The 72,089-nt window shown below is 42.2% G+C and overlaps 1 protein-coding gene and 1 pseudogene across 1 annotated transcript; both read left to right on the top strand.

Annotated features, from left to right (window-relative positions):
* Positions 1-26,689: 26,689 nt before the first annotated feature.
* MEX3C (mex-3 RNA binding family member C) lies at positions 26,690-49,811 on the top strand. Its single transcript, XM_054461075.2, has 2 exons — positions 26,690-27,844; positions 46,786-49,811. The coding sequence occupies exons 1-2, from the start codon at positions 27,097-27,099 to the stop codon at positions 48,009-48,011; spliced, it is 1,974 nt and encodes a 657-aa protein (XP_054317050.1). The 5' UTR covers positions 26,690-27,096; the 3' UTR covers positions 48,012-49,811.
* A 15,626-nt stretch (positions 49,812-65,437) lies between these two features.
* LOC129019024 (serine/arginine-rich splicing factor 10-like) lies at positions 65,438-66,531 on the top strand (annotated as a pseudogene).
* The last annotated feature ends 5,558 nt before the right edge of the window (positions 66,532-72,089 follow it).

Raw genomic sequence — 72,089 nt, 5'->3', positions numbered from 1 at the left:
CCGGGACCTTCATCAGCTGCCTCTTGGGGGTTCTCGGGCCTTGGGCCACAGACTGAAGGCTGCACTGTCAGCTTTCCTGGTTTTGAGGTTTTCAGACTTGGACTGAGACATGCTACTTGCCTCTCTCTTTCCCTAGCTTGCAGTCAGCTTATCATGGGACTTCGCCTTGTAATCGTGTGAGTCAATTCTTCTGAATAAACTCCCTTTCATATATACATATATCCTATTGGTTCCATCCCTCTGGAAAGCCCTGACTAATACACAGCCCATCTCTATTTAAACACTAAATTTCATCAGAAATATTTGACCTGTATCTAGATTTCATAAGTTTTACAGTTGACAAAGTAGATTCACATCCCCAAGTAGTTCCAAGCATGCTTACAAGTTTTCCAAAAACGTTATTATTAGTTCTTAAATTTAAATTAATAAAAATTAAGTAAAATTTAACATTCAGTTCCTCAGATATGTTAGCCCCATTCCAAGTGCTCAGCACCCATGTGTGCCTGGCAGGTACTCTACAGAATAATGCAGCTTTAGAGGAGACGACAGACAAGAATCAAATGCTCTCATTAACAACTCTACAGCTAAAATTATAATAAGTAATGGGAAGTATAGATACATAGTGTTAAGAGGTTGTAGAATACCTGACTTTGCCTGAGGGGAAGTGCTACTTAGGAATTCTGAAGGTTAATTCTTCAGAAGGAGAGCACACTTGGGAAGACGGGCTTTCCTGGCAAAGGAAGCAGCATTTTCGAAGGTCCAAGGCAGAAGGGAATTAGTCATCATCTTGTGGGGAATCAGATGGCCCTTTCAAACTGGGTAATTGTACTGGTGTTCAATAAAGGACTGTTTAACAAGAGGCCAAGCCATAGGGAAAATAGTACAAGAAAGTGCAGTACCCTAGGCTAGCAACAGCAAGGAGCCATTAACCACTACACCACTCAGCTTAAAGGAGGAAGGGGATAAAACAGTTATCGGAATGTGGAATGGATGTGGTTAGGGTCTTCTAATAGGAGCTGTGGCCTTTACAATGGATATGCTTCCAGCTCACAGAGTTCCAGCAGGATGGTAGCAGGGGAAACAAATAGCCCAACTTCACTTTCCTTCCATCCCCCAATATCCTACATGTGCCTCCCTTTGGCCAAGCTCAATCAGGACCAGAAGGGAAGAGAGGCCACTGATGCAAAACACACAGGTCATCCTTGAGCAGGAGGAGTAGAGAGTCAACCTCTACTCTTAGGGAAGAAGGGCAACCTGAAGATACTCAGCTCAGTCGTTTGTGTATTAGCTTCCTATTGCTGCTGTAACAAGTTACTGCAAACTTAGTAGCTTGAAACACAAATTAATTATCTTGCAGTTCTGAAGTCCTAAAATCAAGGTGTTGGCAGAGCTTCATTCATTCTGGAAGCTGTAGAAGAGGATTTATTTCCTTGCCTTTTCTAGCTATTAGAGGCCTCCCACATTCCTTGGCTCACAGCCTCCTCCTGCCATCACTCTGCCCCCTGCTTCTGTCATCACATCACTTTCTCTGACTTAGACCCTCCTGACTTCCTCTTATGAGGACCCTTGTGATTACACTGGGCCCAGCTGGCTATTCCATTTCAAGGTTCCTAACTTCATCACATCTGCAAAATACCTTTTGCCATATAAAGTAACATATTCAGAGGTTTCAGTGATTAAGTTGTGGACATTTGTCGTGGAGGGGGTGAACTGGCCATTATTCCGTCTACAAGGTGTGTCAAGAAAGTGAACTAAGGCCACTATGGTGGAACACAAAGGGTAAAGAGGGGATATGGAGAGTTACAGTGATGATGGGGTAAGAAGGATCCCTATCAGCAAAGTTTTGCAGACCATGATAGAAATCTTGTTCTATATCTTAAGACCAATGGAAAGTCATTGAATTTGCATTTTGAAAAAAATGCACTCTAACTATAAAATGGAAAATAAATTGGAAGAAGGAGGAAACACATTGAAGATGAGGCAGTTGTATGATTGAAAATAATGGCTCAGGCTAAGGAGGTAGAGATAGGACAGAGGATTTGAGAAATATTGAGAAAGTAAAGTTTGTAGGACTTTCAGATCAGCTAAGCAATGAGGAGTGAGGGCTGGAACATGTTAAAGATGAGGCTTAGGTTTCTGACTTGCAGAACTGGATCGATAGTGGTACAATTCACTGCAAGGAGAAACACTGTACTCAGCACAAGTTTATTTGGGGATATGGTTTTGAACATGTTGAGTTTGAAGTGACTTTTAAAAAAACTAAGTAGAAAAATCTAATGGGCATTTGGGGACAGAAGTATAGAGTGCAGAATTTCCTCTGGTTGCACAGGAAATTTTAAATCCTTGGTTTTTAGGTGATCATTAAAGCCTCACGGATGAATGAAATCACCTAGGAGGGAATTCAGTTAGGAGAGTGCCTAGGACTCAGCCTTGAGAGACTGGAACATTTAATGACCAGAGAAAGGAGATAATGACCTGAAAAAGAGGAGACAAGTCTGAGGCATCGTAAAAGCAAAAAAAACCTATTATTTAAATAATAATAATAATAATAAGATTATAGTCGACAAGGTTGATTGCTCCTGAGAGTTCAACATAAGTGATGTCTGGAAGATCAATATCAACTCCACCCATACAATCATATCATGAGATTCCGATAGAGCATTAAACACTCTTGATGCTAGGGGCTGTCTACCCTGCCTCCCCACCAATTTTAAGTAAATAATGGCCATGTTGATTGGTTTAGGGATGGGCACATAACCACTGAGAGCCAATGAGAGGCACTGACAGCCTTCCAGGAAAGAGTATCTTTCCTGCTCTCTTGAAATGTAAGACATAGGGCCTGGAGCTATTGCAACTCTGTTGCTACCACGTGAAGCCTAGGACTAAAGGCAACACTTGAAAGGCAGAAGAGAAAGATAATGAAAAACCAAATATTTATGCTATCTTTTGAGCTCTAACTCAGCTGTGCCTGAAGTTTGATCTAGCCCCACACTTTCAGTTTAGGTGAGTTGTTAAATTCTTTTTTTGCATAGGCCAACTACTTTGTCACTTACAATGAAAAGAATACTAAATTCTAGGGGAGGATAAAAATGCAAACAGTGTCCAAGATTTGTAGAAGAAAAACACCTCATATATCAAGATGATCAAGATGTTAACTAAAATTCTCATTAAAATTATAGTAAAGCCATGAAAAAAAGATAAGAGAGGTTTGTTTTGTTCTGTTTTTGAGACAGAATCTTGCTCTGTCTCTCAGGCTGGAGTGCAGTAGCACAATCTCAGCCCACTGCAACCTCCACCTCCCAAGCTCAAGTGATCCTCCCACCTCAGCCTCCCCAGCAGCTGGGACTACAGGCATGCACCACCATGCCCAGCTAATTTTTCTATTTTTTGTAGAGACAGGGTTTCACCATATTGCCCAGGCTGGTCTCAAACTCCCGGCTCAAGAGATCCTCCCGCCTTGGCTTCCCAGTGCTGGGATTACAGATGTGAGCAAGCATGCCCAGCCAAGATGGTCTTGAGAGCAGAAAAATAAAATAGAAATACTAGAAGAGTATCTATGTTCATAAGCTCCAATTTAAGATGAAATACACAGAAATAAATAAGAATATATGTAAAGATAATTAAAAATTATAATCCCAGACCATCTTCAAGTAACTTCTTTATTGTAACCAGAAATCTGGTTCCAAGGTTTTCATTGTATCTTTCATGAGCCCTGAAATGGCAATTTTACAGATGCATAAATTATGGTGTTCGTGATTTCCACAGCATTGTAACTGTACTCAGTAATTATCATTTTTTATTGACACAACAGTTAGACTCCTGGGCCTGGCTCAGTAGAACTTAAGACTATTTCTCAGCATCTCACAAAAGTGATTATCCCCTTTGTGGGAATTAAGGAATTTGACCTGGAAATAACTTTTACATTTGGAAGTTAAAAAAATTTACTGGCCTTGTCTTCTCTGGACCCGTTTGTTAAAAACTCACCAAAATGTGGTGCTACCAGTACCATGACCTAAGAGAAGAAAATGGATCCAATGGAACAGCAGTCCCCAACCTTTTTGGCACCAGGGACCAGTTTCATGGAAGACCATTTTTTCTTGGAAGCAGGGGATGATTTCAGGATGAAATAGTCCTACCTGAGATCATCAGGCATTAGATTCTCATAAGGAGCACTCAACCTAGATCCCTTCCATGTGCAGTTCACAATAGGGTTCGTGCTCCTATGAGAATCTAATGCCACCACTGAACAGACAGGAGGCGGGGCTCAGGCGATAACGCTTCCCTGCCGTCCACTCACTTCCTGCTGTGCGGCCCCGTTCCTAGCAGGCCACAGACCTGCACCCGTCTACGGCCCAGGGGTTGGGGACCCCTGCATTAGAAGAAAATCCACAAACATCTAATGAGGACCCACCATATACAAGACAGCATGCTAGGCACACTCAGTGGTGTGAGGCATGGTCCTTGCCCTCACAGAGCTTGGAGACCTGTGGCAGAGGTAAGACATACTCACGAAGAGTCAAATATCAATATAAAGCTCTATGTAATAAGTGACAAAAAGAGTAAGACAAACACTAAGAACTTGGAGGCTGGAAGAGCAAGAAATCAGTAGAGATTGGAATGCTTCAGAGTAGGTATAAGTAAACGGACAGGAAAGAAGTGCAGGGCTCTGCAGGCAGAAAGAGCTGTATAAACAACTATCCAGAGGAGGAAAGAGTGTGGTAAGTAACTAATTATTATAGAATATTCTGACTGAAGCAATGATTCTTAGAGAGTTTTAGTTGGGAAAAAAAGGTTGAAAAGTTAGGGAGAAAATTAAATAGCAAGCTAAAAACTTAGGCTTCTTGTTATATGAAATGAAGTACTGAAGACTGTTGAAAATTAAGTCAATGGAAACAGAACATCCCTTTTCTTCAGTATCAAAGCCATCAAAGCTACTGACCTAAGAGCTTGCACTTGGTTTGTGTGTGAAATAATAAGCTTTTGTCAATCAATGCATTATATTATATGAAAAGTGAGAAATTTGGAGAGGGTGGGAATGGGTCATGGGAAACAGGCATCATACTGATAAAGTGAGGTTTGCATTTCAGGTATCTCGCTGTAGCTGCTACTTGGAGGATGGATTTAACAAGGATGAGATTGGAAGGAGCCCAGGTAGAAGGCTATTGCAAAACTCCAGGCAAGAGTTAATGAAGGCCTGTACTGAGCTAGTGACAACAGGGATGGAGAGAAGGAGAAGAATGCAAGGCATATTTAGGATGCATCATTGGGACTTGATGATTATCACTGACTATCGAGTGGGGTGATGAGAAGGAGGGATTCTAGACTGACCCACAAATTTCTGACCTGGGGGATGCTATAAACTGAATTCTGTGCTCCACTCCCTACCCAGTTTCATATGTTGAAGCTTTAACCCTTAATGTGATGGTATTTGGAGATGGGGTGTTTGGAAGTTAAATGTATTTATTTAAATTTTTTATTTCCATAGGTTACTAGGGAACAGGTGGTGTTTGGTTACGTGAGTAAGCTCTTTAGTGGTGATTTGCGAGATTTTGGTGCGCCCATCACCCGAGCAGTATACACTGCACCAATCTGTAGTCTTTTATCTCTCACCCACTTCCCACCCTTTTCCCCTGACTCCTCAAAGTCCATTGTGTCATTCTTATGCCTTTGCATCCTCATAGCTTAGCTCCCACTTATTAGTGAGAACACACGATGTTTGGTTTTCCATTCCTGAGTTAGGAGGTTAACTAGATTTAGAAGAGGTCATGAGGTTGAGGCCCTCATGATGTGATTAGTGCCCTTATAAGAAGAGACACCAGAGTTTGTTTCCTCTCTCTCTCTCTTCACCTTGTGAGGGCACAGGAATAAAGTGGCCATCTGCAAGAAGAAGGCCCTTACTAGGGAAAAGAATTGGCTGGCACCTTGATCTTGGACTTCTCAGCCCGCAGAACTGTAGTAAATAAATTCCTCTTGTTTAACCCACCCAGTCTCCAGTATTTTGTTTGGCAGCTGGAGCTGACTAACACAGGAGACTAGGTAGAGAGTACTATTAACCAGGATACAGAAGGAGGTTCTTTTGGGAGGGGAGGATGGTGAGTTCAGTGTTAACACTGTATAAATCAGGACTCTTTGGCTGCCAAGTCATGGAAACCCATATCAAACTACTTTAGGGAACTTCATAAATTCACCAAATGGTGGAAAGTAGGGGTTGAGAAAACTTCTTCAAAACTGAACTCTAAAAGCACCAGGATTAGCTCTCTGTCCTGACCTCTGTCTCTCTCTTTCCCTCTCCCTGTGGCTTCACCTGTATTTGGGCTCATTCTCTCAAGGCCCTTCAAGTGGCAAGGGATATTCCACCAGCAGTTCTGGAATCCAAGAAGAAAGAGAGCTACTCCTTCCTTGCAACTTTGAAAAATTCCTGGAAAGAGATCCCACAGGAATCAAAAAAATGAATGAGATAGTCTAAGTCCCTTCTTTTGAGGAATTATAGTCAAAAAAACACAAAAACTTGAAGACACCTCTGATATTTCCAAAGAGCGGACCACAATCCTGGCATGTAATAAGAGCTCAATAATATTAAATCAAAGGACAATGAAAGGACACTTTCCATAAGATCATTTGGCATTTATTAAGTACCTTCATGGCATACATTTTCATCTACTATGGAGTCTCTCCTTCGGCCCTGGCCTCAACTCATATGTCAAAAAGTAACAAGTAGGTTGAAGTTTTTTGACAGAAGAGCCAAATTCTGCAGTCACACTTCACTCAAAACTCCTGGGAGACCAAGCAGCAGGAGGCAAAAGCTGGAAAACACGTTACACTTCGCATAAAAAATTCTCCCTACCCCCATGCACCACCATCACACCATTTAAATTGTCCCACCAACTCACCAACACAGCATTACCCACTGCACCAACTGTTAGGAGAGGAGGCTCAGAGCCCTAGCAGACCACTTCTAAAGACTATAAAACCAGCTTTACACTATCACAGCGAACACCGGTTTCTCTTCATAATTCTACTGAGCTTCTCTGAAGACAAAGATTGGACGGGCATGTTTAGCAGCGATATTCATAAATGACAAAGACTAAAATCAGATTTCAAAACTGCACAGTGCATCTTCAGTATTGCAGCACACAATGTTTTATGCCTTTTGTCTGAACCTCAATATATTTAGTTTTATTATATACTAATTATATTTTATTTTATTTTATTTAGGCTGCCAGTAACATTTATTGAGGGCTACCTCATGCATGACCCTGAACTACGTACCAAGAGAAAGATAAAAGCAGCTAAGTTTCCCCAGGGCACAATCAAAAGAGTATCAAGAACATTATTTATTTGATAAGTATAGATTAGACCCCTCTTTCTCAATCTCTGGATCCCAGTCCCCCAGAAACCTCTTTCTTCTGATCCGATGGGACTCCACACAGACTCATAAGTGGTCATGACCATTCTTTCCCCTACCTTATTGGTGGCCTCCAGTTCTTTCATCATTTCCCTGCTGCCACTGTCACAGCCCTGTCATCACCAGCTGGGTATCACCTTGACTGTAGCCAAGGAACATTTATTTGTTCCAGCTGAATGATCTACTTATCTATTGAGTAGCGTGATGAGAAGGAAAGATTCTAGACTGACCCACAGGTTTCTGACCTGGGAGATGCCATAAACTGAATTGCGTGCCCCACTCCACACCCAATTTCATATGTTGAAGCCTTAACGCCCGATGTGATGGTACTTGGAGATGGGGTGTGCATGTGTCCACACACGTGCACACGCACACACATACAACCCTGTGATGTATTCCATTACTCATCACAAGATAACTCTACCCTGCCTCCATTACTTAGAGAACTCTAAAGATATAGTTCGCTCCACTTGCTTTTCATTACAACCCTCCTGCCAACAACCCTGGCACAAGTCTATAGGAACTAGCTTAACAATATAACACTGTTAACATCTCTAGTGGTTAGGCCAAAAGGCCTTCTGGAAACCTCCACCCTCACCAGCCCTGAGCCTCCTGTTTTTCCTGCCTCCAGCGAAGGTCTTGCATCAAGTTCATGTACATCCTCTCCTCCCTCTGGTCTGTATTTCCCTTCTGGGTGCTCACTCAGCGGGGACTCCTGGTTACCCTAATGACTCAGGAGTCTTGGGCTTGGAGTGGGGGTACTGTGAGCGAAGCCACTCAAAGGGGCCCACACACCTGTTAGAGTCCATAGCAGAGAAACATTCTAGACCTATGCCTCTGGGGCTCCCTCTACACAAAGATGATTTATGGTCAATTGTTTGGAACTCAGAGCCATTTTCCTCCCTAAACAACCTAAAGAGTGGTGCGTAGGTGCTCAGGAGAACTCACAAAACTCTATTTGACCAACAGACCTCATCTGGAGTTCTACACATGTGATAGAACCTACCTAACTAACAATATCCTGCAGTTCTATGGTTGCCGTGGGGAAGTGAGTTCTAAGTTCCAGCCAGGATCACAACTCTGCCACTGCCATCAGCAGGAACAGCCCAGCTTTCACATTCCACTGCTTGCCATCCCAAAGGTAGGGAATTGCCTGAAGCCTAGAGAGTGTTTGTTTGTTCGTTTGTTTGTTTGTTTGTTTGTTTGTTTTTTAATGGACAGGGGCAGCCACTTTGAAGGCTGAGGTAAGAGGATCACTTGAGCCCAAGAAGTAGAGGCCGCAGTGAGCTGTGATCACACCACTGCACTCTAGTCTGGACTACAGAGCGAAACCCTGTTTCAAAAACGAAATAAGGCCAGGTGCAATGGTTCATTCACACCTGTAATCCCAGCACTTTGGGAGGCCCAGGCAGGTGGATCACCTGAGGTCAGGAGTTCGAGACCACCCTGGCCAACATGGTGAAATCCCGTCTCTACTAAAAATACAAAAATAAGCGGGGTGTGGTGGCACGCACATGTAATCCCAGCTACTGGAGAGGCTGAGACAGGAGAATCACTTGAACCCGGGAGGCAGAGGCTGCAGTGAGCCAAGATCATGCCACCACACTCCAGCCTGGGCAAGACAGAGCAAGACTCTGTCTCAAAAAAACCACAAAAGAACAAAAATGAAATTAAAAGGGATGAGGGGAACAGAAAGATGTGACTCTGGGAGACGAAGCAGGCTGTACAGGCAGGGGAGTTCAGAGGGGCTGCCTCAGGGTTTTGGGCTCCTCCAGAGACTCAGGCTGCTCCCCTGTGTGTCAACTCAGAAGACAGGCCTTGGTGGCATCTTCAGCCCGGATAGGACTCCCATCACAGAGTCTACACTACTGCACTGATGCTGCAGAGAGCAATGGATTTGGGGGTTCTAATGGAAGAGAAGGTGGGAACTAAGAAAAGTCTGTCAGGTTTCTGGGTGAGGTCAAATAAGGAATTTTTTTAAAATGATTAACAACTAAAGCTAGATCAGTATTTGATCAGTATTGTACTTAATGAGGTCAAATACAATTTAATACACTATTATTATGGAATTCTGAATACAAATATTGAATGTTTGTCAATCCTATTAGATAGGGCCCTTTTGTAGATTTGAGAGACCCCTCGGTCTTTGTCTATGTCTAATCTGTCTCTCTTATTTGCACTGTAATTAATACTTGGCTTGTGTAGAGTCAGGATAAACTTACTTATAAGTTAAAAAAGCTAAATGTAAAGAAAACAAGTATTAACCTCTATTATATTTCCCTGGATCTGTTCAGAAAGGTAAAATATATATATATATATATATTTTTTTTTTCTAGATGGTGGAGTAGGAGGAGGTGTGAAAAAGTTTTCTATATTTTTAATAACCTTTGTTCAGAGACCCAAAAAGTAATTTTTTAAATGACAATAGTAATATGAAAATGTTTCTTTTCATTGCAAGTATGAATGGATTTAAACGACTTTTATCTAAGTCTACTGTCTTATTCTGCTCTCATCTAAGTCTATACTCTCATTTTATTTAAGATATTATGGTGTCAAATTACTTTCACCTGACCACATACTTGAAGTGGAAAAAAAGGAAATGATGATCTAGAAAGTTTACCAGATTCAGGAAAGGAACTGAAGGGCTATTTTAAATTCCACAATCCTGGTAGCTTTGGTGTTCTGAATTAACAGATTAAATAGTTCCATGAGAATTATTTAGATGCAATCAATTCAATGGTGTTTTCTGAAACTATTATGTGCTAAACAATGCATTGTAGTGTGTCACACGAGGATCTACACACAAAAGCACACAGCATGGTACCTTCATTGATGGAACTTATAATTATTTACATATGTGAAAAGGCAGAGAACTCTGTTTAACATGTAACCAACTACTAAAACCAGTGCCTATTGCTTTCTTAAATAAGAGAAGATGAGGGACCCAAGGTAGCTCCAGCAAACAAGTTACAATTTAAATAGACTGACAAGTCCTTTGAATGTTGGAAATTAACAAGAGCCCAAGTAGGGTTAAGCTTGGCCTTTCATAAGAAAGTATGGGCCAGGCTGGGTGGCTCACTCCTGTAATTCCAGCACATAGGGAGGCTGAGGCGAGCGGATCACCTGAGGTTAGGAGTTCGAGACCAGCCTGGCCAACATGGTGAAACCCTATCTCCACTAGAAATACAAAAATTAGCCGGGTGTGGTGGCACGTGCCTGTAGTCTCAGCTATTCAGGAGGCTGAGTCAGGAGAATTGTTTGAACCCGGGAGGCGGAGGTTGCAGTGAGCCAAGATTGCGCCACTGTACTCCAGCCTGGGTGACAGAGTGAGACTCCATTTCAAAAAAAAAAACAGAGAGAGTATGAAGAAACTGGGCTGGGCACAGTGGCTCATGCCTGGAATCCCAGCACTTTGAAAGGCTGAGGCAGGCAAATTGCTTGAGCCTAGGAGTTTGAGACCAGCTTAGGCAACATGGCAAAACCTTGCCTCTATGAAAAAAAAAAAAAATTAGCTGGGCGTGGTGGTGCATGCCTGTGGTCCCAGCTACTGGGGAGGCTGAGGTGGGAGAATCACCTGAGCCCAAGGGGAAGGCTGCAGTGAGCCATGATCACACCCACTGCACTCCAGCCTGGACGACAGAGTGAGATCCTGTCTCAAAAAAAAAGAAAAGGAAAGGAAAAAAACTGGCCTGAAGTGGGAAAGTATTTTGCAACACTTGGGAAGAGATAAGAGAGAGGAGAAGGTGCTTTGAGAAGATGGGCTTGTCAGTGGTGTGGAGGTGCATAAGAGGAAAATATATCAATTATGAGATCACTGCAGTCTTCTAAGGGGAATGTGGCCAGAATTAGCACTAGTGTGGATGTATGAAAATGAAAAGGGAGAAAGACAAAAGGCATTTCAGCAGACATACAGACACAATGTGTGTATCATTAGAGTAGGAGACAATTCTTGTTCGTTTTAAAATTTTCATCTCGGTTCTTTCCTTTTGTCTGGATCCATTTCCTCTAAGTCTTTTATTTTCATGTCTTGTTTTTTGTTGTTGGTTGTGATTGGGTTTAAATTTTTTTTAATGTTTTTAATTTGTGTTTTAAATTATACAAGCATACATGTTAGTTTTGGAAATTTTGAAAAATATACAGGAAAAGTATAAAGACATTAAAAAACACCTTTACTCCCACCACTCAGATGATTTCAGATAACATTTTTTTCCAACCTTGATTAATGTATTTAGGAGTGATGATTAAATAAGATGGGCTTGGTGGAGTCCATAGATGAAGCAGCTAGATGGCTTCCTTCCACCATGGCCTTGGAGCATCATCAGTTCCCCATTCCCTGCCCTGAACCACGGTTCAGGAAGATCCCATAGCTTTCCTGTCATTTTCAGGTACGGGCACTGAGTCACGTGCCGGCATGAAAAGTCCATATCTAAGTCAAGTCAATACTTCCGCCTCCCTGAGCTCAGGATCTGCAGTTTAGGGGCTTGGAGTGGAACAGGTCATGGTCTGCTTTGTCATTCTTGTCACCCCATCCTATTCACACTGTGAGAAAATCCATATACCCTTACCCCAAGGGTGGAAGTGAGGCTTGTGCCCACTGGTGCTCGCTCTTTCTTTGCCCTGACTTTCTAGACTACTCTAGCCAACTTCCCACTTTCGGATATTGCCATGGCTGTCTCAGGCACCGGGGTCTATGCCACAAAGCACTCTCTACCCCCGTAAATTCACTTCAATTGTCCTTTCTGAGAAATCTCTTATATAGGCTGCTGCTGGTGATAATGGTGAGCACTAGGCTTTTCTTTTTTAAATTTATAGTAAATATCGTGAAGCTCTGTCTAACCCCTTTTTTGAGAATATGAGGATATTTGTTATCAATTATTCTTAGGTTTGGGCTTTGGCCAAAAGTTCAAGACAATGGAAAAAGTCCATTTCACATCCTAATACATATACACACACACATACACACATAAAATAATAATACTTAGGCAGTGCACAGTGGCTCATGCCCGTAATCCCAACACTTTGGGAGGTCAAGATGGGAGGACTGCTTGAAGCCAGGAGTTTGAGGCCAGCCTGGCCAACATAGTGAGACCCCATTTCTTCTTTTAGGAAAAAAAAGAAATAATAATAATAATAATTGAGACCACATCACATCATTTGCATCATACTTATTTTCCACTAGCATTATAGAGTGAGCATTTCCTGTGTCACAAAACTATATTCCAAAAACATGATTTTTTCTTTTTTTTTTTTTTAATAACTGCATCCTATAATGGCAGTAATACAATTATAGGATTAAGAGACCACAGGAGAAAAGGCAGGTGATGTTTCTGGAAGACAGATATGGAGTACAAAAAGGGAGTGGAAGAGTCATGTGACAATCATTATAAAAATACAGTACAAGGCCGGGTGCCGTGGCTCACACCTGTAATCCCAACACTTTGGGAGGCCGAGGCTGGTGGATCACCTGAGGTCAGGAGTTCAAGACCAGCCTGACCAACATGGAGAAACCCTATCTCTACTAAAAACACAAAATTAGCCGGGCGTGGTGGCGCATGCCTGTAATCCCATCTATTCGGGAGGCTGAGGCAGAAGAATCACCTGAACCCGGGAGGCGGAGGTTGCAGTGAGCTGAGATGGTACCACTGCACTCCAGCCTGGGCAACAAGTGTGAAACTCAGTTTCAAAAAAAAAAAAATACAGTACAAAAACATGATTTTTTTTAAACATGATTTTTATTGGCTCATAATTTTTCATCATATGACTGTTCATTTCTCATTATCTATTCAGCCATCACCCAATTACACATTTATAATTTTGCTAACATAAATGTCATTGCAATAAATATCCTTGTATGCAAATCTTTGTGCACATCTTTGTTTATATTCTTAGGATAATCCTAGAAATAGAATGTTTCAATCAAACGTTATGGACATTTTTAAGGCTCTTAATACCACAAGAAAACCCCTCAAGAAAAGTGGAATAACCACTCAGTGTGTGGAATAACACATACATTGTACCCAAACATTATTACCAGATTTTTTACATTTACAGTTTGATTAGTGAAGTATCATACTTTCCTGTCATGGTTTATATTTCTTTGTTATTGAGGCAGACTCTTATTTACTCTGTATTTTCTGTTTCTCCTTTAATCTCCTGTGGTCTCCATTTGGCTTCATATGCTTCTGCCAGCAGCTTTCTCTGGATTGACAACCTTCTATCTTCTATATCCAGGGAGGCCAAGAAGATTTAACTTCAGGTAGAAAAACTCAGGGCAGGCTGACCGGCCCAGCTTTATAACATGCTCACCTCCACACCAATCACTGGTGCCAAGAAAAGAAAGTGCTCTGATTTGCCAGATTAAGACATGTTGTTAAAGTGAGACGAGAGCCCCTAAACAAAGGAAAGAGCTGGATAAACTAGGCAGACAAAGCAAAACAAAACAGACACAAACACAAATACTAACATAGGTCTTTCCTTAGTATTTCCTTTTACGAGTGTGATACTTCTTTCTTTAACCCAAAATTAATACATTTTTCTTCTGGATTTTTTTTTTATTATTATTATTGAGACAGAGTCTCACTCCATCGCCCAGGCTGGAGTGCAATGGTGCAATCTCAGTTTACCGCAAACTCCGCCTCCTAGGTTCAAGCAATTCTCCTGCCTCAGCCTCCCAAGTAGGTGGGATTACAGGCGTCTGCCTCCACGCCCAGCTAATTTTTTTTAAAATTTTATTTTTAGTAGAGACAGGGTTTCACCATGTTGGCCAGCCTGGTGTCGAACTCCTGACCTCAGGTGATCCACCCGCCTCGGCCTCCCAAAGTGCTGGGATTATATTTCTATTTTTTAAATCTAGCTTTATCTTCTCCAAATCCCTTTGTTTCCTGTCCTCTAAGGTTCACTTTATTTTTGTTTGTTTTTTGTTGTTTTTTTTTTAAGAGGCAGGGTCTCTGTCACCCAAGGCTGGAGTGCAGTGGCACCATCATAGTTCATTTTAGGATAGAACTCCTGGGCTCAAGCAAACCTTCAGCCTCAGCCTCTTGAGTACCTAGTATTACAAGTGTGCGCCACCATGCCCAGCTGGCTTCATCATTTCTACTGGCTTGGTCATAACCAGTACAGCCAGTTCCAGCCCCAGGTCTTCCTGGGTGGTCTAATGTTCCCCTCACCTCCGACACACACACACTCCCTTTCTTCAGTTCATTCTGCACACCATCACAAAATTAACATTCCCCAAACCCCACATCTATCCCTTCAATGATGTCATTTTCCTCTTCACAAGCCCTTAGTGTGGCCTCCCTGCCCCACCCATTTACCACAGAGAGGAAATGAGCACTAATGTCACGACCACTCACTTGGCTAGATCACAATGAACTGTTATTTCACACAGCTTTCACAACTCTGCTCAGCACATATAATCTCCCTTGTACAGAAGCGAAACTGAAGTTCAGAGAAGTTAAATCATTAAGTAACACGTTCATATGTAGCGAGGCTGGGACTTAACAGCTACTCTGCCTGAATCTTTACACAAGAAGCCAACCCATCCACAGTACATGAGCCTCCAAGCAGAGTCTAAACCCCTTCGCCTTTTCAAATTTCCAGGTTTTGCTTCCTCTCGTTGCCATATATCAACGAGATGTGTCTCGTTGCCATATATCAACGAGATGTGTCTCGTTGATATATATCAACGAGATCGTGTAACCAGATGTGTCTACTTACCTCCCAATCCCACCCCTGAGCCTCCCAAGTCTGTGGGCTTCTCTTTTGCCTCTGTGTCTTTACTTGTGGTAGTTCTCACCAAGAAGCTGCCTTTCCCCCTCTTTTTTACCCATTTAGAGTCCACCTCCCCTAAATGTCTGCTTAATTTCACTACTTCCATCAGGACTTTACTGATTGTCTTTTTTTAATTATATCTTCTCAAAATGCCTACGATATGCTTCTCTGTCATCCACTGAATTATTAGATCATTGCCTTCCATGCCCTCATGCATTCTAACTTTCAACCATTCTGCCACCTAGATTATGAGTCTGTTGTGGTCTAGTGCATGACTTATATTTCCTTGTGTTCCCCATATGTTTGCTACAATAACTTGTAAGAAGTTAGTGAATATTTGTTGATCCGTGTCTCTCTCCTCCAAGGTGCTGTATTGGCGACAGGGTCTCACTCTGTCACCCAGGCTGGAGTGCGATGATGTGAACACAGTTCACCGCAGCCTCAACCTCTTGTGCTTCAGCAATCCTCCTGCCTCAGTCCCCCAAGTAGCTGGGACTACAGGCGCACACCACCATGCCCAAATAATTTTTTTTTATTTTTGGAAGAGGTGGGGTTTCACCATATTGCCTAGGCTGGTCTCAAACTCCTGGGCTCAAGCAATCTGCCCGCCTTGGCCTCCCATAGTGCTGGGATTACAGGTGTGAGCCACCACACCATGCCAAGTTATAATAATTCTTGAAAAGCTTTTCCCCTTTGGCAAAATATTAATTTGATCTTAAGACTCAAATATTTGGACATTCCTATTACATTGGTGATTTTCTAGAGTCAAGATCATAACAGTTGTAAAATGCTGAGAGTATAGATAAATTATTGGGAAATTTACACTAGCAAATATTTAGTTTACCCCCTAATAAACTGCTAATAAACATGCATAGAGAATTTACTACTAAATACCACTATGTGGAATGTTTTATTGATGTACCTTAATAGTAGTTCATAGCATCTAAAGAGACACAAAATCAATTTTAGAGGACCTTAAACTTATTAAACATTACTATTTACTTTCTACCAGATTTTACAATGTTACTTTATATAATAAATAGAAGTTACAGGAAAACAAAATATTTTTGGAGAATGTGGAAAATCATCTAAAAATTGTTTTATATTGGGGGTTAGAGTGCCTGTTTTAACTAGCAACGCTTTGAAAATTGCATGAAACTTGGGAGATGATAAATGTTTACAATTTGCATCCACATTGTTACTAACACAATAGCCTGTTAAATCCCTTGGCAGGAATATGAGCAGACTGCAGGCCATCCACATTATTCATCTGGGGGAAAAAACATTATTCACAAATTTTAATTGTTCCTGTGACACCAACAGTCTGAAAATGAAATACAAAAATGTAGCCTTTGGAAAGTTTTGCTGTGCAATGACTTTAGTGCAAACCTGACCAGAGGGATGGATGTCTCTATCACAATTACACAAGGACCTGAATAAAATAAGCTAATAGTTTCAACTTGGGTCCTAGTGGACAGTTGACATATTTCAAAACTCATTCTATCCACTGTAAACTCAACAAGTCCTACACCTGACCCAAAATAAACAAGTCACCACCTCCCCTGAGAACCAGTGCCCTGAGGGAGAGGTTTTAGCAGAGAGATTTACATTTAGGCTCTCCAGGTAAAGTGAACCAGCTGATGCCTGCCTAGAGAATTAGGTTGATCTTCCACCTCTGAAGCTAAGACTTAAAGGGTTGCAAAGAAAAAGAGGAGGATTGGTAGGAGAGATGGTGAGAAACACCAAATCAGAGAAGTGACCTTTAGATTCAAGCTACAACAGAGGCCACCGATTATCATGAAACCCTTGAAACCCTAGAAACATTTACCCCAGACTCACTCTACCTGCAGCCCTCCCCATTAAGAGCAACAGCATCCTTCTGCTTGCACAGGCCAAAAACTGCAGTTTGCTGGCACTGTCTTCAAAAGTGTGTCCCAAATCTCACTGTTTCTTGTCACTCTGCTCCTCTTTGTGTCACCTACACTCAATTCTCAACATGTTTATATATAAGTATCACTTTTTTTTCCTTTTTGGTACCAATTCCTTGTTTAAAACTCAGCAATGGCTTCTCATTTCCCACAGAGTAAAGCTGAAATCCTTTAATTTTTTACTTTTTTTCTAACAGAGACAGGGTCTCACTCTGTGAGTGCAGTAGCTGGAGTGCAGTAGCACCACCTCAGCTCACTGCAGTGCTGGGCTCGAGCAATTCCCCCACCTCAGCCTCTCCCATAGCTCCAACTATAGGTGTGCACCACCAAGCACAACTAATGAAGTCCTTTAAATGGCCTAAAGGTTCTGCATGCTCCACTCCTAACTCAGCCTTCACTGTAGATGTGTGGCTCTTCCTGGAACACTTTTTCCCCAAATACCCCCTGGGCTAACTCCTCAACCTGCAAATCTTTGCTCAGACATCACCCTCTCAATCAGGCCTACCCTGACCCACCATCGTGGGTCAGGATCCTGCCCAAGACCCCTGTAGTTGATATCCTCCTTACCATATAGCACTCTCGTTTATACATATACAGGTGTGTGTGTGCGTGTATATATATATATATGTATATATATTTATTTTAAGATGGAGTCTCGCTCTGTTGCCCAGTCAGGCTGGAGTGCAGTGGCACAATCTCAGCTCACTGCAACCTCTCCCTCCCAGGTTCAAGTGATTCTCCTGCCTCAGCCTCCTGAGTAGCTGGACCACAGGCACACACCACCACATCCGGCTAATTTTTGTATTTTTAGTAGAGACAGAGTTTCACTGTGTTGGCCAGGCTGGTCTCAAACTCCTGACCTCAAGTTATGTGCCTGCCTCAGCCTATATGACTAGTATTATAGGTATGAGCCACTGCTCCCGGCCTTTGTTTTTCATTTGTTTTTTATATAGCATTATCGCCTTCTAACATGCTGTACAATTTATTTTGTTATATATTGTTGTTTAACTTTTGTGCCCCACCCCCCTTATAGAATGTGTAGGTTCCGCAGAAGAAGGGATCTTTTTTGTTGTTGTTCACGAATGTGTTCCAGATACTTAGAACAGTGCCTGGGACCTAGTAGAGGCTATGTAATTATCTGTTAGATAAATAAATGAATTCATGTTTTATCTATGAAGAAAATGAGGCACTAACAGGATAAGTGATTTTTAAGCTAAAAAGCAGCCAACTCCCCTTTAGTGCATGTCCCCCACGGTTTCTGGAAGATGTATTCCATAGGTTAGGTTATTATGGCAAATTGACATTTTTGTCAGTGTTAGAATACAGTGGTAGAGAAGTTCAGTTCTACATCGACAAATCTTAGAAGTTAAGAAAACGATCATTTCACATTAACTCCTTTCTTTCTTTCTTTTTTCTTTTTTATTTATTTATTTTTTTTTTTTAGACAAGAGTCTTGCTCTGTGGCCCAGGCTGGAATGCAGTGGTGTGATCTCAGCTCACTGCAAACTCCACCTCCTGGGTTCAAGCAATTCTCCTGTCTCAGCCTCCTGAGTAGCTGGGACAACAGGCATGCGTCACCATGTCCGGCTAATTTTTGTATTTTTAGTAGAGACAGGGTTTCACCATATTGGTCAGGCTGGTCTGGAACTCCTGACCTCGGGTGATCCACCCACCTCGGCCTCCCAAAGTGCTGGGATTACAGGCATGAGCCACTGGCACCCAGCCTTCCAGCCTTTTTTTCATTTTTCTTTTTTTCCTGGCCACTAGATCATCAGGAATCATGTTATCTGAAACTATCTCAGAGTGGTGAGAGTACAGGCACTTTTTAATGTCTTCTTTATATTTATGTTTAGTAGAACTCTTTAGCGAAACCTGGAGATTTCTTTTTTGGAAGCTTTTCAGTTATGAGTTTAATTTCCTTATCATTATAGGAATATTTAGGTTGTTTCATCTTGGTTGAATTTTGGTACTATATAGTTTTCAAAAAGTTGGTCCATTTCTTCCAAGTTGTTGAATTTATGAACATAAAGTTGTTTGTGGTATTCTCCTTTTATGCTTTTAATGGCTTCAGGATCTATAGTGAGATCCCATTTCATTGCCAATGTTGATAATTTGTGTCTTCTTTCTCATTTTTCTCAGTTTTGCTAAAGGTTTAGCAATTTTATTGATGTTTTTAAGGATCCATATGTTACATGGAGTTTCTCTACTATTTCCATATTTTCAATTTTATTGATGTTTTTAAGGATCCATATGTTACATGGAGTTTCTCTACTATTTCCATATTTTCAGTTTTATTGATTTCTGCTCTTAATTTTATTAGTTTATTTTTTCTGCTTGTTTGGGTTTATTTTGTTCTTCTTTTTCTAGTTTCTTCAGGTGGGAATTTAGGTTACTGATTTGAACCCTTTCCTTTTTTTCTAACGTTAAGATTTTAGTGACATAAATTTCTCAGGTGTGCTTTAGCTGTGTCCCACAAGTTTTCTGGGTTTTTTCTCTTTCTTTTTTTTTTTTTTTTTGAGATGGGGATCTCGCTCTGTCACCTCGGCTGGAGTGGCGCGATCTCGGCTCACTGAAGCCTCCGCCTCCTGGGTTCAAGCAATTCTCCCATCTCAGCCTCCCAAGTAGCTGGGATTATAGGTGCATGCCACCATGCCCAGCTAATTGTTGCATTTTTAGTAAAGATGGGATTTTACCGTGTTGGCCAGGCTGGTCTCAAACTCCTGACCACAGGTGATCCACCTGCCTTGGCCTCCCAAAGTGTTGGGATTACAGGCGTGAGCTACTGTGCCTGGCCATCCCACACATTTTCATATATTATATTTTAATTTTCATTCAGATCAATGTATTTTTTTATTTTCCTTGAAAGATTTCATTGACTCATGGATTATGTGTTGTGTAATCTTCATGTATTGAGGTTTTCTTGTTTTCTTCATGTTATTGATTTCTAGTTCAATTTTTTTATAGTCATAGTGCATACTTCACATAGCTTCAATTATTTTAAATTTGTTGATGTTTGCTTTATAATCCAGGATATGGCCTATGTATACAACTGTTGCATGGGCACTTGGAAAAAAGTTATATTCTGCTGTTGTTAAGTGGAGTCATCTATAAACATCAATTACATCCTCTTGGCTAATGGTGTTATTTAGTTCTACTTTTTTGCTTTCTGTTTACTAATACTTCCATTAATTACTGAGAGGGAGTGTTGAGGTCCCCAACTATAATTGTGGATTTGTAGTTCTCCTTTCAGCTTTATTGTTTTCACATTGTTTGGTTTCGTTTGTTTTCCATGTTTTTGTTTTTGTTTTCAATTTTTTAGACACACCCAGGCTGGAGTACAGTGGCACGTTCTTGGCTCACTGAAACCTCTGCCTCCAGGGTTAAAGTGATTTCCCCCGCCTCAGCCTCCTGAGTAGCTGGGACTACAGGAATGCACCACCACGCCTGGCTAATTTTTGTATTTTTAGTAGAGACGGGGTTTCTCCATGTTGGCCAGGCTGCTTTTGAACTCCCAAACTCAGGTGATCCACCCACCTTGGCCTACCAAAGTGCCAAAGTGCGGGATTACAAGCGTGAGCCACCGCACCTGGCCTTTTTTCCATGTATTTTGAATCCTTATTGTTGGAGCATACACATTTAGAGCTGCTGTGTTATCTGGGTAGATTGATCCTCATGTAAATAAGTATTTATTATCAGGCTGTGTGCTATAAAGTGAAATAGTCTTGGGCAGTTTGTGATCAGAGCATATAAGTAGTTTAAACTATGTATTTTAAATGTGCTGGCCGGGTATGGTGGCTCATGTCTCTAATCCCAGCACTTTGGGAGGCCAAGGTGGGAGGATCACTTGAGCCCACGAGTTCAAGACTACTCTGGACAACATAGTGAGACCCCATCTCTACAAAAAAAAATTAATTATAAATGTGTAAACCAGAGTTTTGTTTTGTTTTCTGTTTTTGTTTTTGTTTTCAGTAGATTTTATTTTCTAAAGTGGTTTTAGGTTCACAGCAAAATTAAGCAGAAAGTATAGAGAGTTCCTATGTACCCTCTCTCCACACAGATACACAGCCACCCCATTATCAACATCCAGCACCACAGTGGAACATTTGCTACAATTCATGAACCTACAAACCTACACTGACTCACCATTACCACCCAAAGTCCATAGTCTACATTAGGATTCAGTCTTGGTTTTGTACACTTTATGGATTTTGATAAATCTATAAAGATGTGTATCTACCATTATAGTATTAAAAATAGTAGTTTCACTGCCCTAAAAATTCTCTAAGCTCCACCTCTCCATTCCTCCCTTCCTCCAACCCCTGGCAACCACTGATCTTTTTACTATCTTCTTACAAACCAGGGGTTTTTAACTTGGTGTTTTATGTTAGTTAAGACAGGCTAACTGGGATGGCTGGGCCTTGGTGTGGACCTGCACCTCCCTTAGCAAAAATTTATAAAATTAAAAAAAAAAAAAGACAGGCTAACTGTTATAACCAATGTATACAAAAATCTATTTCAAACTCCTTAAAAATCTTTTTTTTTTTTTTCCACTCACATAAAGTATGAAACAGGTACATCTGATTGGAGGGCACCTCTGCTCCATGTGGTGACTCAAGCTCCTTTTATCTTGTGGCTCTGTCATCTTTAACATGTGGCTTCCAAGTTCATCATATTCATTTACATCCACAGATAGAGGAGGAACAAGGATGATAATATGAGGGACTCTTGAAGGAAATTGTGTACACTTGGCTAAAACTCAGTCTTCCCAACCACACTGGAGGCCAGGAAATGTAGTCTAGCTGTGTGCTCAGGAAGAGAAGGAAACAGATTTAGTGAACATCTAGCCAGTCTGTTTCATAGGCCTATAGAACCCCAAGAGATCCATGGGTAGACTTTAAGGGGTCGTTTAAGCACACAGAAATATACAGGAAATGTTGCCTTCATATTTATTTTCCCGGGGAGAGGAAGGGAAGGACTAACCCTGATCCTATTGACTAGCAGTGTAGGTTGGAAGAAGTCAAATGTAAGCTGAGGATTAAAAATGTGTCGAGATGGGTAGGGTGGGATAGAAGGTTAGGGCAATCTGAGCAGAAAAACAACACTAGCAAAGGCGCAAAGATGGGATAGTACAATGCGTATTTCAAAAACGGCCAAAAGTTCAGATTAGCTGTTGAACTGAGTTTATTTGAAATAAAATCCATTTAGTTGGTCAGTCAGAAAGGACACACTGGCCCCTCCTAGGTACCAAGTGCAATGGTAAAGCTGGCTTTATAAAGATGAGAAGAAGAGAGACAATTCAATAACAAAGAATGACAAGTGTTGCTAGGGATGTAGAGGACACCATAAGAGCCGATTGCAGGACATCTACCTTACCTAATAGGTTAGGGAAGACATCCTAGAGGAAGTGATGTTTAAGCTGAGTTCTAAAGGACAACTTGTATTGACGTTAGCTTAGCTAAAAGTGAAGGGAGAGGCCAGGTGCGGTGGCTCACGCCTGTAATCCCAGTACTTTGGGAGGCCGAGGCGGGTGGATCACCTGAGGTCAGGAGTTTAAGACCAGCCTGGCCAACATGGTGAAACCACATCTCTACTAAAAAATACAAAAATTAGCCTGGTGTGGTGGTGGGTGCCTGTAATCCCAGCTACTCGGGAGGCTAAGGCAGGAGAATTGCTTGAACCTGGGAGGTGGACGTTGCAGTGAGCTGAGATTGCACCACTGTACTATAGCCTGGGCCACAGAGCAAGACTCCATCTCAAAAAAAAAAAAAAAAAAAAAAAAAAAAACTGAAGGCAGAAGAGCCCTATTCCAGGCCTGGAGGCATAAGAAGAGTATGTAGAATATATGAACACTTGCCAGAAGGCCTTTATGGTAAGGACAACAACGTAAAAGGAAGCCTAGCATGCACAAGGATAAGAGGTAGACATAGCCCAGATGCAGAAGACCTTGTATGTTAGGAAATGTGGATATTATCCTAAGGACAACAAAAAGGGTTTTAAGAGAAGTAGAAGTAATCCTGAATTAAAATTATTCCAGCTGCAGCATGGACAATGAATTAGAGTGGTGCAAGACTAGATGTAAGAATATTTGTCTTGGGGACTCCTGTTCATCATCTAGACTGTGGTAATGATGGTTCTGAACAGTTTTATTCTCAGCACTTCTAACACCAAATGTGTGGGGTTTTGTCTCCAAATCAAACAATGCTCCAACTTTCTGGACATCAAGTGGGTGTCTTAAAATTCAATTCAGTTCTGGCACTAACTACTTGGAGTTAACATAGATCCCACAGGTTAAGGGTGCAGCCCCACAAGACTGCACCACTTCAGATGCCAACACAAGTTTTGAGTATCCAGGGTACCCAACCTTCTATCCAATTTGGCTACAAAGTCATGGGTTCCCACGGACACAAATATTTGCTAGAGTGGCTCACAGAACTCAGAAAAGCATCTTACTATTACTGGTTGAGTATAAAGGATACAAATGAACAGCCAGGTGAAGAGGTACACGGGTGAGATCTGGAAGGAGCCTGTGCTCAGGAGCTTCTGTCCTAGTAGAGTTGGAGCACACTACCCTCCTGGTACATGTGTGCCTTCACTAACCCAGAAGCTCTCCAAGTCCCATCATTTAGGGGTTTTTTTAATGGAGGTTTTATCATACATGCATGTTTATTAACTCAATCTCCTATCACCACCAATTATTCAGGAAATTACAAGAGTTTTAGGAGCTCTGTGCCACAAATTATGGATAAAAATCAAAGATAAATTTCTTATTCTATCACAGTGGTAGAGATGCAGAAAGATGGATGGATTTGAGAATTGGTATGACCCTTAGAACCTAATCTTTGACTAGTTAAAGAAGCCAAGAATGTCTACCAGGCTTTTGTCAAAAGAATGGAGTAGACAATGGTGCTATCTAGCAAACTATTAAGCTGAAAATCAATTTTATCTGAGAAGATTTGTTTGAGAAATCGAGTTTAAACTGAGGTTGAATTTGAATTGCCGATTCCAGGTATCCATAAAACAGTGGGACTTGTGGGTTTGGAACTCAATGGAGAGATAAGAAATGGCATTATATGTTTGGGAATGGTCAACAAGGTAATAGAAGCCTTGGAAATGGATAAAAGTTTAGGTGGAGAGTATACAGTACGCAAAAGCAGACCTGAGATGGATCTTTGATGGATACCATATGTGAGTGATAGGAACACAGAGCCTGCTATGGTGACCAGGGCATGACCATGGAAGTAAGAAAAGCAGAGCTCAAGGAAGGGAAAGGAAGAGGTTGCTTTGAAGAGCAGTCAATAGTGTCAAATCCTGCCATGGAAAGGTTAAGCTGGATAAGGATAAAAAGTGCTCAATGGATTTACTGACAAGGTGAGAATAATTTCAATGAAGCAGCAAGAGCCACAGCTGCATTGCAGTGCTTGGTAAAGAAATGGGCAGTGAGCGCAGACAGCTGATTGGAGAAGCTGATTGAAAGTAAAGAGGGTGGTGACAAGAGGGGGATGTGCTGTCAAGGAGGAGTTTCTGTTAATATGGGAGAGATCTGAGCATGCTTATGTGACAGTTTTGAGCACCTGAAAGAATGATATCAAAGTGTGGAAGGCCTGGAATTCCACGTAGAAGATTTTCTTGCAAGGCAGTGAGCCATTCAAGGCAAGAGAATGACAAGTTCATGGTCCTGAGTAGGAAGAAATATCATGGAGCTGGGTATTACTACTTCCGAGGAACATCCTACCCTAAAAAAACTCGTCCTGCTTTATAAAGAAGTATGTGCTTAGTTCTGGCTTCTGGCTGAGGGTCTCAGCAGAATCTTTCACCATGTTTTTTTTCTGGCAGTCTTTACAGCATTGCATCAAAATTATTGTCTAATTATCTCAATTTTCTTACTAGGACAAACATCTTGTTAAGCTTTGTTTACTCTGCAATTATTCCAACCTTAATATTACAATTGGATAGATTTTTAGTTCAGCAGCCAGCCTGCCATTTGATAAAGGGCAGAGCCAATGCTGTAGGTTTTTTGTCCTATGATCCTTAAAGCAGCTCTTCTTCCTCACCACCCTCCATGTGTCAAACTCCGTCATAAACAACACCATAGGAATAAAAGGGAAACCCTCTTCAGGTGCAAATCAGTGCATGGTGTGACTGAGGGAGACAGAAGTGACTGGGAAGTTTGATATATTAAAATGAAAGAATCCTAGTCATTATATTTAGAGCAAAAGCAAATCTCAAAGTTGCTTCATAAACAAGATTTAATACAAGACGATAAATTTAGACCCAAATAGGAAGGTCTGTGAGCTTCAATATCTCCTGCCTTATTCATAAATCACAACATTGATCAAATATAAATTAATGCATGAATGTATATATTTGTGTACAGGAACTCATGAAAACTCATTTATTATGTGAGAATGAAGTAGAAAGCAATTTTATATTATAAACATCTACATTAAAGCATTTGGCATTTTTATTTTATTTTATTTTATTTTATTTTGAGACAGAGTCTCGATCTGTCACCCAGGCTGGAGTGCAGTGGCGTGATCTCAGCTCACTGCAACCTCCGCTTCCCAGGTTCAAGCGATTCTCCTGCCTCCGCCTCCCGAGTAGTTGGGATTACAGGCGTGCGCCACCACGCCCGGCTAATTTTTGTAGTTTTAGTAGAGACGGGGTTTCACCATGTTGATCAGGCTGGTCTCGAACTCCTGACCTGACCTCGTGATCCGCCCGCCTCAGCCTCCCAAAGTGCTGGCATTACAGGAAGCCACAGCAAGGGGAAGCTCTTGAGCCCCGGGAGGCAGAGGTTGCAGTGAGCCAAGATCGCACCACTGCACTCCAGCCTGGGCGACGGAGCTAGACTCCGTTTAAATAAAAAAAAGCCCCAAAGAGCTAAACTTCAGCACCTCCAGGCTGCTGATGTAACCACCCTGCCGGCAGAGAAGCCGGGCCAGCCGGGCGTGGGAGGGCCCGGCCCCGAGGGAGGAGCATTCCCGAGGGTCCGAGAGGGAAGGCCCGGGAGCCACGCGACTCAGGAAACCGCCCCCTCGAGGGGATAGGAGGATACTGCGTGGCCCCTCCTTCCATGACTCTTCTTAAGGCCCTTCCTCTGAAAGGGGCGATCTCTTCCTCAACCCTAGGAAACAATGCTCTCGAACCTACGCCTGCAGCTCTGCTCCAGGCCGCTCACAGTGCCTTCCCTAAAAGAACTCAGCCACATGGGCTACAGGGATGAAGGACTGGGGGGAAACAAATCCAGGTGTGCGCTTCCACCGCACGCGCCTGCGCCAAAACCCCGCTTGGCCCTTAGTTTCAGCCTCTGCAGCAGCGCCTTCGTCCGCCTCCTTTTTCCCGCCCCCGCCGGGGACGTCACAAAGAGTGACGTGTAAAGTGAACAATCACAGTCCCTCTCAGCGCGTGCCGGGAGGAATGAGAGGGAGGTGGGCGGGGAGAGGACGGAAGGAGTAGGCTTCGGGAACTGGCTGGTCCCGGTCACCCAATCAGAGAGCTCTGGGGAGGGGAGGGGCGGGGCCCGAAGGAGGGTGGGGGGTGGGGCTGGGGAAAGGAGTTGGAAGGCTGCGGGAGGAGAAGGCGGGCTCCCAGAGATTAAAAGCACCCAATCAGAGCGCGCCGGCTTCATTCGGAAAGCGGCGTGGGGCGTCGCCGCCGCCGCCGCGCGCGCCGGGGGCTGGTTAAGGCCATGAAACAAAAGAAACCCTGAGAGGGGAGCCGCTGCCACCTCCACCAGCCCGCCCCGCCGCCGTCCCCACCCACCCACCTAGTTACCTACCTCTGCCTCCTTCCCCTGCCCCTCCACCCCGCCCTCTCCGGTCTCCGGGCGGCCCTGGCGCTCCTCGGCCCGGGTCCCCAGCCCCGCCGCCTCCCCAGAGGAAAGGTGTTTGCGCGCTGAGCAGGGCCCTGGCCCTGTCCGCCATGGGGCTCGCTGCCTGCCGCGCCTGACCCGGCCGCCGCCGCCGCCGCCGCCATTGACAGCGCGCCGCCGCGATGCCCAGCGGCAGCTCCGCGGCCCTGGCCCTGGCGGCGGCCCCGGCCCCCCTGCCGCAGCCGCCCCCGCCGCCGCCGCCGCCGCCTCTGCCGCCGCCCTCGGGCGGCCCGGAGCTCGAGGGGGACGGGCTCCTGCTGAGGGAGCGCTTGGCCGCGCTAGGCCTCGACGACCCTAGCCCGGCGGAGCCCGGCGCCCAGGCGCTTCGGGCCCCAGCAGCGGCGGCGCAGGGCCAGGCCCGGCGGGCGGCGGGACTGTCTCCAGAGGAGCGGGCTCCGCCCGGACGGCCCGGGGCCCCGGAGGCGGCCGAGCTGGAGCTGGAAGAGGACGAGGAGGAGGGGGAGGAAGCGGAGCTGGACGGAGACCTGCTGGAGGAGGAGGAGCTGGAGGAAGCAGAGGAGGAGGACCGGTCGTCGCTGCTGCTGCTGTCGCCGCCCGCGGCCACCGCTTCTCAGACCCAACAGATCCCAGGCGGGTCCCTGGGGTCTGTGCTGCTGCCCGCCGCCAGCTTCGATGCCCGGGAGGCGGCGGCCGCGGCGGCGGCGGCGGGGGTGCTGTACGGAGGGGACGATGCCCAGGGCATGATGGCGGCGATGCTGTCCCACGCCTACGGCCCCGGCGGCTGTGGGGCGGCGGCGGCCGCCCTGAACGGGGAGCAGGCGGCCCTGCTCCGGAGAAAGAGCGTCAACACCACCGAGTGCGTCCCGGTGCCCAGCTCCGAGCACGTCGCCGAGATCGTCGGCCGCCAGGGTGAGTGCAGGGGTGGGGAGGTCCAGCTGGTCATGGCCCCGGGCGTGGGTGGGGAGACGAGAGAAAGGAGCGTGGGACGGAAAAGGCGAACCCGGCGAGGTCCCCAAGTCCACCGCGAAGGGGTCTGGGAGGAGCCGAGGGTCGACCAGATGTGAAGATGGGTCACCTTGCGAAAACCCACGCTTTTCCGCCTGTCTTGCCTGGTAAAAAGTGTGAAGTTTCTCGGGCGACCCAGTCCGGTGGTGTTCACGTTACTTGGGCTGTATTCGTGGAACACCAGGCTGGCGTGGCACCAGAAACCTCACTGAGGTGGTAAAAGGTCGGGCTCGAGGAGTTGTGGGTTCGCTGTTGCGTACGGAAAGCTTCGAGATTGCAAGTTTGCGCCGCCGAGTGTCTTCTAAAAGCGTTCAGCCTTCCTTACAAGAACTTGTTCAGATGGAGAAAAGGACAGAAATGGAGGCCTGTAGACAGAGCTCACTGGGGAGGGAAGGGATGTTCAAATGGTCGGTATCACCGCCATCCCCTGCCCCTCAGCTGTTGAGAAACTTAGCTTTGGAAAAGCAGCCCAACTCACTGCCGCCTATTTTAACTGTATACCTCTCGATACGTTTCACCTCTCGGAAAGACACACCGACACACTGGCTGTCTTTTAAAACTGTTCAGTGTGCAGGATGAAGAAAAAGTGGACACTAAGGTAATTAAGAAACTTCATCGGTTTATACAGTTTTTAGTTAATTCTTCTCTTCACTTGCCAGCACGCCAGTACTGCAGACAGACTCCTCCCACATTGTTGAGACAAAGGACCTATGTCTCAGATTCCAGGAGTAGATTTGTGAAGGCGGGGGAAGGGGATGCTTGGGGTACCTTTGTATCCGACATTTTTAGGGAAGGTCTTAAGTTCTTTATGGTAGCATTTCACCTTTATGAAAGGGACAGATGTTACCTGCTGCCACCGCATGACAATGTGGTTTAGCCTGGTCGATGCATGCCTCTTTACTGTTAGGTTGAGGGCATTGTTGGGGTCAAATAAAGAGAGATGATGGCGCTGCCGCTTAAATGATCTCATCTTTCCCAAGTGGTCTAAAGTACACATAAATAAGAGCTCTGTCGAAATGGTGGTTTCACATATCAGGCTTGGCTTATTTCTTTGCTATCTGTAGGATTTTAATAAAAACTCATCTGAAATCTGGATAAAGGAGATAACTTATTTCAGACTGCCTGATGATTGGCATTTACAGACACTGTTCAAAGCTGGACCTTTCAATTGAAAGGTAGCTTATGCTTGTCGTTCTTCTGGTTAATGAGTTTCAAATACCTGGATTGTTTGGATTTGGCGATACTTAGAGTAATAATCCAGGAGAAAACTTTTATTTACATGGGATAAAATTACAGCATCTCAATTTGGATCAGAATGAGTTGACCATTCATGTAAGAACACTGAGGAATCGCTATGTACCAAGCTTGTATTTTGCCAGGTTTTGAGTTTGTGGTATTGAGTTGAGAATGTGAAGTTAATTCAGTCTTTCTGCCTTTAAGAAGATAACAGTCTAATAAACAGTAGAATGGCACTAACTATAGTGTATTTAGTGTGACAAAGCCTCAGGTAAGAGAACATCTATCGAGAGGGCCTTGGAAAATGGGTAGGAAGGAGTCTAACAAATGGAGATTGAAAAACTGTGGAGGAACAATGTGAGGAGTGGTGTGGAGGACTAACCTCTAGGTATAAGTAGTGTTGTTTTGATACTTGAGGTCTGTAAAGGGGAGTGGTGGAACAGGGGGAAGGCAGGCGTTCACACCAGAATGTGAAAAGCCTGAATGCCATATGAAGATGCCACTTCTCAGGACAAGTTGCTTCCGTGTGCTTATGGTAACAGTCTAGGGTAACAAAGGAAAAAAACATTTACGTGCCAGTTTTACTGAGGGACAAGATAACATTTTATATATTTAGTTTAATACAAACTTTTGTCCTTCATTATAGTAGACACCCCTTAAAGCACTGCTAAATGGCCCTTACTTGTGTATATTGTTAATCTTTATAGAAATCAATTTTTTAAAAGTGAAGTGAATTCCAAGTTTTTATTTTGTACCAGCTATTACATGATAGGAAATGAGATAAAGCCTTAGTTTTTCTTTTGAGGGCTGTGCTTATTTGGTTAATAAGGAAATGTTGAATTTAATTATGTCTTAGATCATGGAGACAAATTGCTGGCTCTTCCATTTAAACCTTGTATTTTCCCAGAGTTGACAATACTGTTAAAAGTATGTCATCATCCTGTATCTTAAAAGCAGAAAATCTGGTCCTTTTGCTGTTTTGAACCATACAACTTGTGGATCGTTGACCCCTTTGCCACCCCCATGTCCCAGCAGCATAGTAATAAAACCTGTAAAGTGTTTGCTCACTCGTATGGAGAACGAAGTGACTTCTAATGTTCACATTCTTTTACAGTATTAATCTGTCCTAAGTGAGTAAAACAGGGCAAATCATTTCATTTTCTTGTTTGCTTTGAAGGAGCTAAACTTTCATCCTTAAGATTAAATTATCCATTTCTGCCATTTTGTGTATTACCTGAAGCCATAATTTTCTGTTTGACATCTCTTAATTGATTTTGGAAATAATTATGTCACAGATGGAGACATTTATGACTTCAGCTCTGAAGCAAAGAGCAGGACAAATGGAATTCTGAGTCACATAGACTAGCAACTCATGTAGATGGCCTCTGAGTTCCAGTGTTTTTCTAAAACACAAACTACCGCTTTTGATACTGATGAAAGTTGGCGGAGTGTTTGACCTCGAATTTATACTCCCCAGTAGCATATGGTCATTTGTAAATGTTAAATTGGCCCTGTTTTTTAAAGCATTGCATCTATTGTGAAACAACAGTACTGTAAAATGAAGCCAGGAACTGAAGAGGCTTGTTGATATAATCAAAGAAGTTTTAGAATATGGACATCAAAAATAAACCTGACAACAGATTTTAAAACCTAATTTTATAAACTTAGAATGTCTCTGTTTTTAAGTATAGTACCTGCAAGACATATTAACGGTGATTAACAGGTCTAATTTTAGTTAGCAGGTTTTGTTCCAATTTGTACAGTCATTTATATCCATTTAGACTAAAAAGTGAATTAAAATAGAACTGTATACCCATTCTTAATACATTATAAATTAATACTAAATGTCATAAATTCAGTTGTTTAGAGACTTGTAACCCAAGATTTTATATTACTATTAGGATAAATGTGTATCTTTCATTAGACTTTAATTAATCGTCTATGTGTGTTCTCTAGCCACATAATCTAGAAAAGTCATCTCTAGCTTCTTTTTATTGTACACCCTGTCCAAAAAAATGTGCATACTCCCAATATCTGGATATTTATGTATGAATAGTAAGTGTGCTTAATATATTACACATTATAAAACATAAAATTCTTTATCAACAATTAATACTTTATACTGTTTCAATTTGTCTTCCCAATTTCTTAGGGTGGAACCACCCTTCAAGCTCTAACACAACTGAAATAAGGTTTATACGTCTGTGACCAGGAAAAAAAGAGAAAGCTTGGTCTTGCTGTAGATAAATTTTCTCTTCAAGGAGAAATACATATTTCATGGGAATAAATAGTTTCAGAATGATGGTACAGCACAGTGTCTTTTTCTTTTACGGGGATGAGGGTGCATTGTTGGTCTTCTCTTTGCTTAGTACTATGTTACGTGCTTCACCAGTGCCGTTTAACCCTGCTAGGTGGTTACTGCCATTTAGAGAGGTAGAAACAGAGGTTCCGAGAGCTAACTTGCTCCAACAGTGGAGTTTGGATTTAGCATAGTTTGACATCAGAAATAAAATTCTTTGTACTCTACATTGCCACTTCAGTATTGAAGCATTCTGCTCTGGAAGGTTAGTATTTTGGATTAACTTGTGCCCTATTCGTAGGATACTGAATTTCTAGTATGCATAATTTAAAATATCACTATCCAAATTAGTTTACTTGATAAAATTTTGGTGTCTGTACTACCCACAAAGCACAGTTTTAATTGTAATGTAGTTCTAATGTGTCTAGCTAAAAATTTACTGTCATTTGTAGTACAGAAAGTTAATTTGCGTATATATATAGACACTAGCTTTAAAAATTAAATATTACAATTTTTCTAGGCTTTAAAATTTAAATTTCATTAATAATGGTTTGTATTAGTTCTGGGACCCTTGAGAAGGGTTCAGTTACTGTAATTGTTTTTGCAAATGGGTGGGGAATCTACTGCCTTTCTTCCTGCCTTATTCAGCTAATGAACTATTCTGATTCACTAGGGAGGAAATGGGAAATGAAGTGGTAATTCAAGGGTGTATTTTGTACCCCTTGGTTACCAACAACCTGAAAATGATCCAGGGAACCAAGTATTTATGTTAGTCTGTTAGAGATTTCTATCTAGAAAATTTTCAAACAATGTTTATGGGTTGGAATTCTAGGTGGTTCTTCACAGTATAAGTTTTTAAGGAAAGGTAGCATTTAGTTATAAGGTAGTGCTTAATATATTGCTGATTTGGTTTTGAATACTTTTGCCTTAAGCTGATTATAAAAATGTTTTAGTATATGTATGTTAATATTGTAGCTTATACGATATGTAAAAATACCTATCGTAGCTACACCAAACTGCCTGTAACAGTCTCTGTTCAGCTGTGGTATATTGGAAAGAGCCAAATCAGAAATAGATATTCCTGTGCCAATAACTCACTGTGTAATCTTGAACAAGTCACTTAAACTCCCTAGGATTCAGATTCCTCTTTTGCACCTGGGCATAATCGTATCTACAATTCCTGTAGAGACTCTGGAAGATAAAGAAATCGACATATATGAAACTGTAAGTGCTAAGCAATTACTTTTGTTAAGGTAAATCTGAAATTAATTTGGAACCACCGTTTAATCATGTCCACCTTTTTTGGCTTTAGCAGATAGTTTCACTCATTATATTCTTCTAATGTAATAGAACTAGAACCAACGGATATCTGAATGCCTTTTAGATACCTGGCACTTCTGTCAAGATGGGCTTGTTATGCTGTGGTTAGCAAAGAACTCTGACACCTGAGTGTTAAAACAACTATGGTTTATTTCTTGTTCATAGGGGCTCTGCTCATTTTAGTCATTCAGGGACACAGGCCAACAGCAGCCACCATCTCCAGTGTTACTGATCTTCTGTTGTGCCAGAAGATGAAAGACTACAGCATAGCACATACTGGTCTTAAAATGTTAGATCCGGAAGTAATGCTTATCACATCTGCTCATATTTCATTAAAGCAAATCATCTGGCCACACCTAACTTCAAATGGCTGAGAAAGTACATGACAACTATGTGCCCACAAGGAGAGCCATGATGACTACCACAGTACTATTTTATAATTCATAGGATTATTATAGAATTCTAAACAATGTCATTCCTGCCATGTAGAATTTGTAACCAAACTCAAGATGAAAAAGTAGATAATGTTCATAAGATACTAAAGGAGTGTATTTGCACTTAAAAATAAAAAAGCTTTTTAAGAAGCTCCAAGTAGATCATGGATAATTATGTTTAAATCTCCATTGATATTCAGGTGATCCTTAAGTGATACGTTTTTTATTAAACTGCATTCTTAATGCTTCCCAAGTAGCTTATATACCATAATTTGTGGGTTTACTGTTAACATTTTCCCCATGCTACCATTAGTTACTACATAGAGACTTATAAAGATTAAATCTGATATTTAAGCCTTGAAAATAATTTTCTAATGCTAGGATTACCAAACCCATATATACTAAATTGAATGTATGCATAGTCTAATACTGTTTGAGTAGTTCAAGTCTTTATTCTATAACTGACTTTGAGAATTTTAAGTTACACTAACTATAGGACCTCTTCCGTGCCAGTGTTTGAGATGTAAGGACAATTCAAGTGTTTGTTGCCCTTGTCCAGTAAGTACGGACTACAATTCATCATTGCATGCAGAGAAGCCTGGTTTGGTCACAAGTAAAGTTCTATCATGGAATAATAAGACTAAGCCTTAAAATAATAAAAGAAAATCCTTTAATGAAAACTGCAGATGTAGTTGAAGGTAAGCATAAATAATGTGGTCTTGAACATGATTGAAGGGGAAGTGGGGAGGGAATGACTTCAAACAACTAGAAAAGATCTCCCAAAATGGTTATCAGTGTAAAAGTATATATTTGCATTTGGGGCTGACCTTTTTATTATTATTTCCCTTCTCTGTGCCTCCCTTTCCCCTTTGCCTTCTCTTCTGCCTTTCTACCAGTGCCATTTAGTATAATGCAGGAAAGGACATTGACCTTGGAGTTAGAAACCTTGTGTTTTGCCACTTGATGCCTGTGGCCTTGGATAAATCACTTAACCTCTCTGAGCCTGTTTTCTCTTCTGGAAAAAACCTACTTCATCTACTTGTTCTTCAGGTTTCTCTCTCCCCTTTCCCTCATTTGTTGTAAGGATCAAGTCTGAGAAGATAGCATTAGTAGAAATTGACAGTACAATTGAAAGTACAGAGATGATAAATTATATATCAGATTAGGTAAATTTTTACTGCTAAATTTCTTTTATACTCTGAACAAATGCTAGTTAAAGCCAAAAAATGTCATTTTAGTAAGTTTTTCCTAGGCTATACCAATAAATTATGTAAATTATATTTTTTAAATTTATCATATGTCTTAAAATTTATTTAAAATCAGAGCTTTGGAAATGTATTTCCTGGCAAAGAACTAAGCAAGTCTGGAAGAGAATCATTTACAAATGAATCTAATTCCATTGTATGGTACCCAAACAGATAATTCTAAAGTTTCTGTTAACATTCTCTAAAGAGTGTGAACATAATTTCAAGCTCCCCAGTTAGGAAAACTTCTGCCTTTCATCTCTAATTTACACCCTTTTCTGGTTTTTTCTTTCAGGTTTACTGAAAGACCAAATAATAAACCTTTTCATTAAATATTTTTTATTGTCTTGTCTAAAATAAGTGAAAAAAGAGAGGTTTTAGATTTAATTTAACTTCTGTTTTTTAAAATACCTTGTACATGCAGGGAATTCTTCTCCACTTATAAAAATACACTAGAAATATTCTTATTGGGATTTAGGAAAATAAGGCAGCTTGAGAGAACATTGGTTTAGGGGTCACTAGTTTATAACTGGACAATTTTAGGCTTCGGTTTTCCTCATATCTAAAATGAGATTTAACTAGGTGGTCTGTCACAGTTCTCATATTCTGATTTTTGTCCAAAGAGAGTCCCTAAAATTATGTAAAAGTAAACCAGATTTCATATTACCAGTTACATAGATTAACTTTGCAAAATCTTCTCAATTTTGCAAAGTTTATAATATGTTTTATCTTTAGGAGTTTGTTTAAATGTTTTTAACTCCCTATAAAAATCAGTTCACTTGTCTTTGAATAACAACAAACTTGTGTCAGGCACTGTGCAAAAACTACATGTATCATCTCATTTACTCCATTCTTAATTCCACCAAACAGATAAACAAGTCTATGGAGGTACAAACAACTTATCCAGGGTGTCTCAAGCTGTTACTGTTTGAGACTTCAACGTGCCTATCTCAGTAAGTGGTAGAACAAGTAGACAAAAATCAGCAAGGATATTGTAGAAGATCTGACTGCTGTCACCAACCAACAGTATAAGGAAAGAAAATAGGTCACTATCTGTACGTGAACATGTATCACTAAATACTTTTAGTGCTTGAAGTTAATACAAGTCAGTGAAGGTAGAACTGAATCTTAGTCATCTTTGCATTCTTAATATTGGCTAAAGTACCTAAAACAAAGTGGACTACCTCCTGTTTATTTTGTTGAACTAAATTTTTTTCTTATAAACTTGCCATTTTATTGTTTATATCATTGTACTTTCCATATTGTTTTAATTGGGGTTTTTTCCCCTCTTGCCTTTATTCCCAGCCTTTTTTTTTTTTTTTTTTTTTTTTTTTTTGAGACAGGGTCTCACTCTGTCGCCCAGGCTGGAGTGCAGTAGAGCAATCTCAGCTCACTGCAACCTCCACCTCCCAGGCTCAAGTGATCCCCAGTAGCTGGGACGGTAAGTGCACACCACCACGCCTGGCTAGTTTTTTGCATTTTTGGTAGAGACGGGGTTTTACTATGTTGCCCGGGCTGGTCTTGAACTTCTGAGCTGAAGCTGAGCTCAAGCAGTCCAGCCGCCTCGGCCTCCCAAAGTGCTGGGATTACAGGCGTAAGTCACCACACCTGGCCAAACAGCTTTTTATGTAAGCACCCAGTCAACCTCAAGTGGTTTGGCACTTTTGTTTGAAGTACAGTAGGTGCTACTTGATTGAAGGCATTAAATGTTTATATGAATACTGATAATGAAACTAAAATCACATAAATGAAGGTGTTTGAAGTATTGTCATAGTAATCCCTAAAGTGAGACAAACAGTATTCTTGAGTTAAAATAGCTACAAGGAGGCCACTTGAACCCTAGAAAGGAAAGCTATTAGTTTTATATTATGCATTTAGGAATACATTGCATTCTTAAATTATTACTTAAAATGTTGAATTAATGTTGTGTACATGAAACATTCTTACTGGGATTTAGCTGATACTTGTCAGTCTTTGAAGATAGAATACTAGAATTGATTAATTGAACTAATGGCAATTCCATATTTACTGTAACACCTTAATACAGTATTTTATGTATTTCTATAAAATGAAAGGAGCTTTTGAATATTCTGTCTAGACTATTCCAAGGGGAAAGGGACCTTATTTTGTATAAAATTATTAATATGACCACCTCATTCATTCTTATATATAATGAAACGTGAGATGATTTAGGGGTTTTTTTGTTTTGTGTTTGTTTTTTGTTTTTTTTTTTGAGACGGAGTTTCACTCTTGTTGCCCAGGCTGGAGTGCAGTGGTGTAATCTCTGCTGACCGCAACCTCCACCTCCCGGGTTTGAGCGATTCTCCTGTCTTAGCCTCCCGAAATGATGTGTTTTTAGGAGAAAATAGTGTGATGAAAGGAGTGTGGACTTAAGACAACTTGGGCTGATCACTTAACTAAATCACAGGCATTGTAGTAAGCATTTTTAATACATTATTTCATTTAATCTTTGCAAAAAAAAATGAAGGAAATATCTTTAATCATAGTTCGCCCTAACGTTGAAACAGCAGGTTCCGAGTCCTGCAGATAGTCAGTTTTTTGCTCCTTATATTGTTTCCCTTGAACTGGACCTTAATGGATTCATACATGATAGCTATAATAATGAGTTGTGCCTATGTTTGTATTATTCTTGAGTTTGTGGAGCCTTTCACACATACAGTTTTATCTTTTCCAAATAGCCATGTTTGTTATTCAGATAACTCAGGGAGGAAAAGGAATACTTAGGAGGGTTTTCCAGATTATGTAAGGAAATACCTGAGCAGAGATAGAAGAGGAACAAGACATGTTTGGGGGATGAAGTCTGGGAGAAGGTAGGTTATGGCCACTTAATGTGCAGAAGGGGTGGGGACTTAATTTCAGGCCAGAGAGGTTTATTTTTCTTGAAGGTAAGAAGAGCTACTCAAGATGTTTAACTCCCCTCTCTCTTTACCCTTCAAAACAAAACCTCTTGGAAAATTTTTGAAGAAAAACCCCAAGGACTGCCAAAAGTGAAAATATACACATAATGCAGTTGTGATGTTTGCTGGTAAGGGTTTGAGCTTTCTTTAGTCACCTTGTATTTGTAGCTAATGTATGAAATGAATGGAAAACATAATGCGTTTAGTTTCTAGAAAACAAGTTCCTTTTTGCAAAATCTACAAGTTTCATAACAGTGGTCATACATAGCCCTAGCCTTGCATTCTGTCCTTCGTTCTCAGCATTTTTCTGTTCATTATTGTGATAGGCTTTGTGGTGAGTCCCCCGTCTTGTCTCTTTTGCATCTTTTATGCACCCACTAGTCTTAACATGCATATCTGATTATGTTACCTTCTATCTCCAGTTTTTTCTACTATATGATAAAGTCGAAATTCCCTTGCCTGACATCAAAGACTTCTGTCTCCCCATCCAGCTTTATCCCTGCCATTCTATCCTCCAGTGACTTGAAGCTCTCACACTGTTGAACCCAGTTGTCTTGACTGTGCCATCCTGTACTCTTGATTCCCTGCTTTTGCACTTGCAGTTCCCTCTGCTCTCCTTCCCATCTGGCAAAACCATTTTCTTTAAGCCTCAGTTCAGATGCCTTTAAAGCTTTCTTTTATTTACTGTAAGTAGTAAAGTCATCTCCTTTTGTATGTACCTACTGCTTTGTAGGTACCTTTAAACCAGTTACTGTATTCAGTGTTGCTTTACTCTTTTCCCTCTAGACTAAGCTTGAGAGCAGAAATGATGCTGGTTCATTTATACCACCTGGAAGTAGCACTAGCATCTTTATAGGGAATTTAACATGTGAATGGGTAAGTTCAGGTATTAGGCTGCACTTTATCTCACAATTGATAAAATGCTCTTAGAGTTCACCCAAGCAGTGATTTTGCTAGGAACGCCTAGGATAAGTGGAAGCCACTTTTATTGTGTATCACGTACCAAACCACTAATCTCCCAACATAAACATAATCTCCTAGTAAAAGTCATTGTAAACACTTGGCTTATATATTTTCTCCCTATTTGATATTTTTATTTTAATATTGTTTATTATAGAGAGGGGGGTCTCACTATGTTGCCCAGGCTGGTCTCGAACTTCTGGCCTCAAGCAATCCTCCCACCTCTGCCTCCCAAAGTGTTGGGATTACAGACATGAGCCACCACACCCAGCCCTTACTTGATTTTTAGATTTATCCCTTCACCTATTCCAATGCCCGTGATTCCCCAAAACTTTCCTTACCCTACCTTATGTCTATTCACTGCCCTGGCCTTTGGGTTACTATTCCTGAATTGGGATTTAAAAGCTAGGTACTTGGAAGAAAAGGAAAATAATTGAAGGAAAGGAGAAAGGTAATGTCATAGGCAGAGTAATCATACCCACCCAAAGAAGTCCGTATCCGAATTCCCCAGGAACTCTGAGTATGTCACCTCATTTGGCAAAAGGGATGTTGCAGGTGTTTATGCAGACGCGATTGAGGGTATGGACCTTGCTTTGGGGAGCTTGAGATCATCTGGATGATCATCTGGGTATAATCACATGAGACCCTAAAAGCAGAAAACCTTTCCCAGTTGGGTCTGAGATCTGAGAAAGAAGGTTTGAAGCAAGAGAAGGACTCAGCCTCCATTGCTCACTCTGAAGATGAAAGGAGTCACAAGCCAGGGAATGTAGGTGGCCTCTAGAAGCTGGGAATGACCCTCAGCTGACAGCCAGCAAGGACACTCAGTCCTTTCACTGCAAGCAATCAAATTCTGCCAACAACCTGCAGGTGCAAGGAACTGGATCCCTCAAGCTTCTTGCAAGGAACATAGCCCTTTCAAACACCTTGACTTTAGCCCTGTTGAGACCCATATCAGATGTCTGACCCACTAAACTGTAAAATAACAAATATATGTAAAAACAATAAATTTATGTCATTAAAGCCACTGTGGTAACTTGTTAAGGCAGCATTAGGAAACTAAAGCAGGTAATGGGCAATTAAAGGACAGAAATATTTTTGGACTTTAACTGAACTATTGGCAATTCCATATTTACTGTAACACCTTAATACAGTATTTTATGTTGAAAGCTGCTTCTTAATTTTTTTTTCTTTTCTTTGAGTCAGGGTCTCACTCTGTTGCCCAGGCTTGAATGCAGTGGCACGATCTTGGCTCTCTGCAGCCTCGACATCCTAGGCTTAGGTGATCCTCCCAACCTCAGCCTCCCAAGTAGCTAGGACCACAGGTGTGCACCACCACGCCCAGATAGTTTTTTATATTTTTTGTAGAGACGGGGTTTTGCCATGTTGCCCAGGCTGGTTTCAAACTCCTGAACTCAAGTGATCCTCCCGCCTCAGCTCCCCAAAGCATTGAGATTACAGGCTTGAGGCATCACGCACAGCCAAAAGCTACTTCTTACAATAATTCCTGAGAGACTTCCAGAATGTCTTTTGGGTATTGAATAAGAATGTAATATACCTAACATTTTAGTCTCTCCTCTCTTGGGGCAGTGACTGTGGAGTTTTTAAGGGCTCTGAGAATCTCTAGTAGCTACTTTTTATTACTTTGTAACAGTTACTGCTAATTTAGCAGCTTACAACAACACAAATTTATTATCTCCATTTCTGTAGGTCAGAAGTCTAGGCATGGTGTGTCTGTTCAGGGTCTCACTGTGTTCAAATCAAGGTATTGGGCAGGACTGCAGTGCTTATCTGCGGCTCATGTCCTCACCCAAGCTTGCTGGTTGTTGATAAAATTCATTTTGAGCGGGGGTGGGAGGTGGGTGTTGCAGGATGATGACCTCCAGCTCCATTTTCCTTCTAGCTCACAGCTCCTAGAAGACATCTGAAGTTCCTTGCCTTGGGGTCACCATAGGCAGTTTACAACATACATTGTTTGCTTTCTTCTTCCAGGTTAGCCAGAGCACATCTCTCTGACTTCTCTTCTGAGTCATGCTAGGAAAAAAAAAATTTTTTTTAAGAGACAGGGTCTCACTCTTGCCCAGGCTGGAGTGCGTTGGTGTGATCATAACCCACTGCAGCCATGACCTCCTGGACACAAGCAATTCTTCACCTTATTAGCCTCCCATGTAGCTAGGACTCCAGGGACACACCACCATACATGGCTAATTTTTTGTTTGTTTGTTTGTTTTGTAGAAACAGAGTCCTGCTATGTTGCTCAGCCTGCTCATGAACTCCTGGCTTCAAGCAGTCCTCTGGCCTCAGCCTCCAAAGTGCTAGGATTACAGGCATGAGCCACCACAATCAGCCAAAACCTCTGCTTTTAAAAAACTTATGATTAGGTCAGGCCCACCCAGATAATCTGGATAATTTTACTATTTTAAGGTGAACTGATTTGGATTGTAATTATATTTGCAAAGTCCCTTCACAGGGGCCACCTAGGTTAGTGTTTGTTTAACTGAAAGTATGTGTGCATACTAGGCCCAGGAATCTTGAGGAGCCATCTTAGGATTCTGCCTATCATACTGTCTACCATAGCTTTTTAAAGGATTTAGTGGTGAATGATGAACAGCTCCATGGACTTTCATTTTCTGCTTAATTGTACACTACTGGTGACCTAAATGTTAACTCAATTCTTTATCACATGGTGCTTTTTCTGTTGGGAAGTGGGAACAAATGATAAGGGTAGGCCATGTGGTCTTTTTGCTACCATCTGAATGAACCGTGGTTTAAAAACAAAAACAAAACTTGAAAAATCTTGCTCTAAGTATCCAAGATATGTTGCTGGTGGCTAGAAAATAAATAATGGGTTTTTAAAAATTCGGTGTTACAAATATGTCTGAGCTCTCTGGCCTCCACAAGCTACTTTAGGTGACCATAGAGCAGAACTATAGTATTACCATTTTCAACTGTATGGAAATTTCATCTGTAAAGTCAGATCTTAAACCCAGGTTTTCTCGATAATGTCACACTCCTACCTTTTCACTATCACTGTACTGGTTCTTAGTTGTAAGTACATCATTTCACATGTGTTATGGAACTAGAAAGTGGCCTTAAAGGTGATGTTGTCTAGTGGTTTTAAACTTTTCTGACAGGAAAAAGAACATTTTATATTGCAGCCCATTATATATTTCACTGAAACATTTGGAACATACTGAGTTCTTTTTTTAAATGCTGACTGCACCTACTGAATTGATACTGCAGCCGATGGTTTGAAAAACACTGAAGTTTACCTTCGTTTTAATTTCTTTTCTTTCAACCTGTCTCCCAGCAGCAGAGGACCTCGCCGTCTTAATTTCTAAGGCTAGGAAAAGCTCTGTTTATTTACCCTGGAGAAGCAAGGCAGAATCATTTGCTGTATCAGGGAGTGAGAGGACTAGAGTTCTAGCTGCAGCTAAAGGGTTTTAAGGTGAAACATAGCCCCAGCAACAGTGATGTAGGAAAGGAAAATGGGTTGCTACACCAGTGAGGTAAGTTGGAGACTCTTTTTTTAGGGAATTTACTTCCAAATCAAGATAAAATTAGTTCTTGACCTCTAAACAGTCTAGTCTAGACTTCTGCCCATTGATTACCTTGAATATAACTTGCCATATGTGGATTTTTATCTGTAGCTATAAGAAGTGTAGTCCTCACATTTTTAAATTTCAAAACTTTGTTCAACTTTGAGGCTACGAAATCATGTACCCTGCTGTTTGTACAGTAGTCCCCCCTTATCCAACAGGGATGCCTTCCCAAGACCTTAAGTGGATGCTTGAAACCGCAGAGTACCAAACCCTATATATACGTACTATGTTTTTTCCTATATGTACATACCTGTGATAACATTTGATTTATAAACAAGACAGAGTAAGAGATTAACAATAATAAAATAGAACACTTATAACAATATACTGTAACAGAAGTTGGTGAACGTGGTCTTACTCACTCTCAAATATCTTTTTATACTGTACTATACCCACCTGCATTTGGACTATGGTTGACTGAAAGGAGCTGAAATGATAGAAAGTGAAACTGCAGATAAGGGAGGGGGGCTACTGTAATTTAATATCAGTAATACCAAAAGTCTAATCAATATGCTAAGACTAGTAAAGTGTATCATTTCTGTATATTTAATTTGTTTTTTCTTTTCTAACTTAATCATATTTCTTTGAAAAAGTAACGTGTATGTATGACTCAAAATTTATTAAAAAAATAAATAAATAAGAATATACAGTGAAAACTGCCTCCCTCCTTCCCTGTCCCCCTAGGTCAACCAGTTTTATGAGTGTATAGCATTCCATTATATAGCTGTACCAGCCTCATGCTAATTCAAACAATAATTATAAAATACAGAAGTTATTTTGCACTTGTGCACATCTACAGGATCATTTCTACAAGAAGATTGTAGAAGCGTAAGAATATATGGGCTTATAACTGATAGCTCTTAGAGGGCAGTTTATACTCTCAGACAACTAAATATGAGAGTTCTTTTCCCCACTCTTAACTAGCATTGTTATAAGGTTTTTGTTATTTGACAATCTTATAGGTAGAAAATAATAGGTCAGTTCCCATGAAAATGGGAATTTCCATCTTCAGAGCCATTTGTATATTTACTTTGATGTTAGCTGTTTCTTTCACCCTTTTATTGGGTTTTTGTTGTTTTGATTTGTAGGGGAGAGGTGTGTGTGCATGCGTGTGTGTGTGTGTGTAAGAAAGTGAGAAATTAGCCATTTCTAATAATGTTATAAATATTTTAGGTTTTTTTACTTTGTTTTTGGTGACTTGTGCCATGTAGCAACTTAAAAAATACAGGCTAATATATCATAATATGGCTTCTGAATTTTCTGTCACTCTGAGATTATAAATTCTATTATTTTTAAAAATATCTTTGAGTTTTCAAATAAAAACTCAATTTAAAGTCCTCAAAAAAGCTAATACCTTCATCACCTGCAAAATTACAAAACAAGATTGTTTTTTCTCCTTTAGTTTGTGTCACCTTTTAAAAACTATTCGAGTAGTCCCCAGCATTAGAATGTATTTGTAGTTGAGAAATCATGTTGTTTGGAACTCAGAATATGTGTTCCTATAGAAACAATGTTATGATTGGTGAGCTTCCCTATAATCCCTAATCTGAGTTTAGGATACTATAATCAAAAGATTTAGGGAAGTGAAGAAATAGTTTCCTCTATCTTTATTGGCAGTGGCTTAAACAGGGTTGGCAGCCGGGCACAATGGCTCACGCCTGTAATCCCAGCACTTTGGGAGGCCAACGCGGGCGGATCACCTGAGGTCTGGAGTTTGAGACCAGCCTGGCCAACATGGTGAAAACCCGTCTCTACTAAAAATATATTTTAAAAATTACCCGGTGTGGTGGTGGGTGCCTGTAATCCCAGCTACTCGGGAGGCTGAGGCAGGAGAATTGCTTGAACCCAGGAGACAGAAGTTGCAGTGAGCTGATATGGTGCCACTGCACTCCAGCCTGGGCGACAGAGTGAGACTCCATCTCAAAAAACAACAACAACAACAAAAAACCAGGGTTGGGTTTGCTTTGCTGTCTTCCTTTTACTTTTTTCCCTGATCTGCAAAACCTAATAAACACATGACCCTTTTGGGTGAGACCAGGCCTGTCTTTCTCCCCCGTCTCGAGTGGCCCATGCTCAAACCATTTGTCTTCTCTGTACCCAATGAACCATGCATTAAACACCTGTTTATTAATACCAGCCATAGGCTAGATAGTGTTCTGTGGACCCTCAAGCATATTTCCTCAGTTAATAGTACACCTGTTAGGTATTTAATAGAAAATATTCTACTAAGGGTATGACTGACAGTTGCTTATAGTATCAGAAGTATTTGATTAAGGGATTTTTACATAGTTTTCTTTTTTTCTCTTATTTCTGTTTTCCTTTTTTTTCTTTTATTTATTTTCAGTTTTCTAATGGTCAATATTAGTAAGGGATGAAAGGGACCAACCCTAGACCCTTAGACTAATTCTCCCTTTGTCCTTAATGCAATTTGCCCAGTGTTTTTCTGCAGAATATTGTCTGTCTCTTGTTAGGAATGTAATTGTGGCTGACTGCCTTCCTGCCACCTTGTCAAGTTGTAGCCCACTGTGAACTTACATATCCAAATAATAACCCCCCTGAGTATAGAGTATGACCAGTTCTGTGTTTATACACCCCTTTCAGAATTTCTTAAGCATCAATAGAAAGTGATCTCAATTCTGCACACCAAACCGCACCTGCTGCGCTGAATGAGGGAATCTCCTGGGCATTTAGCCTGTATAAATGATAAGTAGATGTGGAAGTTTCATTGTACTCTCTGGTCTTCTAACTGATTTTCTGTTGTAGAACAAAAGCGCATACAGGCTGAACACTTCTAATCTGAAAATCTGAAATCCTAAATGCTCAAAAAGCCTCTGATTTTGTTTTAGAGCTCCAAAATCTGAGGCTTTTTGAGCACCAGCATAATGCTCAAAGAAAATACTCACTGGAGCATTTCGGATTTTCAGATTAGGGATGCTCAACTGGCGGGTGTGATGCAAATACTCCAAAATCTCAAACATTCCTGGTCTCGTGTGTTTTTGGATAGGGGATAACTCAACCTGTGTAGTCAACACCTAGTGGCTTGGGAATGCTTTGGAAGGGCAAACAAACTAGTTCCACTTTGTGCAAAAAAGTGATCAGGTCATGTGCTTTATTAGAAAGCATCGGCCAGGTGCGGTGGCTCACGCCTGTAATCCAGCACTTTGGGAGGCTGAGGCAGGCGGATTACGAGGTCAGGAGTTCAAGACCAGCCTGACCAGCGTGGTGAAACCCCATCTCTACTAAAAATACAAAAAATTATCTGGGTGTGGTGGTGCACGCCTGTAGTCCCAGCTACTCGGGTGGCTGGGGCAGGAGAATCGCTGGAACCCGGGAGGTGGAGGTTGCGGTCAGCTGAGATCGCATCACTGCACTCCAGCCTGGATGACAGAGCAAGACTCTGTCTCAAAAAAAAAGCATCATCTGACTAAAGTGATATAGGAATATTAATTTATTGAGGACAAGAAGGGAACATTTAAGAAAAAGACATGCTCAGATTGTGACACTTCAGTAGCACCTAGCTTCTTTTTTTGTTTGTTTGTTTGTTTGTTTGAGATGGAGTTTCACTCTTGTTGCCCAGGCTGGAGTGCAGTGGGACAATCTCGGCTCACTGCAACCTCTGTCCCCCGGGTTCAAGCAATTCTTCTGCCTCCGCCTCCCAAGGAGCTGGGATTACAGGTGTGCACCACCACGCCCAGCTAATTTTTGTGTATTTAGTAAAGGCGGGGTTTTACCATGTTCACCATGTTGGTCAGCCTGGTCTTGAACTCCTGACCTCAGGTTATCCACCTGCCTCAGCCTCCCAAAGTGCTGGATTACAGCACCTAGCTTCTTTATTTTGACAAACTAAGAATAGTATGATATATTCATGAGAACACATCTATCCTGGCAAGCTCAAGTTAGGGTCTTTGAAAAGTATAACCCCAGAGTTTTATTCCTTGGTTGTGTACTTGAGATTTTAAGTTACAGTTTGAAGCCCTCTAATCTTAACATAGTTGGCACTAGTAATCTGTGATTACTCAAAAAAAAAAAAAAAAAAAAAGTTGGTTAAAGTGGAGAATTATGTAAAGTTATACATATGTGTCTCAGATGTTTTATTTTAACATAAATATACTTAGGATTTGGGGTCCTGGCCTTTTATTTGAAATTGTATCTGTCAATCAGAGCAGTCCTTGAATAAAACCACACCCAGCACCCACATTCCATACAATCTGCAGTATGTTTCTTTTAAATGGAGCAGGATTTTACAATGATTACAAAATCATTCTATATTACTTTTTCTTTAATCCCAGCCCTTTACAACTGTCTCACCTATTCATAATTCAATAGTAGCTTTTTTCTTTAAGATACTCATCTTTTTTGCATTCATGTTTCACTAGTTTATGCAGTAATTTAGATAATTTAGTTACTAGCGTGAGTACACCTACCGCAAACAACATGGGAATAAACAAAACTGAATCATAGCAGACCTAGAATTTAACTGGTGGGAGCAGAAGTGAGATGACCTACTAGCCATGAGCACGGTGTTTTTGTCATCAGTTGAGTTTTACAGAGGAAAGAGTAATGTTAAGTTAAAGTGATAAGATAATCAGGTGGAAGTCAGTTTAAGAACTTCTGTCAGATAATTGCGAAAATTGAGGTTCTTGGACTAGCAAAAAGACCACATGTTTTAAGTCAAACTAGGTTTACTTCTGGCTTTGCCACTTCCTAGCTATGTGAAAAACTCTAAAACTTACCCATAACCAGATATTTAGCTTAAAAGGTGCATTCTGTGATTTGCCTTTATATATATCATTGAAGTAGATGTTGATTCTTATGAAATGTTTTCTTTCTAACAGGTTGTAAAATTAAAGCACTGAGAGCCAAGACAAACACGTATATCAAGACTCCTGTTCGTGGTGAAGAGCCCATTTTTGTTGTCACTGGAAGGAAAGAAGATGTTGCCATGGCCAAAAGAGAGATCCTCTCAGCTGCAGAGCACTTCTCCATGATTCGTGCATCTCGAAACAAAAATGGGCCTGCCCTGGGAGGATTATCATGTAGTCCTAATCTGCCCGGTCAAACCACTGTCCAAGTCAGGGTCCCTTATCGTGTGGTAGGATTAGTGGTTGGACCCAAAGGAGCAACTATTAAAAGAATTCAGCAGCAGACCCACACCTACATAGTAACTCCAAGCAGAGATAAGGAACCTGTCTTTGAAGTGACAGGGATGCCTGAAAATGTTGACCGAGCACGGGAAGAAATAGAAATGCATATTGCCATGCGTACAGGAAACTATATAGAGCTCAATGAAGAGAATGATTTCCATTACAATGGTACCGATGTAAGCTTTGAAGGTGGCACTCTTGGCTCTGCATGGCTCTCCTCCAATCCTGTTCCTCCTAGCCGCGCAAGAATGATATCCAATTATCGAAATGATAGTTCCAGTTCTCTAGGAAGTGGCTCCACAGATTCCTACTTCGGAAGCAATAGGCTGGCTGACTTTAGTCCAACAAGCCCATTTAGCACAGGAAACTTCTGGTTTGGAGACACACTACCATCTGTAGGCTCAGAAGACCTAGCAGTTGACTCTCCTGCCTTTGACTCTTTACCAACATCTGCTCAAACTATCTGGACTCCATTTGAACCAGTTAACCCACTCTCTGGCTTTGGGAGTGATCCTTCTGGTAACATGAAGACTCAGCGCAGAGGAAGTCAGCCATCTACTCCTCGTCTGTCTCCTACATTTCCTGAGAGCATAGAACACCCACTTGCTCGGAGGGTTAGGAGCGACCCACCTAGTACAGGCAACCATGTTGGCCTTCCAATATATATCCCTGCTTTTTCTAATGGTACCAATAGTTACTCCTCTTCCAATGGTGGCTCCACCTCTAGCTCACCTCCAGAATCAAGACGAAAGCACGATTGTGTGATTTGCTTTGAGAATGAGGTTATTGCTGCCCTAGTTCCATGTGGCCACAACCTCTTCTGCATGGAATGTGCCAACAAGATCTGTGAAAAGAGAACGCCATCATGTCCAGTTTGCCAGACAGCTGTTACTCAGGCAATTCAAATTCACTCTTAACTATATATATATACATAAATACTATATCTCTATATGGACTCGTAAAGGCATGGGTATAATGGTACCCCCCAGTAAACTTCCTAATGATTTCTTATGACTGTTATCAGGCTTTATTGGGATTAGGCTAAAGTTGTTAGTAAACTTATAAAAGGCTGCTATGGTAACACTAAACCTAAGTGGTCTCTTGTCTATTAGTTTGGTTTGAATTATTAGTACTATCCTGTAGACCCAGAGACATAGCTTATATAAGAATTGCTAAAGCTGAAGTTCAACTTGGCTGAGTGAAGATAATCATAGGTTGTGTGAGCCTATGAGAAAAGTGTATACGTCTAAGATTTCAAAACAATGGGTCCCAAAGCCTAACCACTTTAAGAGTTTATGGAGGGTACTTGGCATTACAGACGATTCATACACTTCCAGTGCTGCCTTCTTTACACTGCCAGTTTTGACAAAACAGGTTTGTTTGTTTTTTATTTTACAACAACATATGCCTAATTCTGCAGGATTGCAAGTAACTTTTTAATGCATTGTGATTACTTATTGGTAATAATAGGGCTGATGGCAGTTTACTAGATCACTGGTTATAATTTGGGACAAAAACTGCTACATCGACTTTCATCTCGCCCAGAGTGCTCAAGGCTGGTATGATCAGTGGATCAGGAATGCAGTTGTGAATTCCTGCCCATTGCCTCTCTTGGTGAATGTGGAAATGGCCACCTGGGTTTTCCCATATCAGGAAGGGCTTTGGGATGGCACCTATATTGGCTGATAATTGAGGATGCAAACATTCCATTCATTAGTGTGATCGAGCTGTTAATTTTTAGACTATAGATCAAAATGTGAAACATTTTATGTTCAATCCATATTTGTCTTGCACATTATAAATATATTTTTATTTTTTAGTAATTTAGGGGAGGGAGGAGGGAGAAAGGGATAATGATGCCCTTGGCATAATTCACAAAAGCAGCTGTGACAACCTCCAATCAGTTTACTTCATTTCAGAACTATTTCCAATCACAAGGAAAGATTTATTTAAAATACACTCGTACATTTCACCTGTGGATGTCTATAACTTCATCCTCAGTATGTTCCCAAATCTGTGCTGGCATTGAAAGGACAAAACATTATACTGGTGGGTTTTTCTACTAATTATTTTTTGAAGCATTATTTTCCCAACACAAAAGAGCTTTTTTCTCGGTATAATGAAAATTGAAATCCTATGTGTATTCAATAGTAAATAGACAAATTTTATTTTTTATTTCCACTTGAAGAGTTACATTTCGTATAAAAGTTTACAAATAACGGTTTTTATTTTGATTTTTTCAGTATAAAAAAAGTTGCCTTGATGGCATATTATGATGTAATGCTAATTGCTTGTAGGATAGTAAATGGTCAGTATTGAAACCTAATCTCTAGCTGCCGTCTTGTAGATATGAACGAATGTTCACCAAGCATGTATTTTGTATTTTGTTGCATTGTACACTGCAACTAATAAGCCAAGGAATCGACATATATTAGGTGCGTGTACTGTTTCTAAAAACCACAAACTAAGAATGATAAATTATCAATATAGTTTAGTATTTGCTAATTTTACTACACTCTTTTGTTATGTATATGTAGGGAAGTCATAGGGATTATAAATTCAATTTGAGTAAAATTTAAAACCATATATTTTATGATAAAGGGCCTTTAACTTAAGATGGCCAAAGCACTGATATTATATATTTGCTGTAAAGAGAATTATAAGAGTTTTATTTTTCTGATATTAAAAGTTACTTAATAAAGACTTGTTTCCATTAACTTGAATGTATTCTCCTTGGTGTTTTTCATATAATCATCAGTTTATACTAGAAGATTAGTTAACAGAATTGAAAATTTTCTTTTATAGACTCCCTATTCCCCAACCAGCTATCTGTGCTCACTCTTGTAGTTATTTTGTGTGTGTGTGCTCTTAGTTTTGAATGTGTCACTTATGTTCCTGTCCAAGTTTAGTTTTTTCTTTAAATGAGTGTTACATTACAGTAAACTGGAAATGTGGCTAGTTGTAGATTTAGCTGCATATTTGTGTAGTTGACCACAAACCACTACTGATCTAATTGTAAATAGTAAATGACTTTTTTTATACATTGTTACTTGAAATTCTGAATTCAACTTAAATTCTACTTGGTTTGCATCCTTTGTTTATGGATTTTTGTCTTTTTATCACCAAATCTGTAAAACAAGTTCTTTTCTAATACAAAAGCACCAGTTTACCTTTCAGTAAAAACTACCTTCTGAAAAGTTGACAAAAATATTTCTCCATTTATGAAATTGATTTGATACAGATTGGAGTAAATCATTGACTTTTTTTTTAAAAGCGAGAATAAAGAGATTTCTAAGAAAGATCATTTTAAAGAAACAAACTCTATTTTTTTTTTTTTTTTTTTTGAGATGGAGTCTCGTTCTGTCACCTGGCCTGGAGTGCAGTAGCTCGATCTCGGCTCACTGCGGCCTCTGCCCCTCAGGTTCAAATCAGCCTCCCGAGTAGCTGGGATTACAAGTACACGCCACCACGCCCAACTAATAATTTTTGTATTTACAGTAGAGACAGGGTTTCACCATGTTGGCCAGGCTGGTCTCGAATTCCTCATCTTAAGTGATCCGCCCACCTTGGCCTCCCAAAGTGCTGGGATTAACAGGTGTGAGCCACTGTGCCCTGCCTCTATTTATTCGTGATACTTAGAGGTATCACATATCCATACCAAGGCTTCATTGTGGGTTTTGGACAAATTCTTAGGCTGTGGTAGACTTGCAAACATAGATTCAGTGATGGGCAACATCATCGTTCTAGAATTGTTGGGCAGAATTACTTTGTCAACTTTAGGATTAGCCTCCAGAAGTAGTAGTCTAATTATTCGGATATGTTACAGTATTTGTACAATTCCTGTTTAGATTGGATGACTTGTGAAGTGAATTAACTTTTACCTAATGCTAGGTCAAGATCTTTCTGGGGGCCTTGAAAATAATCTCTATTTTAGAAGCTTTCCTTGTCCCAGAGTAAGCCAAAACTTGTATGGAACTAACGTTAGCAAAACTGATAAGCACTTAACTCTGGTTCTAAGTCTGGATCTGCCTTTCCCTGTGTTCCTGTGTTAATTTTCTTGTTTACTGAAGTATTGAGGAAGAGAGACCTCAGGAAGTCTGTGGGCCTGTGTTACAGGAAGTAGCCATACCACACTGGATAATCTGCAATGTGAATAACCAAGAATTAGGCAAACCTATTGGGAGACCTTTACATTATTCCATTTTCACAACCTGGAAAGGTGGATGCTAAACTGAAAACAGGTTTGGCAAGCTGCTCAGTTATTGTAGTGTTCTATAATTCTTCCTGTAAAAGACTTTATATCAAAGGAATCCCTTTGCAAAGTAGACTTAGCAAGAATGGAGGCTAGAATAATAAAAAACAGGTATAAAATAGGGGTAGTAAATGTGTTTTTACAGATTATTCAGTGAATCTGTTAGCCCAAAACCAGACACTGGTTCTCGGTCTGCTACCTGCCCCTTCTTCTATCTCTTAAATTTCTACTTTTCTCATTCTAAAACTTTTAATAAATAATGGAGATTGGGGATGTTTATAATACACTGTGAACATCTTTTCCTTGTCAGTATACTTCTACAACGTCATTTAATGGTAGCGGTAGTATTCTCTTTTCTGGCTATCTCGTAACTTAACCATTTGCTCTTAGTGACTAATCGAAGTAGCTATGGGCAGTGGAGCCCTGATGAAATATAGGAAAGGACATTGAGAAGCCTCAGGAGGAGATTCAATTTAGTAAAGATTTAAAATAGCTGTTCTCTTTAAAGTGGCATACCTTCCCCCTCGGGTATATCAGAGTAACTCTTCCTATTAAGTTTCTTCAGCTGATTATGTGGAATAATTGAAAATTGTGAAAGAAATGTTCCTGCCATTGAGATTTTCTACTGCCTCCATATTCTTTTATCTGCATTTTAAAGGATAGCATTTGTACACCAGTACAGGAAAACTTCATAAGGAGGATAAGTGATTAGATATTTTAAATAGTAAATGGAGTTCACCGGTCAGAGATTGGAATTGGGAGGGAAAATGGCTGAAGAGAAACCACACATTTCTAAGCCCTTGGGGTGAGTTTAGATCCTCATTAGTCTCATGGAAAATGGGGATATTTGTAACTTGATTACTAAATGAGTTGTAAAAATAGACTTCCTGCTGCCTTTGAATGTGTTTTAAATGATAAATCTTCAATCTCTAAAAGCATGCGTGTAAGTACTTTCCTTTTGTAATGTGGAAGTTTTAAGAAGGAACTACAGTATTCAGCTGAGTTTAAAACAAAAACTGAAAACTGGCTTAGTAACAAGAGGCTTGCTAGTTTAAGAAGAGGCAGTAAATGAGAGTCAAGATTATATAAATCTGCTCAATTCCTACCAGTAACATTTCAGTTTACCCAAAGCTGCTAGCAGTGTTATGCATAATTTACTGCATATATTAATATGCAGCATGAGGATGGGACAAGTCAGTCACACCATCTTCAGGGCTGCACAAAACTTAAGGATACAAACATGACCTGTACCATAAAGTAAGTCAGATGGTGGTTCTTCTAAATTAGAATCTTCTTGGATAAGTCAGCAATAGTTTACCTGTATTCAAAATGGAAAATCTGAGGGTTTCTTATTTAATCCTGAAACAGTGTAATTACTTAAAATTTGGAAATAAAATGTAGCTATTCCCCTGTATTAAAGCATTAAGGCTTTTATATCTGTTTCATGACATTTTCAAGATCACAAACACTGAGTGGAACTTTTGACATGATCTGTTTCTGCAATTTCACGGAAATTACCAAAGTATCACAAGGGACATGAATGGGTAGTAGTTTCAAGTCTACTTGAGTCAGATGTGAAGTGCTAGGCATTATACCTTAACGGTAAAACTAGGGCTAGGTGCAGTGCCTGATTGATGCCTATAATCCCAGCACTTCGGAAGGCCGAGGCTGGAGGATCACTTGAGTCCAGCAGTTCAAGAGCAGCCTGGGTAACAGGGAGACCCTGTCTCTAGAAAGCTAAAATTTCAAAAAGGATTGAGGGAATACTTGATAATTTGTGGATTTGGCTAATGCCCAACATGTGTAAATTAGCCAGGTTTATTAGGTGACAAGAGAATGTGATCATAGAGTTAATAGCAATACCTATTGAAAAATTAGTATTGTTGAAGTAAAATTTTCTGAAAGACCATTTAAAACAGAAATACTGGACAGATAGACTGTGTTGCCCAGGCTGGCCTCAAGCGATCCTCCAGCCTCGGCCTCCCACAGTGCTGGGATTACAAACATGAGCCACTGTGCCCAGCCTACTTAGGATGTTTTTTAAAAAATCCTGGAAGCTCTAGTTATCTAGAGGCTAGGCAGATCTTTCTAAGTTTGTGTCATCAGTGCATGGGTGAAGGTTCTCAGAATTCATATTCTGAGAGCTGCCATCTCATCTGAATTTGAGAACGCAAACTCCAAAATCTGCTTCTCTTGGACTGTTCCCAGTGGCTTTTCTTGAACCACACATAATCCAGTGAAAAGATCTTATTCTCATGACTAGAAGCTTGTGAGAACTCTTGAGTCAGTCATCTTTTATGTTTTCCTAAGCAGGTGATTCCAAGTGCTTTTTCAAAAATGCATCCTCATGTTAAAGATTGTATTTGTGGTCAAGGATTTCAGAAATGGTCCCTTTTCTTTGCTAGTAGGCAAGCTTTTTTGATGTTCCTATTACTTTAGATGGTGCCCTTATCTTTTTAACTTTTCCCAGGAATAGCATCCTTCTGCCATCCCTTCCACCGTCACCACTACTTAGACACCCTTAGGTGCCACCCCTTCCCGAGAAAAGATAGAATCAGGACTCCACAGCTCTCTCTCCTTGGGGTCTTAAAATCCAAGTAGACCAATGAAGGGAATTTAGTGTGTCACCTTTTAGAGTACATCTGATTTTTCAGTCATTTCCTATGCTTTCCAAATTCTGGTCATTACACCTAGAAACTGCTCCTGGGCTAGCCCTACAAAGGTGTCAAGGCATGGGAGTTGTAGAATTTCACTGTAGTCTCCAACTTGGGCTTCCATTTCAGGTTCCCTTATTTTCTGGCTTTGTTAGAGGGTACTTAATCCCATATTTTGCAGATTAATATTTTGCATCTCATTTTCCTTATCTGTAAAATGGAAATAATTGCCTCTGAGAACTGCGTGAAACCTAAGTACGAAACTAAGGCATAGAAATGCTTGCTGTGAAGTACATAATTTACTTTCATAGGTAGCATCCTCTCGTTCTGATTCTTTTAAAAATCCAGCATGACCCTGAAAATACGGTTGAAGTGCTCTGGAAGAGCAGTGTAAAGTAAAAGTGAAAAGCCTTTGGGGTTTGGAGCACTACCTTTAGTTGTGTGGCCCAGTTAGTACAAAGTGAACTCAGGTGCATACTTTTACTTCATCTTTACCATAGCCCTAGAGGTGGAAGTATTATCTCCGTTTTGCAGAGAATAAAGCTGAGGCTTAAGAGTAAAAATTAATAAAGCATAAAAAATAAGTAACAGGTTAAGGTAAAAATTCCCAAGTCTAAAGGCATTTTCAGAAGATTCCATGGAAAATGCCTCAGTTGCTTGCAAATGTGAGCATTTTTCATTTAACTGGGCATGCCAATCAAAATATTTCAGTGGCCCTTTTTAATATGATAGGATTAATTCATATCCTCAGACTGTCATGACCATGAAGAGCTTGAGCTAGTTAAGGCACAAATAATTGTTTCAGAATCGATTTGTTGATTCAGTGAGCACTTGCCTTGCCAAGCAAATGAAATGTCAAAATCAGTCAAAGCTTTGGTGGAGTCAGAATTTTTACTTAGTTTCATCTTTGACGCCATAGCATAAGCAGATAGTGGCCCAGCCAGATAACTTTGTTGACTTTTTGAAGGATTGGTCTTTTTCTAGAATAATGCAAATCCATTGACTTAAGTGTTTGTAGTTCTGAGTATGTAGTTTGCCTTGTCCTAGAGAGAAAAATCAAGAATGGGGGATGGACCTCATATTTTATTACTATGTGATGCTTTTTTTTTTTCTTCCTGTACCACGTTTTTTTGTTTTTGGTTTTTTTTGAGACAAAGTCTCAGTTGCTGTGTCACCCACGCTGGAGTGCAGTGGTGTGATCTTGGCTCACGGCAACCTCTGCTTCCTGGATTCAAATGATTCCCCTGCCTCAGCCTCCCGATTAGCTGGGATTAGAGGCCGCCGCCACCACCCCTGGCTAATTTTTGTATTTTTATTAGAGAGAGAATGGGGTTTCACTATGTTGGCCAGGCTGGTCTCAAACTCCTGACCTCAAGTGACCTGGACCCCATTTCAACCTCTAGCTTCTTTTCTGTTCTGGCCCTCCATTTTCTATTGCTTTTTCACATCTTTCCAAAAGGCTATTTAAATCAGTCCACTCACCTATGAGTCTTCATTCTGATCCCAGTGTCTCTAACATACCCTTGACTTATAGCTGCTAAAAGTGTACCAGTTGAGAAGAGGGTTGGTTCTGCTTCCAGGGACGGCTGCAGGAGTTTAAAGTTGCTGCCAGATCCCACACTTGTAAGCCTCTTTCCTACCCACCTCCCCTTGTAATGGGTGGGCTAACCTCAACTTCTCCCTTTAGATCGGGGTACTCAACCTTAGTACTATTGACATTTTGGGCTGAATAATTTGTTGGGGGATAGGAGGCTGTCCTGTGCACTATGAGGTGTTTACCAGCATCCCTGGCCTCCACCCACTAGATGTCAGTGGTACACACACACACACACACACAATGAGGTGTTTACCAGCATCCCTGGCCTCCACCCACTAGATGTCAGTGGTACACACACACACACACACACACACACACACTACACACACACACACACACACACACACACACTACACACACACACACACACACACGCACTATGAGGTGTTTACCAGCATCCCTGGCCTCCACCCACTAGATGTCAGTGGTACACACACACACACACACACACACACACACACAGAGTTGTGACCATCAAAAATGCCTTCTGACATTGAAAGCCAAACCCTCAGCCAGTCCAAGGCTTAAGCAAGTTCTAGGTTGAGTACTTGAGTTAAGCATGCTCCTAAATGTTTCATATACAATGACACTTAATCCTTAAACTCTGAGGGAAGTAGTACCCCCTCCTACAGATGAGAGCCCCATCTCAGAGATGAATGAACTTGCCCACAGTCACACAATGACAAAAAGAATGGCATTCGGCCATTCTGATGTGCACGTTCTTCACCCCTGCCGGGTGCTGCTTCCTCACATTCCAATTGAAATGCCACAGTCGGGGTTCCTAAGCCCGAGGACCCCTTTACAAAGCTTTCTCTTGCACTTCCCAGGTTCTCTCTAGAGATCTTGCTGCCAGGCAGCCAGACCACTGTGCCCTGAGGGCCTGCTTTACAGTCACCCAGGCCCGGGCCTGCTGCACTTCCCACCTCAGACAGTCTGCCTATTCCCAGCAGCCCCATCAAGTTGCCTCAGAATCTGTTTGGTGAAAGATAGGTTGTGCATGGAACAAACAAGAATTAAGCTGCCTGAATCCATTTTCTTAGTCTTCAAGTAAGATTTTATTCGAAAACTTAGGATGCCTGCACCTTTCTTGGAAGTCTCATTTTTCTGTGGTTTTCCTAGTTGACCCTTGTTCCTGGAAGAAACCAGAGGACTTCAGAACCATCACCTTCAGGCCTTAGAAAGGGTTGTGGGGATGCTGCCTCACGGGGCTTTGGAGACTCCTCTTGGCTAAGTCCTGAAAGGGCTTAGAGGGACATCCTTAGTTTACTCTTCCACTAACAACATAGAAAGACACCTAAGTATGAGTCCTTGGTCTTCCTTCCCAGATCTGGATCCACTTTCTAAGGGTGTTCTAAGGGCAGCACTAAGACCCCTTGGAGCTAACCCCAGTGGACCTCTGTAGGGCTTTGATGTCACACTGGTTTGATCCAGCAAAGCTCCACAATGGATTTGTCACTGTATCACTCAGATCTTGAAGAAGTCACTTTATCTCATCTACAAAGGGACCAGAAACCAGTGCTGAGGGAGTGTGCTCCAGACCTGTCCACCTCCTACCTGGGTTTCAAGGGCAAACACAGCCTTGAGACGGTGCTGCTTAATCTCACCTGAACCTTAGAGTCACCTGGGAGCCTTTTAAAGGTGCTGATGCTGGACACCTGTCCCTCCAAGATTCTGAATTAGTGGGTGGGCCCAGGCAGGGCTGTGTGGGAGCGGGGTGTTCAGCCCTCCAAAGCCAGAGTTGTGAACCACTGCTTTAGGCTGCAAGCCTGAAATTTCTTTGACATCTTGTGTTTTATCTTAATCAATAAACAATTTGCATTTTCCTAACAAAATCTGTATTTAATATGAAACTGTCTTTAATTAACTCCCCACACACATTTTCAGGAGTAAAATCAATGCACAAGAAGATGTTTATTACATGTATCACATAGCTCCTGGAGGTATTGCTTTAGTTTGAGGCAGGTAAGCACTTTAAGAACACAGCATGCTCTCACAGTCTACGAAGCTGTGAAGATGTGTCAGGAGAGGAAATTGTCCAGCTTCGCAATGGACCATTTTCCTTGGGCTTTCCTTGGGCTTTTGGATACTGCTTTTTCATTTAAATCAGTACCTGGGTGTGGGCTTAGGTTTTTCAGGCGCTTCATAGGCTACATAGTTGCAGTTGCCTTTAGAGACATAAAGAGGAACAAAAAGCTCAGTCCTTGAATAACAGTCTGTTTTGACCAGGAAAAAAGGCACAGATGGAGGAAAACCCTGAAGGTACAGCAGGGATCCCAAGGCCCAAGGCAGGTAGAGAGTCTTCTCCGCCTCCTGAGTCCTCAGACCTGCGGGCTTCTGGTGCTCCCACCTAGATGCCCCCCTGTCTTTTTATTTCATTCCAGAAAGAATTCCATATATTATATTTGACCCTTCTGCCAATCCTATGAAGTCGGACAGCTACCTGATTTTACAGATGAGGGGAAGGGGGCTGAGCAGGGCTGCCAGAACTGGGAACCAGGAGGCCATGATGCCAGAGTAACAACTGAGGAGGCTGAGCCCACACGTGCCCATTTGGTTTGAACAACCTCCAGGTGCCATCCTGGAACCCACCTCTCCTCAGAATGCTTTCAGCATTTAAAGCTCTCTAAATTAGCCGGGTGCGGTGGCTCATGCCTATAATCCCAGCACTTTGGGAGGCCGAGGTGGGTAGATCACTTCAGGCCGGGAGTTCGAGACCAGCCTGGCCAACATGGTGAAACGCATCACTACTAAAAAATACAAAAAAATACAAAAAAAAAAAAATTAGCCAGGTGTGGTGGTGCATGCCTGTAGTCCCAGCTACTAGGGAGGCTGAGGCATAAAAATCGCCTGAATCCGGAAGGCAGAGTTTGCAGTGAGTAACATAGTGAGATCTTGTCGCACTGCAGCCTGGGCGACACAGCAAGACTCCGTCTCAAAAAAAAAAAAAAAAAAAAAATGTCTGGGTGGTGGCTCACGCCTGTAATCCCAGCACTTTGGGAAGCCGAGGCAGGCAGATCACTTGAGGTCAGGATGTTTGAGACCAGCCTGGCCAACATGGTGAAACCCCGTCTTTATTAAAAAACACAAAAATTAGCTGGGCATGGTAGCACAGGCCTGTAATCCCAGCTACTCCGGAGGCTGAGGCAGGAGAATTGCTTGAACCCAGGAGGTGGAGGTTGCAGTGAGCTGAGATCGTGCCACTGCATTCCAGCCTGGAAGACAGAGCAAGACTCCGTCTCAAAAAAAAAAAAAAAAAATCTCTAAATTCACAGTTTATATTAACAATGGTAAAACAAAGTCCTCTGGGTGTGAAATATTTCATTCATAAAAAAAATCTGTCTCTTCTGGGTTGTTCATAGTAATCAGACTGCCCTGGCCACTCAAGTATTTGTTATTCTACATTACTGAGCACCTAGAACATGCAGGTGGCACTGTGCTAGAGGCTTACCTATGACACCTATTATTTGAGGGGCCAGCCTTGCCCCTTAGCAGGTATAATACAGCATAGGACTTTTTTTTAGGATGGACTTGATCCCACACCAATGCTTCCATGAGATGCCCTGTGCCTTGACACCCTAGGGGCCTTGTGAGGGACTTCAACCCCTAACCTATCCCTGGGTCCTATAGGAGAACACTCCATTCTGACTAGCTGGCATGAGAAGGCACCTGAGGTATGGCACTGTGCAAAACTGGGAGGCAGGTTGGCAGATAACCCAGGGCGTGGGCTGGCCACATGGAGTTATCAGCATGCGGGGTATCCGGCCCAGCCCAGCCCAAACCCTGGGTGAGTTTAGAGTGGACAGAACCTCCGTGCTGTTTCAGAAGAGGAGAGGGGACTAGCAGAGGAAAAATGTATTAATTCTGAGACTGACCAGGGAGAAACATCACAGAAAAAAGGTGACTATCAGCCCAGAAGTCCAGATACTTGACAGGAGGGTCCAATACAGAGAGCAGCTTGACCAGATAAGACTTATAGCCAAGGATGGAGTGCTGGCAAGAACAGGGTGATGACTTTCTGCCAGGGCCAACTGGACCTGGCCAAGCAGGCAGGCGGAGCTCTGGAGGTGGCGGCTGAAAACTCTGGGCCTGGATGGATCCTCAGGAAGTGCTTCCGCCCACTCCTCATCCCCAGGCCCTTCCCAGGCCTCTCATTGCCATCCAGCCACCTTCTTCCATTGTTCCCTCCCACTAACATTCATCAGCTGGGCCCAGCATTCGGCTTGGGGAAACAGACACATTAAAAAGGACTCTGTCCTCAGCTAGCTGGGTCCTTCCCTCCCACTCAGCTCTCCCCTGGGGTTTAGGAAACAGGACTTCAATGCATTCTTCTGATGCTGATTGAATTCCTTCCTTCTGGGCAGCTTTGTGTGCCCTTGGCACAATATGGGAAAGGGAGCAGGAAGGGTTTAAAATAGCATACAACTGGCCAATTTGCACACCAACATAGGCTAGCTATTACAAACCCCAAAATCCAGGTGATGCAATTTGTTCCAGCTGTCTTTGGCATGGGCTCTAGTGTGGGTTTGCATTTTTAAGAGCAACAGAAAGAAACATACCAAGTGCAAATTCTGTTTCTGTTGTATGCGTTGGCGCCATTGCAAGGTGTGGTTGCAATTCAGACTGCAACTTGCTTTGGTGTCCGAATAAAATGTGGTTATCATCCATTCTCGGCCACAGGTTCCCTCAGATGACTTGTGGTCATCAGGTGCTGTTGGAAGCAGCAATTTCTAGGAACCAGAAACTGAGACTGCCATGAAAGGAAGCCACTTCTGGGCGCGATATTTAAAGATATGTTAGACAGCTTCTAGAAATGGTCACCACAGGCCAGAGTCCCTGATTGCAAATAAATACTTTTAACGTAAAACACGTCACTCATGGAGAGTCCCTCCTTAGACATTTGAGAGGGCCAGCGTCATGAATACAGAGCGTTTATTTACAAAGGATGTTTTAAGTCACTTTATTAGTTACTATGTCTGTCATAACCAGGAAAGAACAGCCAGCCGTCCTGGGATGTCGGTACTGGGCCATCCACTACATCCACTACGTTCACTTAGTAGCAGCTGAGTAACTCAGATTTGTGCCTAGGCAAAATAACAAATGTATAGGTCAGGGACCTTCTGGGTGCCTTGGGAATGACTGTGTGTCAGTTGCACAAATGCCAAGGGTCTATAATAGACTTGTTGTCAAGCTAAGGGTTTTGAGGAGCATAGGGTCACTACACCTATAGACATTTTGTTTCCCTTCTTTAAAAGGAAGAAAGGCCGGGCATGGTGGCCCACACCTGTGATCCCAACAGTTTGGGAGGCTGAGGCGGACGGATGGCTTGAGCCCAGGTGTTTCAGACCAGCCTGGGCAACATGGCAAACCCCAACTCTACAAAAAATACAAAAATTAACCGGACGTGGTGGCACATGCCTGTAGTCTCAGCTACTCGGAGGGCTGAGGCAAGAGGATCGCTTGAGCTTGGGAGGTAGAGACTGGAGTAAGCCATGTTCGTGACACTGCACTTCAGCCTGGGTGACAAAGCAAGACCCTATCTCAAAAAATTTAAAAAAAAAAAAGAAATATCAGATATTTCGGATATCAAAAAAGGGAAGAAATATCAGATATCACCTTATCAGAATGTTCTAGAGTTGCCTAATTTTTTTTTTCCTCCTAATCTTTGATTTGAATGACTTTTTTTAGGTCTCAAGGCATTTCACAGCTATTGTCTTCCTTTTTAAGGGCAGGAGAGGAGATCCTGGGTAAGGAAAGTGGCTGGGACATGAAAAGCCTTTTTGCTCAAAATCACATAATTATTCATCAGCTGAAAGTGGAATTAGAAACCAGGATTCCTACTGCCTAGTAAAATTTCTTTTTTACATCCTGCTGCCTCTGTTACTTGGCTCTAATTTTCCTCATACTTCCCCCTAGAAAGGTCAACCTGTCACAGATACACACCTGAAATTCCACCATTAGAGCTTCATCTGTTTTGCCTAAGGGATGAATGTGAATTAAATTGCAACTCCTCCTAGAAGGAAGGTATCTTTAACTCAGGGATCAGCCAACCTTTTCTGCAAAGGACCAGATAATATTTTAGGTTTTGCAGACCATACAGTCTGTCGCAAGAATGCAACCTGCCTTTGTAGCACAAAAGCAGCCATAAACCATACAAGTGAACAAAACATTATTTATGGACACCGACATTTGAGTGTCATATGATTTCCACATATCACAAAATATTCTTCTACTGAGTTTTTTTCAACCGTTTAAAAATGGAAAAAACCATTCTTAGTTCATAGGCTGTACACAAACAGGCAGTGGGGAGCACTGGTGCAAAGGCTGGGTGGTTTACTAGTCCTTGCTCTAAGGTGTCCTTGGTCATTGGCAGTGCTTTGTGGGTAAAAGTTTTATTGAAAAGATTGGGTGAGAAAACTGAGTGAACAGGAAGCCACCGAGCATCCTAAGCAGGAGGTGGGGAGTGCAGACAGGTCACCACCATCTGCAGTGTGGCCACTGCTGTCTTGAAGCTGTACCTTGAGCCCATCTACAAGGCAGCAGCTGCCCACTGGACCATCTGTGCAGCCACTGCATTTGGGGCACCCACTGGAGCCATTCAGACTCACTGTCCACCTAAGGGTAAGCCAGATGTTCCTACACTGCTACAACTCAGCTGCTCCAATGTTCAGCTCCTTTCCTCCAACTCCCCCATCTGTCTGTTAGGATCCTTGCCTCGCCATAAAGAGGCTGAAAGGTCATTGTTCCATGTTGCTGTTAAACGTGAGAGACTTTGTTTCTGTTTTAAAATATAAAAACCATTTGAGGAGGAGGTTGTTGCTATAGACGGCCACATGGTAGACACTGGTCATAAGGTGCTATCATCTTGAAAGCACTTGCTCTTACTATCTCATTTGGTTCTCCTGGGCAGAGTAAATAAGAAGATGCAATTATCACCATTTTACACATGGAGAAACTAAGGCTCAGAAGTTAAAGTGACTTTCCTGAGGCAGAGCAGAGGAGGAGGGTCTGCATCCAGGTCTGACTCCAAAGCCCTGACTTCTGAAGCTTGCAGTGCACTGGGATGACTCCAGGAGGGCAGGTGTGCAGAGAGTAGCTCCTGTAGAGCCCAGCCTCCTCCCACCCTCCCACCCGGATGAAGAGCTGGCTGAGCACTCATGGCCCAAAAAGGCGGCTGGCCACTCCCCGCAGCCTCAGACTCCCCCGGGTCTCACTGTGGGCCCTTCAGCCTGGCAGTTCCTCCGTGGTCTTCTGCCACTTTGCCTGGGATGGAAAAGGGCTTCCATCCACTGGCAGTGCCCACTGCCTGCCCCATTCTCCCCTGCCCAGCAGCTCAGTCTCCAGGGAGGTCTGCCAGAGCCTCAAGGCCCTACTGGGTGAATAGCCCTCCCAGAAAAGCTTTTGTTCTTAGCTATTTACTAGTTTATTGTCTGACATGCAGTCAGCACTCCGTATAAATTTGTTGCGTGGATAAATGAATGAATTAACCTTCAGGTGCCCCAGAAATCCCACCATAAGATTCCCTGAGCTTAGCTCAGCGGCATAACCCACAGGGTTTTTTAGAATTTAGTCCAATTGGGCTGGGCGCAGTGGCTCACACCTGTAATCCCAGCACTTTGGGAGGCCGAGGCGGGCGGATCACGAGGTCAGGAGATCCAGACCATCCTGGCTAACACAGTGAAACCCCGTCTCTACTAAAAATACAAAAAAATCAGCCAGGCATGGTGGCGGGCGCCTGTAATCCCAGCTACTCGGGAGGTTGAGGCAGGAGAATGGCGTGAACCCGGGAGGCGGAGCTTGCAGTGAGCCAAGATCGCGCCACTGCACTCCAGCCTGGGCGACAAAGCAAGACTCCGTCTCAAAAAAAAAAAAAGAATTTAGTCCAATTGGATGAGCCTATTGTAAGGACACAGGGAGCACCCACCGGGCCTTGCTCTTCACACACATTCACTTCATCTTCATGGCCATCTGCGATCAGCACCCTCATCACTCTATTTTACAGAGCAAGGGACTGTGGCTCCGTAACATTGAGGAACTTGCTCAAAGTCACCCAGGTGGCCAGGGATAGGGTGAGGATTGAACCTTCTGAGGCATGTTGTCTCCACACAGTTCTCACTGGCCTTTTATAGGCACTAACTCACGCAGGTAAAGGAGGCTCTAGAATTACATCAAAGGCAAATGGGTGCATGAGCCGTGCTGAAAAACAAGGGAGCTCAGAGGCTCCCCCATGCCAGCCCCAGCCAGTGGCACCAGGCACAGACAGGCTACGCTGGAACTTTGTGGAGCTTCATAGAGCTTACTCCCTTCTCCCTGCAGGATGCGTGCTGGAGGCTGGAATTCCATTGCCAACATGGGCAGGTCCAGAAACCTGGTATCACAACAGGCCTTTCTGCAGAAGTGAGCAGCCTGGATGTGCATGGATATGAAGGACCAATCTGAAGGACACTGACTCTTTCCTGGCCTGTGCTGTGCAGGAAATCCTGCCATAAAGTCACATGCCTTGGTGTGTCACTGCTTCTGGTTTTCAGGAATCCCTTATAAAAATGCATATTTAAAAAATAAAGAGGCCGGATGTGGTGGCTCACACTTGTAATCCCAGCATTTTGGGAAGCCAAGGCAGGGGGATCACTTGAGGTCAGGAGTTCGAGACCAGCCTGGCCAACAATGGTGAAACCCCATCTCTACTAAAAATACAAAAATTAGCCAGGCATGGTGGCTCATTCCTGTAATCCAAGCTACTCGGGAGGCTGAGGTGGAAGAATCATTTGAACCCAGAAGGTGGAGGTTGCAGTAAGCCAAGATCGCACCACTGCACTCCAGCCTGAGCAACAGAGCAAGACTCTATCTCAAAAATATAAAGAAAGAAAGAAAAATAGCTATGTGAGGTGAAAGGAGACCTGGGGCAGAGGGGGACAGAAAAGGTCCTGATATCTAATTTACAGCTTTGCCCTACCAGGCACGTGGCCTGCACCAGGCCTTCCTCACACCCACCAGGATGTGGACTCAGCCTCCTGGGACCTGCCCCATAGAGGATGATGGCAGCATGTGGGGCCAGAGGAACAGGGTGGGCTGCACCCCCCATAGCTCACAGCTCCCTTCTCATAGGTCTCCTCAGTGCTTTCTCACTGGCCACAGCTTCCTCCTTCTTCCTTTCCGCAGCAGCCTCCCACTCCCCAGCTCCTGCTACCAGCTCCTCCATGCTTACACGCCCACGACCCATGCTGAGCCCAGCAGACAAGAGCCTTCAGCTACCAAGACCCACCCTTCTTAGAAGGCAGGAAGATAATTAGAAATAATAAGGTCTTTTTCTTGAGACTTGAGGTCAAAAGCTAGCTAACGGCTGCATAGGAAATCCAGCTCAGCTCTCTCTGACATCAGAGCCTGAGGCTTCCAAGCCTGTGGCCTCGGCAGTGAGGCTGGTAGGTGGGATCACAAACCCCTCCTCCTCCCCGTCCCTGCCCTCTGCATCCCCGCTCACCGCTCGCTAACACTGCTTCTAGTTTCTAGAGGCAGTTGCAAAGCCAAGTTTAAGGCTAAGGAGTCCAAAGGAGTCCGGCGCTGAGGGTGAATTTCAGGCATGTGGCAGGCTGTGGGGAGAGATCATCAGTCTTCAGGTGACAGCCTTGTCTCCACCTGTGAGCAAGGTTGACAAGGGCAGAGGTAGCCTCACTGCCTTCAGCTTGTCTTCGTTCAGGCTGTGGTCATTTCTATAGACCAGTGGTTCCCAGACCATCAGCATCATCGTCACCTAGGAACTTGTTAGAAATACAAATTTCTAACAGCAGAGCTGTGGACGGTTTGCCTGGTCTGTTAGGGCCTCCGGCCTGGATTCACGCCACCATCATGTCCCACTACCTGCACACTCCTCCAAAACATGTCTCTGTCCATCAGGAACATGGCCAGTGACACCAGGTCTGCAGATGGACAGGATAAATTTGGTCATGATGGTCCTACAGGAGTTGTTTATGTTCCACTTGATTTCCACACCCGCCGTCCAAGAGGATTTGCTTATGTTCAATTTGAGGATGTTTGTGATGCTGAAGATGCTTTGCATAATTTGGACAGGAAATAGATTTGTGGACATCAAGCTGAAATACAGTTTACACAGGGGGATCAGAAGACACCAAATCAGATGAAATCCAAGGAACAGAGGAATGTGTACAGCTCTTCGCGCCATGATGGTTATGACAGATACACAAGTTCTAGAAACCAAAGTTATGAAAGGAGATCCAGAAGTCAGTCTTTTGATTACAGTTATAGAAGATCTTACAGTCCTAGAAATCAACCGACTGGAAAACCACGGAGTAGCAGAAGCCATTCCGACAATGGTGGATTCAAACACCAAAATCCATCTTTTTCAAGATCTACATCTCATTCAAGGCAGCCCAAGGAAGAAGTGAAGGCTAAATCACATTCTAGGTCTGCATCTCACACCAAAACCAGAGGCACCTCTAAAACAGATTCCATGCTGGGTGCAGTGACTCACACCTTTAATCCCAGCAGTTTGGGAGGCTGAGGCTGGAGGATCACTTGAGCTCAGGAGTTTGAGACCAGCCTGGGCAATATGACAAAACGCCATCTCTACAAAAAAAAAAAAAAAAAATTAGCCAGGCATGGTGGTGCATGCCTGTAGTCCCAGCTACTTGGGAGGCTGAGGTGGGAGGATTGCTTGAGACTGGGAGCTCGAGGCTGCAGTGAGCCTTGATTGTGCCACTACACTCCAGCCTGGGCGACAAAGCAAGACCCTGTCTCAAAAAGTAAGTAAAAATAAATAAATAAGATTCCAAAGCATATTAAATAAGTCTGGCTCAAGATATGAAAAGGAATCAAAGAAAAAAGAACTACTTATATCCAAATGTCAGTCAAGATCACAGTCTAGTTCTAGGTCAAAATCTACATCAAGGTATTGGACTGCTCCTAAATCCAATGGCCACTGATAATATAAACTATGGTTGTTTTTAGGCACATATCATTCATTTATTTATAGTTTGGTTTACTTAAACTATCAGGAATTGGCCAGGCATGGTGGCTCACCCCTATAATCCTAGCACTTTGGGAGGCTGAGGCTGGCAGATCTCTTGAGCCCGGGAGTTCGAGACCAGCTTGGGCAACATGGTGAAACCCGTCTCTACCAAAAATTAAAATATTAGCTGGGCATGGTGGTGTGCACCTGTAGTACCAGCTACCTGGGGCTGAAACAGGAGTATTGCTTGAGCCAAAGAGATCGAGGCTACAGTGAGCCGAGATCACACCACTGCACTCCAGCTTGGGTGACAAAGTTAGACCCTGTCTCAAAAAAAAAAAAAAAAAATCAGGAATACAATGTTGTAACGATGCTTTAAAAACACTGTACCAGGCAATGGTAATAATTCAAATGATATGCTGTGGAGAAACCACTTTTAAGAGTCAGTTTGTAATCCCGTCTCTACTAAACAAAATACAAAAATTAGCCAGGTGTGGTGGCAGGTGCCTGTAGTCCCAGCTACTTGGGAGGCTGAGGCAGGAGAATGGCATGAACCCGGGAGGTGGAGCTTGCAGTGAGCCAAGATCACAGCACTGCACTCCAGCCTGGGAGACAGAGCGAGACTCCATCTCAAAAAAAAAAAAAAAAAAAAAAGAAGAGTCCAGTTTGTTTAATGTTATAGGTAACCACCAATTTGTGGTGTCTCTGTATATTTTTGTAAAGATTCTTTTTTTTGTGTTTGAAGTTTGTGGCAAAAAGATGTTGATTGACCATAATTTGCAACACTTTCTTTTTTCTTTTTAAAGACAGGCTGTCTTGCTTTGTCACCCAGGCTGGAGTGCAGTGATGCAATCAAAGGTCATTGCAACCTCTAATTCTTGGGCTCAAGTGATCCTCCCACCACAACATCTCAAGTAGTTTGACTACAGGTGCACGCCACCATTCTTGGCTCATTTTAAAATTTTTTGTAGAGGGTCTCGCCATGTTGCCCAGGCTGGTCTCAAAATCCTGGGCTCAAGCAAATCACCCGCTATGGCTTTCCAAAGTGTTGGGATTGCAGGTGTGAGCCACTGTGCCCGGCCTCACATTGTCTTATTAAAAATAAACTTTCATATTCATATTTGGTAGAACTGTTAACTTAGAAATGTAGCTTGCTAATAAGATAGAATGATACCAAAGTGAAATTGTAACCACAGTAAAGCACTACTGCTCAGACACATTTAGGTTCAGGCTGGGCCTGGATGTCTTGACAAGATGTCTAGGCCTGTGATAATCATTTGTTTATCATGCAATGGGGAATAGTTCTTTTGTTAACCCCACTGTTTTAGGGAATGATGCCAGCTGGATTATGCAGTATTTTCAGGGAGATTGAGTTTTGACTGAAACATGGAGTCTTCACTATTTCTTTTGGTTTCTATGAAGATTTGGACATAGAAAACATGAGAAAAACTTACCTTAAAATGTGAGCAGGTCAGTGATGGCAGAAATAATTTTAAGGGGAAAAGAATGTCCCTATGCAATTATTCTAAGATTTAAGGAGCATTGTTGACCACAGTTTTTCTTTGTTTTCATACTGCTGTTAGAAGCAAGTAAATTGTTTCAAAGTAGGTTTTGCACGTGCATATGTAAAAGTACTGAATTTTAGGCTGGGTGCAGTGGCTCACAGCTGTAATCCCAGCACTTTGGGAGGCCAAGGAAGGCGGATCACCTGAGGTCAGGAGTTCGAGACCAGCGTGGCCAACATGGTGAAACCCTGTCTCTACTAAAAATCCAAAAATTAGCCAGACGTGGTGGCACGTGCTTGTAATCCCAGCTACTCGGGAGACTGAGGCAGAAGAATCACTTGAACTCGGAACGCGGAGGCTGCAGTGAGCCGAGGTCATACCATTGCACTCCAGCCTGGGTGACAGAGTGAGACTTCATCTCAAAAAAGTAAAAAATGAAAGTACTAAATTTTGATGCTTGCAGTACATGGTGTGTGCGTTTGTAGACAAATTTGCCTACCTCTTTATGAGGGAGGCTTTCTCTTCACGCCTCAGTTTATTTAATGTGAGCTAAGATGAAAGACAGCACTTCATTCTACATGATTCTGTGGTTCCATGAAATTCAAAGTAATTTTGGAAAAAGAATTAGTCAACTTTCAGCAAGTCACATCTCTGAGTTTTTGGTTATCAATGTAACGCCTGACTAAAAACGGAGTAATACCCTTCATTTATTATACCCTTCATTCAATATATCATTTATAATTTAAAGCATTTCTCTGAAAGATTGTTTTGCGGGCAAAAGTGACTTGACATGTCCAATCTCGTTTCAGAATAAAAAGCTAGCATCGTTTAAAATCTGACATGCTTGCTTACATATTTAAGTACAAATTATCTTAGGGAAACAATTCCTTTTAAAGGATTACTTTTTTCAATTTTGGTTTTAGTAATCTAGGTTTTGCCTGTAAAGAACAAAAACATGGCTTTTAAATATTGTTTGTGGAATGTGTTTATAAAGGATTGATTCTAGAACCTTTGTATATTTGATAGTGTTTCTAACTTTCATTTCTTTACCATTTGCAGTTAATGTCCAAGTTCTGCTATGCATCATTTATGTGCACGTTTCTATAATTTGTTAAGATTGTCCTGGATGTCTGGTTAAACAACAAAAAGTCTATTTAAAACTGTAGCAATAGTTTGAACTTGTAGCAAACAGGAAAATTGTGGGGTTAAACTTCGCATTTTCTTTCTTATAGAAGCTTCTAAAAAGGTACTTTTATGTATTCTTTTTAGGAAATATTGTGTACAGCTTTTAAAACATCAATGTTTGGATCAAAACAAGACCCAGCTTATTTTCTGCTTGCTGTAAAATAAGCAAACGTGCTATAATGAAAACAAAATGAAGGAAATAATGGTTAACTGGAAAGAAAGAAAGAAAAAAAAAAAGGCAAATTCTCTGTTCCATTCCAGGCCCAGTGGATCAGAAACTCTGGGGGTGGGCCTGAGATCCACTGGGCTGGATCAGGGGTCCTTGAGTTTTTGTATTGCCTGCCCTGATCACAGGACAAAAAGTTGTTCATGTACCCAAACATTCTGATTATTTAATTGTATAAATTACTTCTGCATACTTCTATGTGGCATTGCACTATCATGCTATTATTTTTTAACATCCAAAAAAGAAGAGTAAAAAGGATGAGATAAAGGTGAAATTAACAATATTTTAAATGTCTTATTACCCTCTCTTGGCACAATACGCACTTCAGACAACATCCAACCAGAATGATTATGGATGTAAAGCCGTATTTCAAATAGTCTTCGGGATGATTGCAATTTCAGCCAACTCTTCAAGGTCTAAGGAAAGTGCTGCTGTTTTCATTTCATAACGTGGCTGGGGGCAGAGGAGGGAGGTTCAGCTCTGCCATGTGGGGGCTGCGTGGTATGATTTCATATTAGTGTTATCTTCAGTCCAAGATTTCTTTTCCACATTGTTTTAAAGCCACTTATCCTTTTTGGGAGCCTTAGTTGACTTAAAAATAGATAATAGAATATCTAAATTCCCTTTGGTGGGCACTATGTAAGTTGCAATTTGATGAAATCCCCACTCTTCCTCCCACAAAGTACTCCTCCCATACAGCCGTCTAAGGCACGTGAGTCCTTCAACGTTCAAAATTACTAACATTGCACAGCTTTTTCTTTCATGTTGGAACCAAAACATTAATCTAAGTAGATGCACTATTATTTTTCTTTCCTTAAGCCCTCTGGGATGTATGTACCTCACTTTGGAGACCCCTGCTCCAGACTGAACACATCACCCCTCCACTTCCCTTGAAAGCCTTGTGGAGTCCCTCAAGAGATTTCATCAATCCAGAGGCTCAGCCAACAGCTGCACAGTTTGCCTAAGGAAGGCTCAGTCCAGGAGGCTCGCAGGAGACCACATATCCCCCTTTCCTCCATGACCAGTCCACCCTGAGTTTCTGTTACCACTCAAGAGACTCAGACACAGGAGTGTGGAGTCTCGCCCGCAGCCAGCATGGCAGGGGCAGCTGCTAGACAGCCCCAGGCAGGCGGCACTGGGCCCTGACCCCACAGGCCAGGCCCTGTCCAGCGGCTACCACAGGCAGTGGTCCAAGGGGCTTTCCCTGTGGGCAGCCCCAGCTGGCGGGCGAAGGCTGGGGGAATACGAGGTAGGGGCAGCTGCGACACCAGCTTCTTGTGGCATTTCTGAAATCTCATTTCCTGCCATAATTCTGAAGCAGGTGTTTCTGTTTTTTAGAGCGTCTTCAGTTGCTATTCTGGTTGTGTGAGTCGCTAGTTTTTTCCAAAGACTGAACTGCTATTTTTTCCTCTGGTGGAGGCACGGTGAGCAGCTGGTCCCCCCACCAGGATCAGTTGGGTAGCAGGCCCCCCTCGGCCGGCCCCCTCGGCCAGCCCCTGCCTGGGGGCATGGGGACCCTTCACAGACTGAGTTGAGGAGCCACAGGGGAGCAGGGAGCACTGTCCGCTGAGCGGCCACCCAGCACTTTGTGTTTCAGTTCACACTGAGCATGTAGTGTGCACCTGCCTTGCCCAGGAGAAGCAAAACAAAAACAAGCCAGGCTCCCAGCGCCTGTTTGGGGGACCTCAGCCCTACAGGGCATTGGGAGTGGCTGGAGTCAAACCCAGGCCTAGGGAGAGGCAGGTAAAGAGCTTCTTAAGTGAAATACCAGGGTCTCAAATCCAAGAATTTTAGATCTGGAGTTTCCAAACACCCTGAGACTCATACCAGACACATTCAGTAGGTCCCCTCTACAAGACTTTTAGTTTTCACTTGAATTAAAGTCTTAAAAATTAATGTAAACACGTCTGACATCAGATGACAGATCATCTCACAACTAAGTACGTCTAGAGATCTCAGAGCCAAATAGTAGTAAGTTAATAGGATGGAGCAGAGGATTTCATTTGTAAATGCCACGATAGTGTTCTGTATGAGTGAAATGTTGCAATTTTTCCAATAGAGGCAAGATTTGGAAGAGCCCCATCATCACACCACACAGCCAGGGTATCACTGAGTGGAGCGTTCATGGTGTTTGAGTTCAGAAAAACAACATAGCAAGTCACATTAATGTGCTAACAAGTTCGGGTGATTTTTCAGGGACTTTTGGTGTTTTCTTTGTACACTGATTTTGGTTTTAGAATTACTTAAGAGCCATTAAAATATACAGAATTTAAATAATTTTATGGCTGGGCGCAGTGGCTCACACCTGTAATCCCAGCACTTTGGGAGGCCGAGGCGGGCGGATCACCAGGTCAGGAAATCGAGACCATCCTGGCTAATATGGTGAAACACCGTCTCTACTAAAAATACAAAAAATTAGCCAGGCATTGGGGCACATGCCTGTAATCCCAGCTACTGGGGAGGCTGAGGCAGGAGAATGGCGTGAACCCGGGAGGCGCAGTTTGCGGTGAGCCGAGATCATGCCACTGCACTCCAGCCTGGGCGACAAAGCAAGACTCCTTCTCAAAAAAATAAAAAATAAAAAATTATGTTTGTACTTATTTAAGTAATATGATA

Source organism: Pongo pygmaeus, chromosome 17, assembly GCF_028885625.2.
Source record: "Pongo pygmaeus isolate AG05252 chromosome 17, NHGRI_mPonPyg2-v2.0_pri, whole genome shotgun sequence".
Lineage (NCBI taxonomy): Eukaryota > Metazoa > Chordata > Mammalia > Primates > Hominidae > Pongo > Pongo pygmaeus.
Note: the sequence above shows the minus strand (reverse complement) of the source record. Positions and strands in the feature narration are given on the sequence as shown.

What these genes read in the sequence shown, in the direction of transcription:
- MEX3C (XM_054461075.2), top strand. Translation starts at nt 27,097, where the DNA reads ATGCCCAGCGGCAGCTCCGCGGCCCTGGCCCTGGCGGCGGCCCCGGCC. An exon ending in CGAGATCGTCGGCCGCCAGG is followed by an intron (nt 27,845 to 46,785) that starts GTGAGTGCAGGG and finishes TCTTTCTAACAG; the next exon opens with GTTGTAAAATTAAAGCACTG.